Raw genomic sequence first — 72,089 nt, 5'->3', positions numbered from 1 at the left:
ATTTTGTAAGTAAATAGATTTGCTGTCATAATAAATCCTATCTTGTTTGACTTATTTTTGCTATTCCCTTGGATTTGTTTTCAAAACTTCAACAATTAGACCTAGCAGTTTCAAAAAATCCAAAGCCTTAAGCCTTTTCGTTGTTGAAGAAAGCAGAATCAGCATTTTGTCAAAATAAACATAAAAATAACACTCAAATTCTGAAATCTAAATGTTACTTCAAGGCAGAACTACTACTATCTCTGGTCAATACTTTGAACTATTTAAAAACAAAGATCATTTTTGTTTTACTCCTTGTTTTAAGCTACTTAAATATTCCCCCAATTGATTTTAGACATCACTCAAAGGTGTGCCTTGAACAAATTCTAGCATGCTATTTAAGTAGATAGGGTTCAACATTGTCAGCTGCTATACTTCATCTTCCTGTTTAATTGAAAACATTCTCCAGTTGGTTTCCAATGATGTAATGAACTTCATTTGTGGTCTTAATACAAATTTATTCCAAGAATGTCATTTCGATGAGTAAATCAGAGTAGTTCAATGGAGGAACCACAGATATAACCAAGAGATGCTTCATGTTTACCCTTCATGTTTGAAAATGTGGCATTCGGGATAAAGAAATTGTGGTTTATATACACAATGGAGTACTATGTGGCAATGAGAATGAAAGAAATATGGCCCTTTGTAGCAGTGTGGATGGAACTGGAGAGTATTATGCTAAGTGAAATAAACCATACAGAGAAAGACAGATACCATATGTTTTCACTCTTATGTGGATCCTGAGAAAATTAACAGAAACCCATGGGGGAGGGGGGGAAAAAAAGAGGTTAGAGTGGGAGAGAGCCAAAGCATAAGAGACTCTTAAAAACTGAGAACAAACTGAGGGTTGATGGGGGGTGGGAGGGAGGGGAGGGGAGGTGATGGGCATTGAAGAGGGCACCTTTTGGGATGAGCACTGGGTGTTGTATGGAAACCAATTTGACAATAAATTTCATATATTGAAAAAAAATGCAGCATTCAGGTAGAACACACCTGAAGCATAGTTTTAGGGGCTCCATACTGCTGCAAGAAGACCATTACCGTAAGAGAGACAACGTTGAGCTCAGCAATCCTACATCAAAAGGCTCTATCTTCGCTGACGCCTGCTTCTTTGAGAAGAGAATCCCAAACTATGTAAGAATCTGAGTGCTCGAAGCATTCAAAGGAAAAGCACATTCATAAAAACTATTATAAATTCTGTGATTTTTAAAGTTTATAGTTTCCTCAAAAATATACCTACAACTGCTATGTTTTTTTAAGCTGCTAAATTTTCAAGCTGTACAAGAACAAGTCCTTAAATGGGAGATTCCAGTCAAAGGACTTTCAGTCAGTAAAAACAATTTTAGACACTATAACTTTCTGCAATTGAATAATTCACACTTCAAATTCATATGATAGACTACTTTCTTCTTCAGTCACCGCCTAGAGCCACAATGTCATTATTACTGATGCCAATAACTAAACTAGGGTCTTTCCTCTCATCTCTCAGGCACCTGCTTGTCAATTACCCTACACTGGCAGCCTGCTGGCCAGCCAGCCCCTCCAGCATAGAGTTCTTAGTTCCAACATTTCAATTCATTACATTAGTCAGTTGCTATTTCCTCCACAACCCTTTCAAATCCCTTGTAACTTCACAGAACTTCCCAAAGTATAAGATGTTTAAAAGAATGGCAAGCTGAAGTCGAATTTCTAGTCCCTAGTGAACATTAATTGTCGAACATTCCATTTTTATATTGTCACTCCTTATCAGGACAATTGATTTCTATCTACGTGGATGCAGAACTAGAGTGGCAAGTCTGTGGAGAATGGGTTTACTACATAGCTGAGCAATGATGCTCAGACTACACTTCATTATCCCCAAGCATTTGTTACATAGGGAAGAAGAGTACATGAAGTTTACATGCGTAGATCTATAGCAAATGTAAAGCAGGGTTCACTGAAATTAATGTTGCTACACATTATAGTTAACTCACACTTTAAAATAAAAAGAAAAAAAGGGGGGGCGGGAGAAAAAATAAATAAAGAGGGAAATTAATGGTAAGGAAACAGGATATAGTTAAGTTAGCATTACATTATTCACTGTTTGCTTGGAAAATGCAATGAGAACACACACATACAAATCGGTATTTGTAGACCTGCCTTTGTAATTTAAAATGTTAATGAAATGTAAATTTTTTCAATACAAAATTCATGAATGTTCATCTCTGGGCCACATTGTGTCCAACCTTGTTGGAGTCCTTTTTTTAATTTTATTAGTACCAAAAGTCCCTCGTTGTCCATTTCTCTTCCATCTCACCACCATGGAAGAAAATACACCTGACAATCACAACCAGAATGGTGGCACTAACACATAAAATAATTTTAATTTAGAAAACAACACACCCCTTGCATTTTTTGTAACGAAATCAAGTTTTTGGGTTCCAAGCTATTCATCATGAAGAGAATGTGTTTAATTTGATGTGAAGTTGGCTACCCAGCAGTCTCGTCAGGCCGTAGAATGTTTAACTCGGGCCTGGGAGGCTGCCAGCCATTCTGAATGTTTTCACACGGATCAGCAATAAATAACTAAATGTCTAAGTCACAGCTCTCAGGTTGGGCAGGAGCTAGAGCTAAAATTTCCTCACTTTGGACCTAAGAAATTTTGAGAACTTTTTGCTCGAATAATTTGCTTTAGATGATACTCTTTCAGCGACAAAGAATCAATTTTGATAACGCTTTCTGGATTTCAAATGGTAACTTCTTGGATTTTTTTAAAAAAAATCACTAAGTTTGTAAAAAAGACTCTATTTATAGCATTTACTGCAAGACAGACCCCACATTTGTGAACTAGGGATTTTAGTCCTGGTACTATCACTAACCATCTAAGAGTGTAGACAAGTGACAACCTGCCTAGGTCATTATAAAGTTAGAATGGGAAGGGAAAATGTCTTACCATAATTGAGAACACTTTTCAAAATATACATGCTCTCCTTGCCTCTCCTCCCAATTCTAATGGGGGTTGGGTGGGGATATAGTCATGGGTAACGGAAAAACAAAAATACTCCCCAGTTGATTCTAATGCACACCCCCCATAGGACATCTTTGGGGTTTCTTCCAGATCCGATATTCTACATTAAAAAAAAAAAAAAAGTCTGTAAGCTATGGCTAAAAAGCAAGACCCACTCACTAATGACAAAACTGGAAAAGAAGGTAATTTATTTCGTACACATATCCTTTCGTCAGAGCTCTTTTTCCAGCCAAATTGTCGATGATTTTGACAGTATTTACACACACACCATGCATTTATAAATAATCCAACTCATCTTTGCCCTAAGTAGTATGCAGAAGAAATACTAGTCAGTCAAGGCAGAGTGGTTGGTTTTACACCTGTGTTCTTTTACAAAATTACCTTCCAGCAGGTAGTAGTAGCATGTTATAAACAGAAGACTGACTAACTATAAAGAGCTGGCTTATCAGAGTCCATCAATCTTATAATACTTCTGGTAAATTTTACCTATATTTGGAAAATAACTTCACAAGAGTTTTTGGTACATGCTTGATGCACAGAGTAAGACTATAATGATTATGTCTTATGTACATGAACAGAAGAGGTTTGCCTGCCTCTTCAGGTCAGGCTGTCCAAGTATGAGAATTCTAAAGTTTAAAATAATGTTGGAGCACCGGGATGGCTCAGTCGGTTGAGCGTCCGACTTTCGCTCAGGTCATGATCTCACGGTCTGTGAGTTTGAGCCCTGCGTCGGGCTCTGTGCTGACAGCTCAGAGCCTGGAGCCTGCTTCGGATTCTATGTCTCCCTCTCTCTCTGCCCCTCCCCTGCTTGCTCTCTCTCTCTCAGAAATAAACATTAAAAAAATAAAAAATAAAGTAACGTAAAAGTCATTTTCAGTGGAAAGAAAAAAGCTCTCAATATATAAAAATACTTGTGTTTCTCACTACTTTTCACCTATAATGAAGTCTTAGCCATTTTCCTCATTTTTACAAATTCTCAATTTTAGGATTCCAGCATTGAATGGTAGCATAGAAACCTTTGATAAATACAGTCAGAAACACAAGGCCGAAGATTTAAATTCATCCCCGTACTTTTCAACTTTAGTCTTTAAGCTATAGGTAAGCTTTAAAAAAAAAGCTTTATAAATATCACAGAGGGAAAAACATCCACAAATATGTATATACCAAGGTTTTTGATTGTAAGAAAAATTCTTACCGGATGTAGTCTGGAAATTGGGATTTTATCTATGACGCACAGGAGCCAACAAGCATCTTCTGGGGGAAACAACTAATGAAAAGGTACAATAAGTACAGGAATTAAGAATTTCCTTTTCAGATGTCTTTTTAATAAATTTCGTATTTCCCCCTGGTAGAAGAATGCCTTTGCAATTTATGCTTCTTGCCCAGATCATTCAATATTAAAGAACTACTAGTTTAGAGTTTTTACTGATGTAATTACTTGTTTTGACCAGGAACAGTCATTTCTCACCTCCAAATCACACAGGCTTGTCCTTTTAATACTTGAGATACTTCCCTTGTGATCAATTTTAAATTTGCGGAGACTCGTGTAGCAATTTTTCTTCCTAGTTTCTAGATTTCTGACATTTCTAATTGAAAATGTCTAAACTCTCTTCAAGTTATATCAGTGCAGTATTTGTGCTGAACACAAAAACAAAACAAAGCCACACGCATCAATGCCAGACTGTCTGAACGATGTCAACCACTAAAAGGGTGTGTAAGATGTGCCATAAAAGGAAGTCCTTAGCACCTTCAGGTACTGCAACCTAAGCAAGTCAGTCCACTGGCTCAAGACCGAATTGGATCCTCCTTCCACTCAGCTTTATAGTAAAGAGAGTCTTGGAAGTCTGGAACATGATACCAAGTAAGGAGCATATAACTAAAACCTTCAATTTCACAATCCAGTTAAGGTCTTTCTCACCTAGAGCCTTCCCAACAATTATGAATATGCTAATCCTCACAGCCAAAACTGGTTCATCCACAGGGCTTCCTTTAAAGGACAACTTCAGGTCATAAGGTGTAGGAAGTCTAGCCTCAGTCACGCACCAGGAAGGATTCGGAAAGAGTTGAACCATCTCTTTGCCACTTCAGAAAAGTTTCTCACTGTTTTAATGGCCCCATATGAGTCAGTGAGGTCATCTATGGTATGCAGCCTTGCGCTCCAAAAAGTGGGTGGTCTTTGCAGAGGGGAGGTGCTCACTCACTCTACCTCTGGCCAGAGCCAGTTCCTGCAGCTGGACCGAAGGCAGCCCACAGACTACACTCGGCACAGTTCTTCATTTCTCACTTGAGTGCCCTTCTTTAGTTCCCTTTCAACTGCCCACTTTATATCGGCTTCATTACACCACCGCTCCATTTGTGATGTAAATTGGGAAACTCGGGGAAGTTTTTCTTTTGGCCTTGTCTGCGGAAGAATACGGAGAGGTATTCAAAACGTATTAACACAAATCAATGGCACCAATAAAAGCAAAATCTCCTTAGCAACATAATCTTGATTGCAAAAGGAGAACTGAGAGCATTTAGCAGAACAGTGGCCCACATGGAATACGCATTTGTCTGGAAGAATCCAGCACAAAGCCTAAAAGAGAGATTTTGAAAAAATCCAAAATTAACTCACAGGGAACAGTTACTCTTTTTTTCAAAAGTACACAATTGGCTACATTAAATCTATCGTGTGCTTTTGGCTCAGCAACATTGTATCACACCGCTTTGCAAACTGAAATTACAACACCCTGCATGCTTCACATGAGTTACAGGGTGTTTTTTGTTTGTTTTGTTTTTTGAGGGTTTTTTTTTTTCTTCGTTGATTTCTTTAGTAAAGCAAACAAAAAAGTCTCAAGAAATATTCATCTCACACACAATGCAAAGAAAATTGAATGGCTACCTAACAATATCTAAGGCTGTAGGTACAAAAGGTTGAGCTATCTTTTTTAGGCTTTCTGTGCTGCCTTCTAGTAACTGCTGCAAGAGGTAATGGCATTTTTGCTTAGGCCTCCATTTGTGAAAAAGGAAACTGAATACACTTCTGAGAACTCTCATATTTTTCTCAACAGAATGAAAAAAAAATAAGCTAATGAAAGAGCAGGAATTCAGAAAATAAGGAATCAATTCTTTGAAAACTACAATATTGAGATGATTTGAGGAAACAATCCACAAACACAAAATTTCCCTCTTAGTTTTTAAATGTTTCAAATAGAATTGTCATTTTTATTTTAACGTCAGCAATCCAGGTGACGGACGGAAGCACCTTTCCTGCCTACTGTGACGAGATGCCTTAGTAAGCTGAGTTACAATTTATCTTCGAATGAAGTTTGTGTGCATGTGTGTGCTGGGTCATCAGGTACAATGAAACGTAAAAAATCTGTATGACAGTCATTTGAAACAATACAACAAACTTTAAACACTGCTAAATATGTATATTTACAGGAGTAGTGATTAGAATTATTTGTGTCCCCCTGAAAGCTTAAAAACCGAGGCTAAACCTAAATAAGATAACTGAGAATCCTATTTTAAAGCTGTATTGGCTTTTGAAATTTAGGAACACCTTAAATAAGATCTTTGGAGAAAAAAGATAATATATAAGTTGTATTTCTTCCTATTCTTTTTTCTAATTACATGCAAGTTATGAACACATAAATATAAAGGTTTGTTAGGCATGGTTCCTAAACTCATATACATAATGTCAATTATTTAATTTCCTGATATTCGTACAATCCATGTCTACAGAAGTATTTGTGTGTGTGTTCATTTACATGGTCAATTCAACAGACATCCTTAGTTTGGCCAATTTCTTTTAAAGTGATTTGATCTCTATGTACCAGGCTCTCTTTTTCAACTTCACCTAAATTGCCTTAAAATTTTATCTAATATAGTAGAGTCTGCAAAGACCAAATGCTGTAAATCAGCCCACATTTTAGTTTCAAGCATAGAAACATGCACTGAAGTCACTCATTAAAACCAACTCACTTAACAAAAACTCAACTAGCCAAAGCAAGCAAGTAAAGAAAAAGTAAAAAAAAGTCCCCTATTTCAAATTAGAAATCCATTTACTAGAAAAACCCTCTCAATTAAGACTTGATTTTATAAGACTAAACCTACTGCAACCAACACGTGACCAAAAAGCAAATCGCCTCACATATAACCCATCTACATATTTCTTCACAATTATGAAGGTCAACAAATTTTTATCTAACCCCCCAAAAATCTAATTTTAATAAAAACAGACGTTTGACAATGGTGTTAATTTCTCAATGAAAGAAAAATACAAATACCTTTAAAATTCAGCTGTATATTTTACCGGTTATTTTCATTTTTTACAATGTTACTAGACTTACCTGATTGTAACTAGAATTAACTGAAAACACAATACGGACCGTGATCTTGGGTCTGCATAATTGTTCACCCATCATGAGTTTCTGATTATTCTATGTGAAAACTATTCCATGCTCATTAAGGATATATATAGGAACAAATTCCTAAAATCCTTTATTTAGTATTTTTTAAAAAACTGTCACACTTCCATTATAAAAGATAAATAAAAGAATACTTTATTCAAGGTAGCCTCCCATTCTCTTCTCAAAGGACATGATAGCCAAGGAAAACTATCTAGAACAAATTTTAAAAAAAAATTCCATTGTAATACATAAAGAATGTATAAAAAGGAAGCAGTAAAGCTGTGTGCAATTCCCAGCCATTGCATAATTTTGCCCCTTGTAACCAAAGTGTAGGATAACAATGCAGTTACTTCTCTTGGCCAGTAGATTTCAGCATACTGCTTTCCAGTCATGTCTACCTTGCTTCCACTGCCAGCTTCATAACGCTTAACTCTTCTGCCAGGACAAGATGTCAGTCATTAGCTCCGACAAATGTAAAGAGAAATACGAACTTTCAAAGGGCTTTGATAACTTCAGTTAATACAAACTCCTGTTCATGAAGACCTCAGAGCAATGCAATGAGATTATTGCAATTAACCTAATTAAATAAGCTGCTACTAGAAGATAAAGAAGGAGGTGGTCTTTTTATTAGTGCCAAAGGTTTCTTGAGAGAACAGAATGCTCTTTCCTTCTAGAACATTTTAAATCTGTATAGTATTTGTGTCAAGAAAGAACTGGAACCAGCTATACTAAATTACAAACCGGCAGGCAAGATAATAGGAGGAAATCTGCAGTTTGAGAATGTATTATGGTCCAGAAGAGTAGCCAAAACACTGATCCATTACTTGTCTTCTCTTAAAGGCTGGTTGACTTTCTTTACAAATAAAATGTTGGCTTATCTGCCCAAATTAAGAATGCCTGGTATAGTTAGTTCACTGAAATATTTCTGACAAAGAGCTAGGAAAGCAATATACTATCTTTCATACAGAGAAAAAAGCACTCAACTCTCAAATTCCGAGCACCATGTTTTATGAAGTAGAGGAAAGGTCACTAAAGGGGGGGCATGGTTTTGCTCAAGTATCTGAGATGTACCTATTATCTTAAAGGGTCTTATTAGAAAGAAACCTTTCTCAAGTATTATATTTAATGTCTATGTGATTTTTAAACATGCAAATCATTACTATATATATAAGGAGTACTCACTCTAACTCTTTAATTTTAAATGCAAAATTGGACAGTAACTCAAATTTCTGCTGACTTTGTAACTCAATCAAAAAGCTACTCATTTGTTACTATTGAACATCTAGCTACTTACTTTTATATAGGATTTAGTAAATAAAAGCAAAATAAATGACTTAAAAATATGAGGTAGTCATAGTATCTTCCTTTTGTGGAAATGAAAATAAATGCAAAGAAGCCAAGTAATTTGATGATTTTGCAGAACATCAGAAATAAATTCAAAATCAGGATTAGCACTCTGAATTTCTGCTTTCAGTACTATTAAGGCTACAATCAGCCTCTGCTGTTTCAATTTACCATGGTGGGAGGAAGGGCAGTATTGCTCCCCGATTACAGAAACAAGTGCACAGAATTATGACTCACAATACAAACAATATTTAAGCTTCTCTTTTGTTACTACCAAAAAATCTCTGTAAAAGTACAGAACAAGATAATAAGCCTTAAAGACTAATCACCTTGAAATTTCAACTTAAATAAAAGGTATGTTCCTTAACATAACAAAGTTGGCTATTATATCTAAAAGTATATTTAAGCACAACTATTATGGGATGATTAACAGTCTGGTTTAGGACTGGCCTTAGGGCGCCTGGGTAGCTCAGTCGGCTAAGCATCCGACTTGGGCTCAGGTCATGATCTCATCATTTGTGAGTTCGAGCCCCGCATTGGGCTCTGTGCTAACAGCTCAGAGCCTGGAGCCTGTTTCGGATTCTAGATCTCCCTCTCTCTGCCCCTCCCCCACACCCACTCTGTCTCTCAAAAGTAAACATTAAAAATTATATATATATATATATATATATATATATATATATATATATATATATATATAAAAGGATTGGCCTTGAGTCTCTTCTTTCCAATACTCTATGAATAAATCAGCTTTCTTCAGAAATGGTGGTTTGAGAAGCCCCACTTGCAACCATCCTTGCAGAGTCTGGACTGATAGAGTCTGATGAAAAGGAAAATACCAATTGTACCACTGCAACAATGGGAAACTTAAGTCAGGAAATTTTTTAAATTCAAGTACCATCTTAGCAGAATTGAGAGAGTCAGCCATTAATCACTTAATGTGACTAGCTCAATTTAATTGGCCTTCTAAACACCTAGCCAAGAACGCAAAAGAATTACCATTTGTACGGGGGAAGGAAGACAGAGGCATGGTGAACTCTGTCCATGGCCATCTGGACATCAAGAGGGCAGCAAAAGGACCCACGGTACTTCAGTAGGATAGGACAGGAGAGAAGGAAACAGGGTCCAGGACTAGATGCTGGAATTCAGTCAAAGACAGTTTTTTAAACAGGTTGTACTTCTGATTTAGTACTACTGACCAACAGCCGAGCCAAAGCAAATATTTACAGTGAAAATCAGGCATGCAGCTCAAGGTTGTAACTGTAAAGCAGAATACCATAAAAGTGGAAACAGTCTATGTACATAATGTTATGTAAGACTACTGTAGTTTGAACACATGCAACTGTGAATCCAGCTGTACCTGTCACTATTAATATCATTCTTTTATAACCAAAGATGGATATGGAATGTTGTCAAAGTTTTACACAGTTTGCCTGTGTCTACTAGTATAAAGAAGCAATCAGAAGTCGTCTGCAAATAACATTGAGAACACAACCATGGAGAAATTTGTAGTTCTTCCCGCTCCAAAACTGTTCAATTATAAAAGTACTTTTTCTAGTAAGAAAAGGGAATCATTGCTTACTATTAAAGGTTTGAACACTTCTTGATTTTTGGCCAAAATTGTATGTTTGAATTTCAAATGAATGGAATCTAGTCATTGAAGAGTCTTAATAAAGCATCTGATGACCATTTGCTATAGGTAAGGTGACCCTCTTGTGAGCGGGGCCAGTATCTGCCTTAGAAGCTAACTGTGTCACTTGAGTTTTACTATAGTCATTAGGTTTTAGAGTATACGTTTTAACCCAGTTATATTATAGTCATGTATTAAAATATAATAAGCTTTGCAAAGTAAATGTTTCTACACAAGAATGATGGACTACCTGTAAAATGCCAATTATACATAAACAAGGATCACAGTTATTCACTTAGCCTATGTAAAATCTACACATTAGATTTTCTGCCAATAATACCTTTTCTTGGCCAACTTAAAAAGTACCTATAGTTTATGTCTCAGGAACTTTAAGTCAGAAAATAGGAACTGAAGAACAATTACCATTTTAAATATTTCCTTTGGGCTAATGTTCACACAACATATGCATCTCTGACATTACAACTTCTAGTAACATGGGCCCTTAGATTCATGAATCAAGAAAAGATAAGCCAGAGGGCTCCACGGGAGCTAAAAACGAAAAGCCGAACGGGGAAATGGAACTGCTCAGGGTATAACTGGCTAATGGTGATGCCACATATTAGTCATTCATCGTTCTTTTCTACACATACATTAAATGAGAGTGCATATTTCTAAGGAAACTTAAAGCAACTGACATACTTCTCAAAATCAGAAAAGCTTGAAAAAATCCTATTCCTAAATATTGTCAACTATGAATATTATCTTACTGTTAAAATATTCTTATGGGAATAATTTTAAAATTATAATTTCCAGAAGACTAATAACAGGAGAAAAAAATTATGTCTAAATAGGTATAGTTCTTCCTATAAAGCTGATCAATATGGTACTCTACAAATTTACAAAATTTTTGAGATGGAATACCTAAAATATGTAGATGTGTTGCAGTGTCTACGTATGTATTTTTCTGTTCTTTCTGAATCCTGAGGCAGAGTCAGCCTTCTCCACTTAATACTTTTCACACTGAAACCATACAGGAATACTAGTTTTTGAGTAGCATTCCCTTTTAGTTCCACTACTTTAATGTGGTAGGACATGCCCTGGACATAAAGTCAATAAATAAAGCGAGAAGTGTTTGAATCTTTGTACTCTGAACTCTTCGTAGGAAAAGTGTTTTGGGGGGCAATGGAAACAAATAATTCTCAGACAAAAAACAAAAACAACACCCTAGTTTTTAAGATAGTTCCTAATGTCCAATATAGGATATAGGATATAAGATTCTAGACTCCAACTATTCAAATTTATATACAATTACAGTACTTTGGAGAAGTACAGAGAAATACTTTTAAAAAATACAGGTATATAAATTAAAGAAACTGGTATTTAAAAGATTTAATACAAGGAGAAAAGATACTGTATAGTGGTACCAATTCTTAATACAAATTAGTAAGCATAGTTTATATAATTTCAAAAGTTATTCACATTATTGCTAGATACCACAGTTGAATGGAACAAGTTCTTGACACACATTAAAACTTGTATAATTTCAGGTTTATAAAAACAAAAATTTACACATAGGCCATTCAGAAATTTAGAAAGTTTTAAAATGCATGGAGATATGTACAACCAAAAGGGGGGGGGGATATGTATATTTGTATATATTTAGAAGAAATATGTTAATCTGATTCAAACTTACATGTCGCATTCTCAGTCAAAAAAGTATACATAACTGGACTGAAAGCAAACTAGTGAATAAAAACAGTACTAAATATGTCCTCCGTTTCTTAGCAATAGTAATCTGTTCTAAGTATCAATGGGGTATTTAAACACCAGCTTACTTTTAATTCTAGAACTTTTGCTTTCTTTCAAAAACTTTTCAGAAACATATATCCATTCTACAATTATGTTAGATTGGGAGAAGTATTTTCCTTAGAAATTTTAAAAGGAGTATTTCCATACTTTTCTATAGAAGATTTGACAAACAATAAAAAATAACGCAAGTAAGGCCATTATCATCATCTTGATCAAAAATATACACAGATTGTAATGCTACTATATTTTGTGATCCTGAGCTCTAGTAACCATTAGGTGCATGCATACCATTCATTATTTGTCTATTCTATTAAAAATAATTTAATACTGCCTTACTACCTCTGAAGACAGAAACACTTTCAAAATTTGTTGATAGGTCTTCATAACGTAACAGATATTTCTGCTGTAAACAGAGCATTAGGAATTGTATGGAAAAGGATATGTTAGATTCCAAAAAGCTATTAAAGAAAACTTACTATTTTAAAATAATAACTATTTTAAATTTTAAAAGGAAGAAAAATAATACAAAGAGTGTGCTTGGAATAGATAAGTAGAGGCTTACAAAAGTGTTCTTCTATATTATGGAATTAATAAATAGAGGACTGTGTGTGTACCTTGGTGATAAAATAAAAAAGGCTGGCCACTTTTTATGCTAAGTTCAAATGTATTTTTTCGATAATACAAAAAAGTAATCCTTGAAAATCAGAATACATAACAGAAAAGAGCACAATAACTTAAGTATTAAACATCTGTATGAAATAACTGTTGCAAAGTTTGACAAAAATGCACACTTAGAACATGCGGTTATTTAAAAAAACAAAAACAGAAAAAAAAAAAAAAAAACACCACACGATTCTGTAGAACCAATGTTATGTCACCACCAGGAGAGCACCAAGCAAGGCACCATTGGAAAGACAACATACTTGGAAAGTCTCTATAAATAAAGTGAATGCTAATCTGGTCGAAAAATCGGTGTCTTTGGTAAAAATTCTATGAGGATGACCTGTAGAGGGAGAGAAAAAAGTTTTAAAAAGATTTAAGTACATTTTTATCTTAAAAACTTTCAACTCTAGTCCGTCGCTCACCGCAATTTTGCTGCCTCTGAAGGAGAATGCGTGCATGCGTGACAAGAAAAGGGAGCCAGAGCTGGCAGTCATGGGATGAGAACTGGACTACATACCAAGTGTTTCATACTCTACCCATCTATTTAATCCCAACAACTTTTCTACGAGGCAAGTATTAGCATCCTCATTTTACAGATGAGGACAGCGATGATCCAAGAAGTATAACATCATGGACTGTGGAGTCAATACTTGAACAAAGGGCTATCTTAACTCCTAAGCCTTGCCCTTTCTACTGCACCATGTGGTTGCAGCCAACCCAATATTTATTTCTTCAGGCTTCCTCTTTTGTACCTAACCCAGTTCCATGGGTCTTTAGGTTCTAGATTTGCTCTCACTTTACTGTACCAGGATATGTGGATCTCTTGATAAAGGATCTCTTAATTTTTTAGAAGCCCTTTTCTTCCTAGGTTAGCAAAATTAAAGGTTAAATTTGTTCCAAAAGACCTTTTACTAGGAAAACCAATAAAAACAAGAACACAGTAACACAGAAAAACACAAGTTGACTACAGCTAATTTTTATTCCAATCTTGAGCTGCTTTAAATTACAATCAATTCTTTCCCTTGTTCCAACTCTGTATGAAATAGATGCTAAACAAAACATTACTTGAACAGCTTCCAAGTTTGGTCATCCCCTCATTTTTTCTTTCACAAACTTGTCCTGATGTAACCTCCAGGTTTGGACACTCTTGTACATTTAGCCAAATAGGCCAGAAACATTCATTTTCACTATTCACTTCTCTTGACTTTTGATCTGCCTCAATAAAGAAGGCTCTTCCACATACAGCTCAAAAATATTCCTCCGCTACTTTGGTTATCTCATACTAATAAGCCTTAGGTGCCACTCTCTGACCTGTTATTTGCTGACAAAATGTCCACTAGCTTCCTGTCTAGCTTTCTTATTTGAGCTAGATTCCCCTGTTTCTCAGTTTCCTCATATTAAATAAAGGGACTGGACTAGATGACAAAATTCTGTGCAGCTCTAACATCTGATGATTAAACTACCTGATTTGAGGTTTAACAACTTATGAGTCAACATTCAATAAATACTTCTATATTTCAAACATGTCCTCATCAAGCAGTTTTTATAATTTCAGGTCTTAGGTGTAGGCATTACATTACATACTACAACTACGTAATACAAAATAAAAGCTATCTTTGACTACATGTCAACTATTATTGGTTTTCAAAAAATATATCCTAGAAACTGTTTTCCTTCAGAGTCACACACAGAAACTGGCCACTTGTCTTATTTCTTCTATTGCATCTGGATAAAAGTTGGTATCAAGTTTATTTTTTTCCAGATTGTCCCCAATATTCAAAATATAACCGAGGAGAATTCTTTTCTTTTAACTAACAAATGAAATTTCTGTAAGTTAAAGAAAAGTTAAGGTCAAAGAGAAAGCTGTGGTAAAAAGGCCCAATTCATTAGAAAAACAAAGCACTCTCTTCTTATTAATTATTGTGCTATCTTAACTTTTTAAAATTATTTCTTAGGGAGTTTTTGAAATTATGTTATTCCACCATGCGACTATCACAAATGACACGTACTCTGAGAAAATTTAGAAAAAAATACATTTTGTAGCAATTTTTCTGTATTTTTCCTTTTTTAAAAACAAAATTTGTATTTTTAAGTAATCTCTATACCCAACATGGGGCCTGAGCCCACAACCCCGAGATCAAGAGTCCTATATGATCTACTGACTGAGCCAGCCAGGCATCCCTGTTTTTTTTTCCTTTTTACTACTCTTCTGGGTATCTTCTATGATGGTGTAAGAATAATATGGCTTTAGAGGAAAAGTGTTTATCTAAAAATTCGTAATAAATTAAACTATTTTACAAACAAAGCACATAGTTCAGAATGTTTTGGAAGGTTAGTAAATTATTTTTAGTTAATAAAATATGTCATAAAAATAAGCATGAATATAATGAGTACATTTTATGAATGGATGACTTTCTTATAGCTCTATCTGGAAATAACAGCATTGGGAATAACTTTTATGTTTTACTTTTGAAAGTCAATTTAGAAATTCACCACTATTTGGGTTTATAAATATAGCAAGTATTTTTTCACAAAAGCCTTTAAATCTACATATTCATCCCTCCTCACAAAATACATAAACTCTCTTACCGTCATGAGAGCATAAGACCAACATTTTCACAGGTCAATCTCAAAACGAGTTATTGGAATGTACTTTTTTTAATAAAAAAGTATCAAGTGACTTTCACATCATCATAAATTAACATGTCTGATATACTAAATAATGATAAAATCTACATTTTTGACTCACTGAAAAGACATTTTTAAGATGTCTTTTCTGTTCAAGGTTAGAAATGGGATTTGACTGTATGATAATGAAAGAAAGGGAAAACGCTACAGAGAAAAATGATTTTATGATAATTTGCAACTATTTAAGCACTGTTTTAATCAATCTCTTATCCATACACACACTCTCTCACACATGCACACACAAATCTATACTATCTATGATGGCTATACTGTTTCAAAGAATAGACAAAATTTGTCAGAAATGTGCCTGGTACTTCACAAAGACTAGGACTTTAATTTTCAACAGTTAACCCTTCACAAATCTTTTTCTTTCAATATAATAACCTTTCCATATTTAAAATAAAACACTCAAGCTCAAGGGAGAGTAAATAAAAATTCATGATTTTCTACAGTATTTTCAACTTTGTACAAGGAAAATCGCTCAAGTAAAATCAAGGAGTCAGTAAGTTAAATCCCATACTGAATAAATTTTCAAATTCATTGTATACATGCACCACTTAGATGTCTCTTAAAGAATACAGGATGAGCAACATCTCACCTCCTGCTTTCCCTCTAAGATAATTTTTACAAAACAATATTCTAATAACATTTTTAAAGATTCTTTAAAGGCCACTGAGGTATGGGCAGTTAAAATCTATAAAGGCTAAAGGTTTCTTAAGCTCCAACGGCTTGGTTGAAAGGTTTTCTTCCATACTTGGAAACTTGATTAGCATTATATAAAAAAGCCATATCTGACTTGCTGCGTAACCAAAGTTGTGGTTATTCTTTATACAGCATCTAAAATTTCACACTCCATCAACACATGTTCAGGCTATTTTATCTTGGCAATTAATTTATTATTTTTCAGAACACAGTGAAGCCTTGTTCTCAAGTCATTCATAACTTTATAAATCAGTCCTGCACATGAAACCACGCATCTGTGAACCGTAGAAAATCCTTGCACTCAGGAGATTAAGCTCCTGACACCTTTGCTGATTAATAATCATGGAAAGAATAAGATCAGAAGCAAAATAAATGATCATTTAATAGAGAAACTCACAAAACAGCCCTTTAACTTACATATTCCATCATGTTATTCGTTTCACATTTCCTTTTGCTCAGTCTCCAGTGCAAGCACAGCTAGACAAGTGGGAGAGTAAAAGAAGAAAAATGAGCTCTGTTTTATTGCAGCGCACAGACTAACCCATTTGTCCACCTTTCATATTTTTAGTTCAACAAAAGCATCTGTTTCCATACTGTGCAATTCAGACCCCAACAGTACGAAGCTGCTCCCTGCGGTACTCACCTTGTGGTATAACCTATTGTTTTCCCATTCTAATAACTTCTCAATCGATCTTCGTGTCTGGAAGACAAATGAGAAAAAAGTTTACTCTTGACTGGTTTTAGAAAAACTTTGTTTTGCAGCTGTTTTTTGTGTGAAAAGGAGAGAGGTAAGAAGACAGTGACTGAGTACATGGTAGTCTAGAACACTTTCAGCATTTTCGTACTGCATAGTGACCTGACCAGAAGTAGTACTCTATTTTAATAAAGATATGGCTTTATTCTCTAGCACTGTATCTTTTTTTAACCGTTTCAAAATTACTAGCTTCTGGTTTAAAACTGTCAACGTCTAAAAGGCTAATGTAATCTACTAAGTGATATACATTTCAATCCCCGTTTCTTTCAAAAATATTTTTGCGGTATTTAGTGATAAAAGTTCCTTCGTATCGATTTTAAAACAAGTTAGCTAGATATTAGTTAACAAAATACAAAAGACTTTAGGGTAAAATCAAAAAGAAAATAATTAAAAATTAATAAAAAAATCAATCAGCTATCAAAACAAACTTTTACATCACACTTAAAAATAATATCCAAAGTTAAAAGCTAGTTTATTAATTATTCCACAAAGACTTTCAAGCAGAGGCAAAACTGTACATAAACCAACAAAAGTGATTATTAAAATCAAAATTTTAAATCAATACTGCTAGTTGCTCAAGGAATCAACTGAAAAATTTATGTTTAAGTTCACTTGATTTTTGCAATATACACCATGCAGCATGAAACGTGTCTTGCCTGGACGTGTGAATAAAGGAGAGGATAATTCATGATGCCAGGTGTTAGGATGAGACTGACACAGCTGCAGGTGCAAAAGGGACGGTGCTGCCACCAGAAGCAACTGCAACTTGGTGCAGCTGCAGCTTCCTTGCAAGGGAAGGAAAAAAAGCATCCAGCGCTATTAATGTGCACAACTAAATGACTACTAAGAATCAAATATGAAAATCTGCATGTCAAGCAAGGATGAGCAAGGTGAAAAATTGTTAGGATCAAGCTGGTTTTCAATAGTTTGTCACAGAATAAATGGTTAATATTTAAAGTATATACAGTAACCTAAGTTACCACATTACCTTTTAGCATGTTGTACATACTAACGTTACACTACTCATATAGGTGCCAATTATAATTCATAGCTACCAATGAGTTACCCACTATTACTATTTTCTCCAAGCTTATGTCCTAAGAATCAGAAAATCACCTAACTCTGAGCAATAATACGCCAATGACTAATTTATTACATTACTTTTTTTTTTTAACAGTTGTGTGGGTTTTTTTTTTTTTTTTTTTTTTTGGCAAGAATTTTAAAGGAAAAAAAGTGCCCTTGTTAACAATGATCAGCAGACCTCACTTGTTTCTTTGTAAAGATAGCCTTTTAGAGGCAGCTCTCCTTTTAAATGAAAATAGGGCAGCAGTTATGGTCACACTTTTTGTTAATTTAGTTGCCAGTCAGCCCCAAATCAAAAGAAAATAAGGCTGCAGAGTGTAATTAACATTCAGTTCAGTCGTTTTGTCCCTTGTCTAGCCCCCAAGCTTTGTTAAAATTGCCATCTGAATGCTGAAGGCTGTAGGGAAATCGATTTGATTCTAATCGCACCATGAAAAGAACATGATCTAACTGCTTTCAGCCCTCCGTAAATCTGTACTAGGTCTTTAGCACAATGCAACTTCCAATTTAAAAAGCACTGAATGTCTCGTCAATGACTTTGTGAAGAAAAAAGAACAAGGAGCAGACATAAAAATTCCAATAGTTGTTTAAGCATTAAAGTTCATTTGCATCACAGCGAACCTGAAAAGGGCTGACCTCTCAAACCGCCTCTCAGGTCTATGAAGTTGTAGCCTTGACAAGCTCACATTGACAGAGCTCATTGACTCTGAAAGGCTACTCTATCAATGGTGAAAAATGGCAATAGGTTCTACTCTGAGCAGGCATCTGCCTGCCCACCCGCTGCTAAACCAATGGCAAAACCGATTCAAGACCTGAATCTACCTTGTAATCTTCCTTTCTAGGACTTTTTAATAATAGATTAAGATTACTATACAATTTGAGGTTTTACTTTTACTGATGTTTAAAACAGGGGGAGGAGAATGAAATAACTAGGGAGGAGAGAACAAGCTTTCCGAGTCCGTTGTTTTCTATCAATGTATAAAAAGTAAAAGCTTAACATTACATTCAGTAAATATTCATTGCGCAAAAAAAAGTGTAGATACCATCAACATGATTTCATCACAAATTTAAACCTATGCTATACTATAGCGAGAATGGATCTCATTAGGAATGGATCTCATGGTGTATATGATGCACACAAAATTAATTTAGAAACTTGAAAGCAGTTACTTTAAATAACTGACATCAACTAGCAGTTTTTGGATAAAACGTAAATTACAAAGTATGAGCCTGAAATTCCAAAATATTTATGTAGGAATTCTGAATTGACTCTTTGCCTCTAATTAGGAGTTTAATGATAGGGTTTGGTATAATAATTGTATCTTACGACATTTAAGAATTCTAAAGCAAACAAACCCTGGTATGCCGTATTCTGAATAAGCATCTAAATATAAAATATTTCTACGTACTTGACAATCTGGAGAAAAAACTGTGAATTAGCAACATCTAATCTTGCGATAAGACTTCTTTCCTGCTTGACAGGTGAAAAAAAGCACTTGCACGTGCAGCTTAATTAATCACTGCACTTGACATCTCAATGATTTACAGTGAGGAGCAGGTGAGAACATACAAAACCAGAAAGGAACCCTTGATCTAAGTGGAACATTTCTAGGACACTAAGGTGACAAGTATATAGATTCTTAGCAGTCATTTAAAAAAGGAGAAAGAAAGAAAGAAAGAAAGAAAGAAAGAAAGAAAGAAAGGAGGGAAGGAAGGAAGGAAGGAAGGAAAAAGGGAGCAAGAAACTGTGCCACAAATGATTTGTTAGTAACAACAAAAGCTCAAATTAAATGGAAAAATAAAGCTTTAACTACCAAGAATGTTTAATATTCTGTACTTATTTTAGCTAACAAAATCAAAATATATTTTCGAGATCAAATACAACATCAATTTAGCAAATATTGAAAAAATATACATCTCAGCATTTGTAAAAGCTACTTAAAAGTCTTTAAACAGGAAGAGAAAGCACCTCATAATTGCAGTCACCTAGAAATCAAAGTTAAGAGTTTATGTCCACAGTGTTGTTAGATAGCTATTTCTAAAGAAATACAAGATTTAACACTGCCAAACTCTATAATTACTACTAGACAAGCAAACCTAGCCATATAAAAATTTGTTCTTGATTTTTTAAAAGTTTGTATCAATCACCAAATTCAATAATTAAAGCAAACTAATGTGCATCGAAAAAAATTAGTATGTACAGGATCTGTCAACACAAAATACCAAAAAAAAAATCCTTTTTCAGTATTCTAGCCCACTGGATTTCTAAAAATAAGTCATCTTATTAAAAGAATTTGGTGCTTATGAAAAGCACCAGATTGATATTCATGGGAACCAAAAATCTTCTTCTATTTAACTGAAAAGAACAGGGGAGAGGGCAGTGCAGGCTTCAGTGCAAGCTTCCCTACAGTGGGCCTTAATCCTTTTCAGCGTTCACACCCTGGGGGTGAGAGGACAGGTTAGTGGTTCTTTACCAATGAATCCTCGGTCCGGCAGCATAAGATGATCAACAAAAATCTAATTTTATCATGGACTCTTAACGAAAAGGACCAAGACCACCAACTCACACCATGCAAGCAAAACAAGTTTTTAAGGGAATAATGGCATGCCACTAACCTGGTCTGTAAGGGGACAGCTCCAAGAACCTGGACTCCCACCTATCTTCCTTATCACAAAGCTCACTTTAACTCTTTTTTCACACATTTCTTCAACACCTTGCTAATTCTATTTCTGTCACAGGTGAACTAACTCTAATATAGTCATATGGCAATGTTAAAATAAAAAATAATAGAGATTCAAAAACACTGCAATTCTAAATAAACTTATTTAATAAACAGACTTTTAAGTAACAAGTAACAGAAGGATAGAAATTTTGGCTTCTATTTCTATTACCTTTGAGACCACTTTTTTGAGAATTGTGAAAATAAGTGAAAACGTGAAAACCTTAAGAGAAGTAAAATGGCCTGGACAATTCACAAAATGGCTAACTAAATAATGATTAATAAAAAAATTTACAATAGGTATGACATGTTCCTATCAATTTCCAAAGAGGCATCTAAATAAAGTAAGCTTACAATAAAATACCTATGAGGCACCTAGAAATAGTAAGTTAGCACAACTGAAAATTAGGGTTTCCTGAAAATTCAAATTTGACTCATTATGAAGCATTTTTGTCATTTTTTTCTAAATATCATTACTTCCTAAGGAATAAATTACTACTCCCTATAAGCAAATTATGTGCCAGTAGATCTAAATAAGTCATTTAGGGCAGCAAGAAATCCTTTAGAAAACCTTGAGCATATTACTCCTCTACTTTGCTACAAGTATTACTTAATAGCATACTCAATTACCAACGATTCATTGATCACAATCAATTGTTTAAAAAGTGGTTTTTCAAAAAGTGGTTTTCTAAAAGTTGCTAATACAATCAACGGAAATCTCATGAATTTTAAAGTACTTTAAAGCCAAAGAAAAAAATGCTAAATGTAGAAGCTGTAACAAAATTTCTCTGAAATTTTCCCAAAGAAATGGCATTCTTACCAGTCTTTAAAACATAAAGATGTTAAGATATGTTAATAAGATGTATAAATAAAATCTCACTAATAACTATTTATAAAAGTTCAGCTATTGAAACTTCAAATTTATTTGAATAAGATTAATTTATAACATCACAATATCAATTCTTATTTAAATTCAATTTCTTATTTAAAACAAGTTTTAATTTTAAACTCCTAAATTTATAATGCATTAAGCTTTAACTAGAACAATGCTTGAATATATGCAAAATCTTATTTTTTAAAGTATTTAAGTATTTTTCAAGAACTATGCTTTCCTTTAACATCTGTGCAAATTCAAATTGCTAAAATAAGTGACACAAAAATGTTTTTAGCTGTAATTCATTAGAAACCATATAAAATTTTAAATGAATTATTTGAACAAGAGAAAATTACATGATACACCTCTATTCGGAATTAATATGTCTTATATTGTACTGATGTGCAGAAAATTAAATGGCATATCTTACTGTGACACACGAAAAATCTGGATTCAGCAAAAAGACAAACTAGAACATGATCAAATTCCTCAGAAGGATGTTTAAACAAATTCCCTCCCTATACTTAAAGGCTCCTTTTGAAAATTTTATGTGGACATTAACTTTTTAATAATTTAAAAAATTTAAAAAATTTTTAAATGTTTATTTATTTTTCAGAAAGAGAGAGAGAGAGAGAGCGCGCGCATGGGTAGGGGAGGGGCAGAAAGAGAGAGGGAGACACAGAACCCAAAGCCAGCTCCAGGCTCTGAGCTGTCAGCACAGAGCCCAACGCTGGGCTCGAACTCATAAACCATGAGATCATGACCTGAGACGAAATTGAACACTTAGCTGACTGAGCCCCACCCAGGCTCCCCAGTAATGATCTTACTTTAAGTTTCTTTCAAACCTTTAAAATCCCCCTACTTCTAGGTATAAAATCAAATTATAATCAGTAATTTTTAAAAGCTTAATTTTGTATCCTTATCAGAGAATGGAAAAAAAAAAAAAAAAAAAGCATGAGATCTGGAGCAGTAAGGCTGGGATTCTAGCCGTGGCTTAGCCTTAAGACTAATCAAATAGATTACTTAACTTCTCCAAACAGATTACTCAGTTTTCTCATCATTAAAGTAGGAATAACATGAACATCTACTCATGAAATCTGGGGAAAATTACATGACACACTGCAAGTAAAATGATTAAGCCAATCCCAGGCACACAGTATGCACTCAATAACTATTAGATATTGTAATATTTACCACATAGGACTGGTATAAAAATTTTATATGGGTTTCAACAATGTATGTATATATCAAATCATCATGTTGTACACCTTAAATTTACACATGTCAATTGTATCTCAAAGCTGGATAAAAAAGACAATGTATGGAATAGATCTTACAAGTTAAATACTCTATCATACACACAAATACACACAAAAGAGGGAGGGAAGGAGGAAATTATCAGAGGTGATGGTCATGTTCATGGTATTATGGTGACAGTTTCACAGGTGTATACTTAGCCGCAATTCATCAAGGTGTATACATTAATATGTACAGCTTTTATGTACACCAATCATACTTTAGTAAAAAGGGAGACAGAAAATCCAAAAAGAATGCATATAAAATGCTTTGCTAATAGCAGGTGTATAAGACAGGTTTCCCCCACTATCCAAAAGAGTGTTCTTAACAAAAACTTGTCCATAAACCGAAACAGTATAAAGAAGCAATTACCATTAATTTATATGGAAATTTTTTTGAGATTTCTCAAACCCAAAAAATAACCTCTTAGGTTCTTCTGATACATCAGGAGACATCTTGCTAACAAATGTACAAAATAAAAGGAGATAAGGTACTGATGCTCACAGACACAGTTCAAAGCTATGGTGGCTGGATGCTGCGATGCTCACTGTAGTTCCCCGGGGAGGCAGCTTGGTGGGATCCTTCCTGCTGCCCCGGGTGCCCGCTGTCTCTATGACGGCTGGCTGCAAAACAAACGCTAAACACTATTTTCATTTTTTGTCTTTTTTCCTAAAAGCCAAAATCCTCTTCAGATTTCATTCAGTGAGTTACCAAAAACAGGTACGAATACAGAACTTTTGTAAAACTGAAGTATTCACAATGTGAACTTCCAAAAAGCAGGGGCTATCTATAATGATCTTTCTCTTCATTTGTTCCTTGGAGTCTATTATTCCATTACATATCACTGCAGAGTTTATATCTTATAGCAAAATATTTTCAGTTATGCAAATATCAGGAATTTAGCAATTTGGAGTGACTTACGTTATAAACCAAATGTTAATATGTTAAATTACATTAAAGAAGGTATAAAGGTCAGATAGCCAATATGAAAGGTTTTCTTAAATATAACATTAATACATTTCTACATTAATACATAATGTGAGTTATACCCAAATGTATAATTCAAGTTTGTTTCTCCTGGTTTAGAGGATAGAAATTTCTATAAATCGTATTTTGTAATACTAAGTGTATCACTGTACATTAAAAGAGCATTAAACCTTCCTTCGCGACAAAGATCAGATTCCTGAAAAACCTCTGTAAGAAGGGCATATAAAGTCAAGAAAAAAAAGACATTGAAGATAAAAAGCATTACTGACCACATGAAAGCCCTTATAAATATCCATTATACTTATAGAAACAAAGCAAACTGGATAGCATTCTAAAAAAGAAAAAAAGTTAGCATTGATTTTCTACATCTTCAATTAATAATAATGACTATTATAAGAATACATTTCTTTCATCATCCCTTGTTTATTAGAAACTTTTCAGGATTCCCCTTCACTAAAATTTCATTAAGATGTTTTTAAATTTGGGGGTGCCTGCCTGGCTCAGTTAGAAAAGCAGGTGACTCTTGACCCATCAGGGTCATAAGTGCAAGCCCTACTGAATGTAGAGATTACTAAAACATAAATAGATACACTTTTAAAAGAGAGAGAGAGAGACACTTTTAAGTCTGTTTTGCTTCGTTTCATTATCTGCAATACGGTAGAGGCATTTTTGTTTATCTAATTCTTCACCCAAATGTTCAATGCCATTCTCATTTTATGATTCAGTTACTGACTACAAATTCTCACCATCTAAACACAGAGTAACTTAGAGTTCTGAAAACTCTGGTAACTTTTAATACTATAGTATAACTGAGTAAGTATATTTCAAATTTCTCCCATATACAAATATTTGTAGCTTCCTAATTATGATTCCCCCAGGTTGACTTTCCTTTGAATTTCTTCAAGTCTTACAAGACTATATTCTCACTCAAAAACTCTACTCCTGGCCTCCCCCGTTTGGATTTTCAACTCCAACTACATCCCAAGGAAAGTAATTCATAATTATTAGTTAACTAAACTGGGGCTGAGAGAAAAAGATATCCAGAAGTAAATCTAAGCATACCACAATTTAAAGAGAAATTCAGTTAGACTGTATACAGGCCCTTTTCATCAGTTTCAAAACCTAAATAGCAATTACCTTTTAAAACAAACGAACAAACAAACAAACAAACAAACAAACAAACTTGAGGAACCTGGCTGGCTCAGTCCATGCGTGGAGCCTGTGACTCAGGGTTGTGAGTTCAAGCTCCTCGCTGGGTATAGAGATGACTTGCAAATAAAATCTTAAAAAACAAACAAACTCAGAGAAGCCAAAATTAAAAAAAAAAAAAACCTATATGAAAAATTTTACTGAAATGTTCATTCTTTACATTTGAAATTAAAATCAACATTGAAAACTTCTTTACTTAAAGCTCAGAAATACAAACATTTCTGTAGACTGACACAGATCAATTTTTAAAGGATTACAGATTTTCAGAGCTGGAAAGAACCTGAGAGGTCAGTTAGGCTTCCTTTTTTTTTTCAGATTAAAAGAAAAAGAGGAGTAGGGGATAGAAAAACTTCAAGCTCACAGAGGTGTTAAGTGATTCCTTCAAGGTCACCCAGTTTCAAACGGTGATTTACTATTACACTATTACACTGCAGGAAAAAATGCCTGTTACTTACTCTAAAAGACAAAATGCTTTTATTTACGTAGGAATCTTGTTTTGAATAGTAAGAACCGTATCTTCTGAAATCTTATGATCTTACTACTCAAGGATTTCAAAAGCCAAAGGGTACATTCATTCAACACATATTTATTGAACACAAGGTAGATGTGAGGCACTGTGAGAGGCACTGGGATATAGCAGTTAGCAGGACAAATACCAGGAAGAATAATAATAAAATGATAATAATAGCAACTGCCATTAACTAAGCACCTACTATAGGCAAAATACTATACTAAGTATTCTACATGCACTTGCTCTAAGTCTTAAAACACTGCAAGTAAGAGATTAACACCATTCTATTTAGGTAAAGACTGAAGTTTAGAGAGTGTAAACTGAAAAGTCACTCAGAGTAAGTGCCACTTTCCAAACCAGTTCTTTCTAGCACCAAACTACAGATCCCAGGTACCACATGGTGCAGCCTACTTCCCTATTCCTAAGCAAATGATTCCCTGATAGAGGACTAAGTAAAAATAAAATTAATAAATAAATAAAATAAGTAAATAAAAGAGTATAAAGGGAATGGAAATATACACTATTTACAACAAATCCATATAGCATTTTTAGAAACCACATAATTCTGGTCATATGTAAGAGAGATAAGGCATGAAAAAGAGGAGGTAAATTTAAACTAACAAGTATAAGAAGTTGGTGTATGAACAGTCAACAACTTAGGGTTTTCAGTCAAAAAGGATAATGGCTAAGAGCATATACAGAGTCTATAAAGTTATTAAAGTTGGAATAGGATATAAATATGCACAAAGTCTCAGAAGACTGAAACTAATAGTTACTCCAATATGAAACACAAATCAAAACAAAAATACTGTAACACAACACACAGTAAAGTTATGAAACCTGTTTCCTCAAAAAATCAGCCAAACCCAAATGAAAACACATACAAGTCAGAGTTCACTTACTTGGACACAAATTTTCTAAATTATAATACTACAATTAAGGCACAATCAGGGAGCAAAGTATAAACAAATGTGTAAGCAAAAATAAGCTTTTGCAAGGAAAATGCCATAAAATCTATTTAATGAAGCTAAAGCATTTTATTCAGTTGGAAGCTCCTCAGGTGCTTACCAGAGAACCTACTAAGAGGCTGAAGTTCCCTGTTTTATTGTCTTCCAAGTTCTTATCAACTATCTGTAATCACCTCATTGCTTTTTGTCTTTTAAGTTCACAAGAGGAAACGCATAACCTCTAAATAGTACCTAAACAGCATCTAAAACAGTACACCAAGCCCTAATGAGGTTTCAGAAATATTAGTTGAATAAGTACTTTCCAGAGAATGGCACACTAGCAGCATAAAGAAATGGCAGTTGAAACCAGCATTTTCGTAAGACAAATATGCTTTTTCCATACTATCAACTTAAGAAGTAATTTTAGGGGCGCCTGGGTGGCTCAGTCAGTTAAGCGCCTGACTTCAGCTCAGGTCGTGATCTCACGGTTCGTGGGTTCGAGCCCCGAGTCAGGCTCTGTGCTGACAGTTCGGAGCCTGGAGCCTCCTTTGGATTCTGTGTCTCCCTTTCTCTCTGCCCCTCCCCCATTCACACTCAGTATCTGTCTCTCAAAAATGAATAAACATTAAAAAAAATTTTTGAACAGAAGTAATTTTAAACATTTTCTATTAAAACAAATATATGTTATGCAATAGAATGAAAAATTCAAATGAGTATTTGAGATATAAGACAAGATTCAAATGCATTTTGTGACTGCAAGTGGCCACTTCATGTTCCTAGGCCCTAAGGACATATATTTATTGTCTTCTGTTATTAGAGCTACTTCATGAAAAACATTACAAGTAATTACAAACTTACACTATTTCTGCACTCACTCAGCCAACTGTCCAAAGAGACTACATACTCTCTAAGCATTAACATACATGTTTCTATCCCCAGCATCCAGCATAGTACTTATATGTCAAGATCGGTTCTATAAAAAGAGAACGGACTTCCATTTTCAGCCAAGATACTACAAGAGGCACCATACTTACACTCTGGCCTGACACAACAAAGAAAAGTGGGGGCAAAACATATGAAATTGTTTCGAAGACCATGGACAACAGACGATGAAAAATACTGATTCCTGAGAGACCAGGAAAAAATGACACAGGTCCCATGCTTTCCCAAGCTTATTGATATAAGGCAGCTTCTGGGTCACAGCACATGGAGAGAGCCCAGACAAAGCCTGGGGCCTCCCTAAGTTAAGGCGACAAAACTGAGGGTCTGGGGAGACCAGGGCAGCTAGAAGCCACAGAACAGAACACCAAAGAGAGTGCTACGCTGAACAAACCCCAAAGATATGCAGACAGTTCCTACTGAACTGCTAAGGTGAGTCCTGAGCAATGCTTGCAGGTAAAGAAATTACCAGAGGTGGAGCAAAGAGAACTACTAGAAAGAATTAGAGGTAACAATGTCCCGAATTCACAAAAATCTAGCAAACTGCCTCTTTCCATCAGCCATACTAGAAACGATAACAACTCACAGGCTGTTAAGAAAAGTATCCAGGATAGTCTTGCCTCACTGGTGGGAAATAACTAGCCCTAAACATAACACTGCTCTGGTTCCTCAAAAAATTAAACATAAAATTACCTTATGATCCCACACTCTTAAGTATACACCCAAAGAACTGAAAATAAGTATCACATCCATGTACACCCATGTTCATAGCAGCACTAGCATCTTTTGGGTAAAAATAGGCTAAATGTCCACCAACGGATGAATGGATACACAAAGTATGGTATATACACAAAATGAAATATTATTCAGCCATAAAAAAAGAATGAAGTATTGACACAGGCCATAACATAGATGAACCTCAAAAACATTATGCTAACTGAAAGAAGCCAGACACCAAAGGTCATACATTATACGATTCCATTTATATGAAACAGCCAGAATAGATAAGTCCATAGAGACAAAACCCAGAATGATGGTTAGCAGGGCTGGGGGAAGAAGGTAATGAAGAGAAATTGCTTATTGGGTTAGGGATTTGGAGTGATGGAAATGTTTTGGAACTAGAGAGAAGTGATAGTTGTACAACACTGTGAATGTACTAAACGCTACTGAATTGTTCACTTAAAATGGCTAATTTCTGGTATGTGAATTTCACCTCAATAAATTATATTAATTAGAGATTAATATATTATATGAATTCTCAATACATTAGAGAAATAAAAGGCCAGAAAATGAAAATGGAAACTAAACATTGATGTAGGAAAAAAGAAAACAAACAGTAAAATGAAATTTTAAATTTGGCCATGTCACTGGTCACAATAAGTGCAAATGGTCCAAAATCCCTAAAAGGCAGATTGCCAGACTGAATAAAAAAAAGCAAGACACAACACCGCCTGGAAGAAATGAACTTTATATAAAGGTACAAATAAGTTAAAAGCAAAAAAATGAAAGATCTGGATATTAATCCAAAGAAAGTAGAAATGACCAATTAGAGAAAGTAGTGTTCAAAAAAAAAATATCAGAGATAAAGATCAATTTCATAATGATAAAGAGGTCAATATACAACAAAAATACAAAACCTGTAAGTTTATGCACCCAATTATAAAGTGTCACAATATAAAACAAAAACTAGAAGAATAGAAAAACCCACGGTTACATAATTATATCAGAGATTTTAATACTAGTCTCTTGATAATTGATAGAACTAATAATCAGTGAGAATACAGAAGATCTGAACACTACCAACCAACTTGACTTAATTGACATTTATAAAACACTCTACCCAATAACAGATGAATGCACATTCTTTTGAAGTGCACAAAAGTTAATTCATTTACCAAGACAGCTCATAGCTGAAATAAAACAATTCTTAATAAATATAAAAGGACTCAAAACAAAGTGTTATCTAACCACACTCTTAATTTTTAATTTACAAATTAAATTAAAAATCAGTAACAGAAAGATCTCTATGAAATCCCCCAAATATCTGAAAGCTAAGTAAAATACTAAATAATGCACTAGTCATAGAAGAAATCAAAAGAGAAATACATGCAAAAAAATGAAACTGAACCACTTCCTTTCACCATACATAAAAATAAACTCATACTAAGGGGCACCTGGGTAGCTCAGTTGGTTAAGCATCCAACTTCAGCTCAGGTCTGATCTCACAGTCCATGAGTTCAAGTCCTGCATTGGGCTTTGTGCTGACAGCTCAGAGCCTGGAGCCCACTTTAGATTCTGTGTCTCCCTCTCTCTCTGACCATCCCCCACTCACACTCTGTCTCTCTCTCTGTCTCTCTTGAAAATAAATAAACATTAAAAAAAATTTTTTAAAAACCTCATAATGAATGAAACACCTAAATGTGAAACCTGAAGCCATAAAAATTCTAAAAGAGAGAACAGGCAGTAATTTTTCTGACATTGGCTGTAACATTTTTCTACATCGGTCTTCTATGGCAAGGGAAATAAAAGCAAAAATAAATTATTGACACTACATCAACATTGAAAGCTTCTGCACAGTGAAGGAAACAATCAACAAAACTAATAGGCAACACACTGAAAGGGAGAAGATATTTGCAAAAGACATATCCAATAAAGGGTTAGTAACCAAAATATATACAAAATGTACACAACCCAATACCCTGTAAACAAATAATCCAATTTAAAAATGGGCTTCAAGAAAAAGACTTGAACGGACATTTCTCCAAAGAAGACATCCAGATGGTCAACAGAACATGAAAAGATGCTCAAAACCACTCATCATCAGGGAAATGCAAATCAGAACTGCAGTATCACCTCACACCTGTCAGAATGGCTAAGATAAACAACTCAAGAAACAACAAGTGTTAGCAAGGATGTGGAGAAAAAGGAACCTTTGCACACTGTTGGTAGGAATGCAAACCTGTGCAGCCATGGTGGAAAAGAGCATGGGGATTCCTCAAAAAGTTAAAAACAGAACTACTCTATGATCCAGTAATCACACTACAGAGTATTTACCCACAAAAAATCCCAAAACACTAATTTGAAGGGATACACACACCCCTATGTTTATTGCAACATTATTTACAATAGCCAAATTATGGAAGCAGCCCAAACGTCATCGATAGATAAATAGATAAAGATGTGGTATAGGGACACCTGGATGGCTCAGTCAGTTGACTGTCCAACTTCGGCTCAGTTCATGATCTCATGGCTCGTGGGTTGGAGTCCTGCATCGGGCTCTGTGCTGACAGCTCAGAGCCTGGAGCCTACTTTCGATTCTGTCTCCCTCTCTCTCTGCCCCTACCCTGCTCACATTCTGTCTCTCTCCCTCTCTCTCTCTCTCTCAAAAATAAATAAACATTAAAAAAAAATAATAAAAAAAGATGTGGTATATACATACAATGGAATATTACTCAGCCATAAAAAAGAATGAAACCTTGCCATTGGCAACAACATGGATGGAGTTTGAGAATATAATGCTGAGAGAAATAAGTCAGGTAAAGACAAATATATAATTTCATTCATACGTGGAATTTATGAAACAAAACAAAGGAGTAAAGGGGAAAAAAAGAGAAAGACAAACCAAGAAACACTCTTAACTATAAAAAAACAAACTGATGGGATGGGGCACCTGGGTGGCTCAGTCAGTCAAGTGTCCAACTTTGGCTCAGATCATGATCTCACAGTTCATGAGTTCAAACCCCGAGTTGGGCTCTGTGCTGACAGCTCAGAGCCTGGAGCCTGCTTCCGATTCTGTGTCTCCCTCTCTCTCTCTCTGCCCCTATCCTGCTCTCTCTCTCTCTCAAAAATAAATAAACATTAAAAAAAACAAAAAACAAAAAAAAAAAAACCCTGATGGTTACCAGAGGGGAGGGGGGTGTGTGTGTGTGAAATAGGTGATGAGGATTAAAGAGTACGCTTAACAACATGAGTACTGAGTATGTACAGAATTGCTGAATCACTATATTGTATACCTGAAACTAACATAACACTGTATGTTACACTATACACCATAGTAATGTACAGTAGTATACTATATACACTATAAAAAATCTTAAAAATAAATAAAAATATATATTATTCAAAATAGCATAAAAATAATATATACTTGAGAATAAATCTAAGGAAAGATATACAAGACATGTCCACTCAAAACTTAAAACATTGATCAGAAAAAATGTTAAAAGTAAATGGAGTGATATATTATTGTTCCATGGGTCAGAAGATTAAATATTTTTAAGACACCAATTTCTCCAAATTGATGCATAGACACAACGCAATCCAAACTAAAATCCCAAAAGAATCTCCTTGGTAGAAACTGACAAGCTGATTCTAAAATCCATATGGAATACAAACAACGTAAAAAGCAAAACAACTTTGAAAAAGAAAAACAACTTGACAAAGTTGGAAAACACTACCCAATTATACGACAAAATTATAAAGCTACAATACTCAGGACAATGTGGTATTGGCATCAAAATAAACAAACAGATCAAGAGAACAGAACAGAGCTAAGAAACAGATGCACATATATACTGACAACTAGTTTCCAACAAATGAATAAAAGCAATTCAGTGAAGAAAGAATAGCCTTTATAGCAAATATTACTGAAACATCTGGATACCTATATGCAAAGAAAAAATATTTTAACTTCAATCCATACACTGCACCATATAAAAATTTTAACTCTAAATCAATCATAGACCTAAAAGTAAAACTTGAACCTATAAAAATTCTAGAACAGGAAAAAAATCTTTGCACCCAGGCTTAGGAAGAGTTATAAGATATAACACTAACAGCACAATCCATAAAAGAACAAACGAATCAGTGAGATTTTATTAAAATTAGAAATTTCCACTTTTGAAAAGACTGATAGGAGATGAAAAGTCAAACCACTAATTGGAAGAAATCTTTTTAAAGCATATACTTGTACCCATAATACATAAAGAATTCTCAAAACTCAACAGTAAGAAAACTCAATTTAAAAAAAAAAAAACAGGCAAAAAGTTGGAATACTTCACCAAAGATACACAAATGTTAAATAAACATGAAAAGATGCTCAACATCATTTATTATTAAGGAAATGCAAATTAAAACTATAATGATGACATTACATACCTATTAGCATGACTAAAATTAAAAAGACTAACCATATTAAATGTGGACAAGAATAGAGCAGAAAAGACTCTATTGCACACTGCTGGTGAAAATGTGAAAAAAACAGCACCACTTGGGCACACAGTTTCTCCATTCCTTAAAAAGTTAAACACACATATACTATACGACCACACTACTCTGTTCTTAGAAATTTTTACTCAAGAGAAAAGAAAGCATATGTTTATAAAAAGACTTGAACAAAAATAGTAATAGCAGATTTATATAGACGAAAACTGGAAACACAAATGGCAATCAAATAAACAAATGTGATAGATCCACACAATAAAACATTACTCAGCATTAAAGGGAATGAACTACCTACCATCGACCCAACAACATGGATGAATCTCAAAATAATCATGAGTAAAAGAAACAAAAATGAGGGGCGCCAGGGTGGCCCAGGTGGTTAAGCATTCAGCTCTGGATTTCGGCCCACGTCATGATCTCACAGTTTGTGAGATCGAGGCCCATGTCAGGCTCCTGTTGCTGACAGTGTGGAGCCTGCTTAGGATTCTCTGTCTTCCTCTCTCTCTCTCTGCCCCTCCCCTGCTCGCATGCTATGCATGTGCATGCTCTTAAAATAAATAAATAAACTTAAAAAAAAAAAAGAATACATACTGTATGGCTCCATTTATATAATACTCTAGAAAACGCAAACTAATATATACTACCAAAAAGCAGATTAGCAGCTGCCTGGAAGGGGTGGAGGAGGGGATTACAAACAGACACAAGAAAACTTTTGGGGGTGATGAATATGTTCACTATTTTAATGTATACCTGTATAAAGGTGTTAATTTTATGACAAAATTCATCAAGTGACACACTGAAAATATATGCAGTTTATTGTATGTGAATTACATCTCAATAAGGCTGCTAAAATAAAAACAATTTTAAAGACATCATTAACAAAGCACACAATACTTGAGGCCCTAAAATAAAACTTAACACATTAAGAAAATGAAATTACACAAAGTATATTCCCTGACAACAGAATTAAACTAGAAATCAGTATCAGAAAGGTGTCTGGAAAATTCCTACATATTTGTAAGTTAAATAACACATTTCTTAATAATACATAAATCAAAGAGGAAGTTTCAGGGAAAATCATAACATATTTTGAACTGAATGAAAGTAAAATATGGAATGCAAGCAAAGCAGTGCTTTAGAGAAAAATTTCAGCTTTATATGCTTATATCAGAAAAAAGGAAGTTCTCACATCAATGTCTTCTGCATCAATCTTAAGAAACTAAAAAAATAATAAATGAAATCCAAAGCAAGGAGACAAAATAACAAAAATAAGAGCAAAGATCAATGAAATCGAAAACAGAAAAACAATAGAGAAAACCAAGACTGAAGCTAAGAGTCCACTCTCATCACTCCTATTCAACATTTTACTGGAAGTCTTGCCCAGTGGGAAAAAAAGAGAGAAAAATAAATAAGAAGTATGCAGATTAGAAGCCAAGAAATAAAACTGTCACTATCCTCAGACAACATGTTTGGTTATTTTCTACATAGAAAATCCCCTGGAATCTAGAAAAACATTCCTGGAATTTAATAAGTGAGTTTGGCAAGGTCACAGAACACAGTGTTAATATACAAAAATCAATTGTAGTTGTTACGTACTAGCAATGAACAACTAGAAATCAAAATTTAAAAAATGATACCATTGGGGTGGCTGGATGGCTCAGTCAGCCTGGATTTCAGCTCAGGTCATGATTTCACAAGTCATGAGTTCAAGCCCTGCAACAGGCTCCATGCTGACAGTGCAGAGCCTGCCTGGGATTATCTCTCTCTCTTTCTCCCTCCCTCTCTCTCTCTCTCTCTCTGCCTCCTCCCCCATGCAAGCTCTCACTCTCTCAAAAATAAACTTAAAAAACTACCATTAACAATAACACTATGCACAAAGAAATACATATAAAGCTAACAAAATGTGTGTATGATCTATATGCAATGCAAAAAACTACAAAACACTAATGAAAAAAACCAAAGAAGATCCAAATAATTGAAGAGTTATGCCATGTTCACGCTGTGGAAGACTTGTTCAAGGCTTCCCAAAAACTGATCTACAGATTTAATCCCAATCAAAAAAAATTTCAGACACAGTACTGGCAAGCTGAGTTTAAAATTTACATAGAAAGTAAAAACATCAGAATAGCCAAAATAATCCTGAAAAATAAGAACAAGTTTGGAAGCCACCCTATCTAATTTCAAGACTTACTAGAAAGCTATAGTAAAGATCATGTGGTATTAAAATTAAGACAGACACACGAAGATCTAAAGAACAGAGTCTAAAAATAGATCCATGTAAATAGGGTCGACTGACTTTTGTCAATGTGTAATGGCAATTTAATGAGGAAAACACAGTCATTTCAAAAAATGGTACTGGAAAACCTGTAGTTATATACAAAAAAAAAATGAACTCAGACCTGTACCTCACACTTACACAAACATTGACTCAAAATGGGTCATAGATCTAAAAGTAAAATACAGAAGAGATCTATAGGAGAAAAAGTTTGTGACCTTGATTTAGGCAAGGAATTCTTAGATAGAACACCAAACACACAACCCATTTTTTAAATATTGATAAATTAGACTTCATCAAACTCAAAAACTTTTGCTCTGCCAAAGGCATTAACAGAATGAAAAGACAAGCCACAGACTGGAAAAATATATTTGGGGGCACCTGGGTAGCTCAGTCGATTGAGCCTCCAACTTTGGCTCCGGTCATGATCTCACAATTTGTGAGTTTGAGCCCCACATCAGGCCCGCTGCTGTGAGCCTGTCAGTGCAGAGCCTGCTTCGGATCCTCTGTCCCCCGTTCTCTCCTCCTCCCCCATTTGTGCTCTCCCAAAAATAAAAGAAAAGAAAAAAAGAAAAACCATTTAAAAGAATTTTCTCAATGTTTATTTTTTGAGAGAAAGACAGTGTGTGTGGGCGAGGGAGGGGCAGAGAGAGGGAGACATAGAATCCGAAGCAGGCTCCAGGCTGAGCTGTCATCATAAAGCCCCACAAGGGGCTCAACTCATGACCTGAGCCATGAGTTGGGACACTTAACAGACTGAGCCACAGAGACACTCCTCTTTTAACTTTTTTTTAATATTTAGAAAAAGCATTTAAAAATATATATGGCTACATACCTAACAAGGGACTTATACTCCAAACATATAAAAAATTCTCAAAACTCAACAATAAAAAATATTTTTGAGAGAGAGAGAAAAAGAATCCCATGAAAAGCATCAAGAGAGAGAAGTGGGGCTCACCCTAAGTAGGGCTCGTGCTCACCAGAAGCAGGGCACGAGGTCACCTAATGAGGGACTCGAACTAATAAGCTCACGAACTGTGATCATGACCTGAGCTGAAGTCAGATGCTTAACTGACTGAGCCACCCAGGAATCCTAAAAAATAACGATTTAAAAACGGGCAAAATATTTGGGGGTGCCTGGGTGGCTGATTCAGTTAAGCATCCAACTCTCGATTTTGGCTCAGGGCATGATCTCACAGTCATGAGATCGAGCCCTGCGTTGGGCTCCACGCCACGCAGTGCAGCCTGCTTAAGATTCTCTCTCTCTAACCTTCTGCCCCTCTCCCCCACTCTTGCTCACTCACTCTCTTTCAAACACAAAAACAACAAAATGGGAAAATATTGGAATAAACACTTTAACAAAGAGGTACAAATGGCAAATAAGCACATTAAAAGGTGTTTAATACCATTAGTCACAAGGGTAATAGGAAGTAAAACCAGAATGAGATGCACTACATCTATGAGAACGACTAAAATTTCTAAAACTAACAATACTAAGTCCTGGTAAAGATGCCGAGCAACCGGAACTCTCATATATCGTTGGCTGGTATGTAAGACGGTACAGCCACTTTGGAAAACAATTTGGAAGTTTCCTATACAATCAAGCATGCACTTACTGTAGGATCCAGCCACCCAACTCCTAAAAATAAAAACTACGTTCACAGAAAAATATGCATGTGAACATTTACAGTAAGTTTATTCAAAATCACCAAAAACTGGATTGTGGAAACCAATTACACAATCCACACTGGATTGTGTAAACCACACAATGTCCCTTCAGCTGGTGAGTGGATAAACAAATTGTGACACATCCATACAATGGAATGCTACTCAGCAAAAATAAATAAGTAAATAAACTACTGATACATGCAACAAAATAGATGAATCTCAAATGCACTAGCTAAAGGAAACAGCCACACTCAAAAGGCTACATATACTGCATAATTCCATTTATATAACATGCCTGAAAAGGCAAAACTGTAGGGATAGCACACAGATCAGTGGCTGTCAGGGTTGAAGAGCTGAAAAGGGTATGACTACAAAGGAACAGCACAAGGAAGTTTTCTGGAGAACCGTAATGTATCTTGGTTGTGGTGGTAGTATACTACTCTATGCATTTGTCAAAAATCATTGATCTACATCAAAAAGAGTAAATTCTGCTGTATATTAAATAATTTTCAAAGATAGGTTATGGAGGTTTGTTTTTAAAACGAAAGGTAATTTGAAAGGAATAATAATAATAATGCAGATTGAAAACAAGGTCTCCAGAGGAAGGTCAACTGATACAAAGGGGTACTTAGTTGGAGATGGATTTAAAAGCAATGCAGAAATCTTAAGGAATCTACTCCTGAAATCATTGTTGCACTATATGCTAACTAAATTGGATGTAAATTAAAAAAATAATAATAGAAAAAGAAAAAAATAAAATAAAAAAATACAAAGCAATGCAGAAATCTAATAATCCAAATTATTGAATAATGTCATGAAGGTGGAAACACTGAGCTGCACAGAAAGTATGCCTTTGGTCCTGATTCGACTTAAGAGTCGGAGACAATTCTAATTTTTGTTTTTAATGTTTATTTATTTTTTGACAGACAGAGACACAGAGCGTGTGCAGGGCAGGGGCAGAGAGAGAGAGGGAGACACAGAATCTGAAGCAGGCTCCGGGCTCTGAGCTGTCAGCACAGAGCCCGACGCAGGGCTCGAACTCACAAACTGTGACATCAAGACCTGAGCCGAAGTTGGACGTTTAACCGACTGAGCCACCCAGGCGCCCCAAGACAATTCTAACCAATACCACCTCACAAATGAAGACAGAGGAAAGGTTCAGTGGCTAACAATCAGGCAGGGTTTTAGCCTTTATTTATACTAGTATCTCAATCAAGGGTTCTTAACATGAAATACCTAGATAGAATTCTAGGACTCCATGAAAAGTAGATGAAACAAAGATTCGTCTTCATTTTCACTAACCTCTAACTGAAATGTGGTATAGTTTCCTTAGGTCATGAATGTATGCAACTATCTGTGGTAGACTAAACAGGACCTGTACTTCCATCACTCACAGATATCATAGGTTTTTCCTATCACATCGTATTACCATAGATCCTCTGCTATCTTATTTTGTATGCATTAATAAATATTTATAAGTAATATATTTGAGGGATTTTAGCCCTTCGATAATGAAAGTTATAAGGAAACTTTATAACTTGTGTATTTCATTTCCTACATTTAAAATACATTAAATAGGGGCGCCTGGGTGGCGCAGTTGGTTAAGCGTCCAACTTCAGCCAGGTCATGATCTCACGGTCCATGAGTTCGAGCCCCGCGTCAGGCTCTGGGCTGATGGCTCGGAGCCTGGAGCCTGTTTCCGATTCTGTGTCTCCCTCTCTCTCTGCCCCTCCCCCGTTCATGCTATGTCTCTCTCTGTCCCAAAAATAAATAAAAAACGTTGAAAAAAAATTAAAAAAAAAAATAAAAAATAAAAAAAATAAAATAAAATAAAATACATTAAATATTTCATTTCATACATTTAAATACATTAAATCTTTTAAAATACAAATAAAACATTCTAAGAGAGGGTTCATAGGCTTCCCCGGAACACAAAAAGAGTCCACGACAAATAAAAGTCAAAAATCCCTGCTCTAAATTATCCTGCTCCCATTGTACAAAGCACCTTCATACATGCATGAAGTGTCACTCTCTCCCTGGGTATGTAATACTTTACATCAGAGACAAGGAAATGCACGGCTTTTTTAAAAGCGGTAATCGTATTTGTTTGCACTCACTAGATAGTAAAGTCCATATAAAATTAAGACCTTGGACTGAATACTACATTGTTGAACAAAATGTACTTTCTGAAACTACAGATGAGAATAACCTAAAAAAAGCAATCTACCTTATGTCTCAAATAAGAATTTAATGAAAGCATCTAAGAAATGACTTATGTTGGGGCGCCTGGGTGGCTCAGTTGTTGAGTGTCTGACTTCAGCTCAGGTTGTGGTCTCTCAGTTTGAGAGTTCAAGCCCCGTGTCAGGCTCTGTGCTAACAAACAGATCAGAGCCTGGAGGCTGCTTCGGATTCTGTATCTCCCTCCCTCTCTCCCCCTCCCCTGCTCATGCTCTGCCTCTCTCTGTCTGTCAAAAATAAATAAATGTTTTTAACAAAATGATTTATGTTGCTAAAAACACATGGAAAAGAGTAGGAAGTTTAGTTTTGTTTTCTAAACCCTACACTATACACACATTGCAATGTCTTGTTTTCTCGTTTAAAAGGTAAAAAACAAAGGATCTCAAAACCTCAAAAACAAAAAAAAACTAGATTTTAAATACGTAGATTTCTAAAATAAGAAAATTCTTATGATTCCCTGAGTTAAACAGCAGTAAATTGTCAACCAAAATGAGATACAGCAGTCATTTAAATAATGAAAACATCCCAAACAGGAGGCGGAAGTAAGAGGATCTAACCTCCAAGGGCTGCAAATTTGATCATGGATCAAGGGACAACCAAAGATTAAAAACAAACAAAACGAAACCAAAAAAACCACAAACAAACAAACAAACAAAAACACCATTCTGTGGTCTGAAGATGATCTGGTCAGAAATACAAGAAGGAAAAGAAGAAATATTCTTGGAGAAAAAATGAGTATTACAGATATTACAGTAAATATTACAAAATTAATTCTATCACAAAGGCATTATCTCCTTCCTATCAATAAAATGTACTAGCTAAAATTCTTTCTCATTAGGAATATACTGCTTATTTTTATAACAGAAATCAAGGGACAAACTGAATTTGCTTTTCCATATTCCCTATCATTATTTGACGACAAAATGAAATGCAGCCACATAAAACCACTCATTCAATTTCAACTTAACAGGATTTCATTTTTATACATATAGTTACCATACTTTTTAAAAACCTTAACAAAAATGTAATGCATTCCATCCTTAACAATTTGCCATATCTCTATCCATATCTTAGTCAAAATTATGACTCTTTAGATCATTTTTTCCTGATTACAGAATCACTATGTACTCATCTCAGGAAACTTGTAAAATACAAAAGAAAAAAAAAGCCACCAAATTTCTTCAAAAGAAAACAGAATTCCCCATAATCTGACCAACGAGAAACAAACATTGTAACCATGTTATTTCATCTGTTGGTACTATCTTACATTTTAGTAATCACGCCATTAGTCAATGTTTATTAGACGCTTTGAGCTACTTAGTTAATAGCTTTCCATATACTATTTCACTTTATACTTGCCACAATCCTATTCAAGTAGTTGGGTGAATACTGTCATTTTGTACATAAGATAGTTAGATTTTAAAAAGGTTAGGAAATGTGCCTAGGGCCACAGAGATTAGTGGTAGAGCTGCACCCGGCATTCTCAATCACTATGCTATACCACCACTAATGTATACGTAGAGGGAGAATGCCGTACTCTACTCTACTCTTAGGTACTTTCCTAGATCATAAAAATTACAGATATAACATATAATTAAATTTAATATGACATTATGGACATACCATAATGTACTTAATCATTCTACTGGATCAGATTATTTTTGTTGTCGTATTCAACGGTGGGATTCGTTCAATACAAAAATAAAAAGTAGGTAAATGAAAGATTTGCTTATCTACTTCTAAATTTAAATTAAAATATATTAATTCAACTTACTCTTTTACTGAGGCAAATAACTGGCCACATACTGCAACCTAATGTGCAGCAGCAACAAAGGCAGCCACAAAGTAGCCAACGTACATTAACAGGAAGGTTCTTCTTAAGACAACTGTTAACTCTGTTGATGCTGGCTTTAAATTCTTCGGGAGCTACCTAAAGAAAAATTTTAAGAAATAACAACACTGCAATATTAATGTCAAGAAACATGTCTCATTGGCATAATTATTTTTTCTAATTTGTTACGAAAAGACTCTACTTTTGAGGTATATAAATAGTACCTAAGTAAACGATAGACACTCACTTTTCCAGTTAACGAAGAAGGGAATTCTGATTCAAATTTGTTGCTCAGTCCAAATCTAGTTTTTAAAAAAAGAAGAGAAATATGTTATTACATGTCATTGTTGAAAAAAAAAACAGACCATTTAACTTAATCAAAGGTCAAGTAAATAGATGCAACTTGATATACAGAGTAACAGTGGAAGTTTGAGACACAAAAACATTGTAATCAGCAAAAACTTATGAAATGCAACAAGCAATTTTAGCAGCTGAATCAAAACTTTTGTATAAGAGGCTAAAAATACAGAAAGAAATGACTTCTTTGGGGCTCTCTTTGTAAGTCAAATATTAATGTAATGAGAAACAACACAACTGTCCAATGTTGCCAAAATTACTGAGATTCTTCCAACTAAGTAATAGAAAGCCACAACCTCTGCTATTAGTTATTTTTTAGGTCAAGAGCACTTGTCAGCACTCAATAAAGCAGAAACATGTCTAAGAATGCAAGTTGATCAGTTAGCATTTTCTGAGATCACATCGCCACTGCCATTACAACCAGAGAATGTTAAAAACACCTGGACGATGTGACAGCTGCCCTGGCTAATTAAACTTTCAAGTACGAGGACACCTGCTATATGCATATACCCCCAAAGAAATAGAACTGAGGTAGTACATTTCAATATGTTTAAGCTTTTAAATGTCTGCAAAAATCATGAGATTGGACTGGGCACTTGACCATTTCTTTGTATGAGTCATTAGGAAAGAATAAAATACTCATGGACACATTGGTAATAGCAGATTGCACCTGGAAATAAAAAGTGAGATACTTAAAAATGATAACTTGGATCCTGAAGCCAAAATGTTTTCCACTTTTGTTGATATAATTGACATATTAACACTGCGTTAGTTTAAGGTGTACAACATGACTTGATACATGTATATATTGTGAAATGATTACCACAGTAAGTTTGGTTAACATCTATCACCTTACATAGTTACAATTATTTTCTTCCTGTGATGAGAACCTTTAAGATTCGCTGTCTTAACGACCCTTATAAATACACAATACTGCACTTCAGGTAGCTGGCACTAGTAAGAAGGATCCCCTAGGATAGTCTGTGTGAAACAGCTGGCCAGATGAGACTTCTAACTTAACCATCAGTAGAGCCAAACAGGAAAATCAAATAAGGTGAGCCATGCGAAAGCAGTAAGGAGTGGTGGAGACTGGCCAAGAGGAGGGTATACAGAACGTGTGTGTGTATGGTGTCATGGGACAGATCCAGCTGATTATGGTCCTACTAGAATGCAGGCCCACGTCTGAAAAATTGTATGATTTGTCTTTAAGAAGAGTTGGAAAACTAGATTTCTATGTAAAATTTCCCATCTTTAAAGTACCGTGCAAGGCAAACAAAACACTTCTGTGGGTCAGGTTGTGTGGTCTGCATCATCATCTAGATTTCCCTACGTGCGAATGGTGGCCTCGGAGACCATTTTATCGTTATCGTAAGTAATTCATACATTATTTTATAGAAGCATTGAAATGATATCAATCTGTCTTTATAAATAATGGATACTGTTTACAAAATAGATTACAACCCAACTACCTAAGTCCAAGCCAAAGTTCTTTTCGTACTAAACATAAACTGGCAATTATTGGTATTGCACATAATCCTGGCATTAATGCCATTCTAAGACTGAAAGACTCTGAGTTAAATCTATTTTCTGTCTATGCAGGGCCCTCAGAGCAATGTGGTTTTACTTGAAAAAGCCCCAACAGATAACTCACTTCCAACCTCAAAAGTCCTGGCATGAGGAAGAAGTCACTGTGAAGTGTTCAATGATAGCTCTCAGTGAGGCATCTACATAATGTACTTCCTTTTCATCTATTTCCCTTAGGGAAGAGGACATTCAACAAATGTTCAGTGAGTATAAATTATAAATTTCCATCTCTTGAAGTATTATCTCCCTTGGTCTGATGGTTCTTGCTTTCAATCAGTAGTTCCCATTTCAACCACGTTTATTATTGCAATTAACCATCTCCTTCCAATTGGTCTTTGAAAATTTTTTAGAGAAGCAACCACCAGATTACTCCAAGTCCCCTAAATAGAAAAGCCTCCCCCTTTCATCCCAATCATTAAACATTTAACCCAGATTCAATTATTTTAGTGAATATCTACACTTTACTGCCAGGTAATATGCTAAATTGAAGGGAACAGTCCAGCGTGAGTTTAAACCCCAATTTCCTTTCTTTCTAGAGGCTAAGTATTTCCTTATTGGCTAAGTGGCTGAGTATTGATGCTTTGCCCAGGGAGCACAACCAGTAATAAATTGTCCTGTTGTTCCTGCAGGTCAGGGCTCCTTTTAAGTCAGGCTTGTTATTCTTCCAGTAAGAACTGGTAGCTCCAAGGATATTCACTCAGTTCCTCTTTAGTCATACCTTCTGTTAGGTTTTATCTTAGGAACAGATAGTAAACCTGCCTCTTCCTTCATCTCACCCCCCAAAGAATGTCCCAAGAAAAGATTACCCAGTGACATGATTAACACTATATGGGAGTGCTTAGTTTTTCTACCAGCCATTAACTTGGGGCTGATGATTTTTCCATTCCTCTTGGCTCGTGTTTCCCATCCACAGAACAACAATACCTGGAAGGAGGGTAAAGAAAATCCTGTGCTTGAAGCCCTTGAAGTCTCCCCAGCCCAACAGGAATGAACCCCAACTGTGCTTTCTCTTTTAAAGTCTCTAAACAAGTCATTTAATATTCAAATCCAGTACTCATGATTACCAGGAGAATGAGCCATGATAATCAAGCGCCCCTTCTTCATCTCCATTTGGAAATTAGTTCTCTGCTACAGGGGAATTCAAAGGTTTGGTCAGGACCTCTTTGCTCTCTTAAATCCTTGAGGACCTCAAAAAGCTTAAGTTTATGTGGTTTATATTTACCAGTATTTTGGATTAGGCATTAGAACTGAGGCATCAAAACATTTTTAAAACTTATTCATAAAAGAACCTAGTATATGCTAACAAATATAACATTTTAATGAGACACAACTTTTTCAAAAAAAATTTTAGAGAGAAAAGTATTGTTTTACATTTTTACATCTCCTTAATATCTGACAATGGAAGACAGGTGGATTCTCACATTTCTTTGTGCATTCAAACTGTTGTGATATGCTCTTTTGGTTGATATTTAAAAGGAAACTTAGGCTTCACCAGATAGGCATTTGGAAATCTGTACATATCATTCTTTGATTGTATACAAAAAACTCAACACGTGGTAGTTTCTTAACTGTTTTTTTGCAAGAAGGAAATTGAAACCATATCGATAAACTTTTAATACTTTGTTACATAAAATTCCGCTGATATATTTTGCCTTTTGAAGGTTTTACTTACACCTGATTTTGTAACTTCATGCATTTGTCCCTTGGAAATGGAAATATTACTAAGTTGAGTTATGCAGATACTCCAAATGTTGACACACTTCATTGTATGATGTTAGAATCATCACACTCATTAATAGAACCACTGATCTCATCAGAAAGGTCTTTTAAGTATTGGGAAGCTGTCAAGTTCACAGTGACAGATACAAGTTTTCCAAAGTTCTAATTTTCATACTGAAAGCTAGAATTTTATTACTGACAACAAATGCTATCAGTTGTTTTGAAGTGACAGTCTTGCTTTATTTAAAAAAATTTTTTTTTTTAATGTTTATTTATTCTTGAGAGAGAGAGACTGAGCATGAGTGGGGGAGGGGCAGAGAGAGAGGGAGGGAGACACAGAATCTGAAGCAGGCTCCCGGCTCTCAACTGTCAGCACAGAACCCAACATGGGGCCTGAACTCGCGAACCTCAAGATCATGACCTGAGCCGCAGTCGGACACTTAACCAACTGAGCCACCTAGGCACCCCCGGTCCTGCTTTATTTAAAAAAAAAATATTAACAAGAGGGGCACTTGTGTGGCTAATTCAGCTGAGCATCCGACTCTTGATTTTGGCTCAGGTCATGATCTCACAGTTTTGTGACTCTGAGCCCCACGTTGGGCTCTGTGCTGACAGTGCAGAGCCTGCTTGGGATTCTGTCTCTGTCTCTGTCTCTGTCTCTGTCTCTGTCTCTCTCTCTCTCTCTCAGCCCCATTCCCCTGCTCACTTTCTCTCAAAATAAACAAAAAAATTATAAGAGGCTGAAAGTTAACTAACCAGCATTATGTAAACAAAGAAAAAAATGATTCATTTAAAAATATTTGCACTACCATTTATACCTTAAAAACTAAAAGCATATTATTTTAATAGTTGTTTTTCTAGCTTTGAATGTTACTGGTAGAGATACACAATGGTTGTTAATTTTAACAGGTCTCCTGGCAATAAAAGCAGGAGAGAGGAAAATGTAAGGAAAAGTGGGGAGGGGAAAGTAGAAGGAAAGAGGGAGAGATGACATAAAAAAGAAAGTAAGCATTAACAAAGCGCTACCAACAACTGTCTCATTTACCCCTCAATACTTATTGTCAGTCCACCAGATGGAATTAAAGAAAATGCAGACGTGCTATATCGACATCTATCCCTATTACCTAAAAGAACTTTTCCTCAATTACGGTTAAAATACTCACGGCTTCAGAACTGATAAAATATTTAAAATTTTTTCAAAGAATGGCAAATATAACAAGATAAAATATATTAAACTTAGCCTATTTTACAAGTTTACGGGTCTCCAAGTCTCCAAGTGCAGTTGGAGAAAAGACAATTCACTCAAATCACAACCACCGACAACCTTCTATGTAATACTTCAAGAAAACAAGGTCCTACAACAGAAGACATACAGTTTTTTTGTTTTTTTTTTTTTTAAAGTTTATTTATTTTTGAGACAGAGAGAGACAGAGCATGAACGGGGGAGGGTCAGAGAGAGTGAGACACAGAATCCGAAACAGGCTCCAGGCTCCGAGCTGTCGGCACAGAGCCCGACGCGGGGCTCGAACTCACGGAATGCGAGATCATGACCCGAGCTGAAGTCGGCCGCCTAACCGACTGAGCCACCCAGGCGCCCCCAGTTTTTTTTTTTTTAATTTTAAAAAGCAAGCATGTACAAGGTTGATTTTTACTCTTATGTAATTTGAGGTAATTTTGAAAGTTCGTGTAATATACTTAGTAAAGCTTTGGAGAGACAGCAACTTTACACCTAAATCTATTTAGTTCGTTTGTTTGTTTATTTAAGCAATCTCTGCACCTCATGACCTCGACATCAAGGGTTGCACGCTCTTCCAACTAAGCCAGCCAGGTGAGCCCAACACTTAAATCTAAATGAAATCTTCAAATAGGTTTGTTTTGCTCCTATCCCTTCTTCAATTTCACTGTCCCCTCATTCTTACAATTCTTTTTTTGTTTGTTTGTTTCGTTTTTCATTCTTACAATTCTATAGCCATAAGTCAGAGTGTGAGCCATTCTAATCTGTTACCCTGCACTGTCATGTTTATCCAATTCAGAATCTCCCTTTCCTGATAGACCACTCCTCTTCCAAACTCCTTTTAATATTTAACTCTGGTATCCCTAACCTGGATATCTTCTTCTATCTTCTCTTTAAAAATTTTTTTTTCTTCTTGAGTATAACCAAAAATCCTGTTGGAATGACACTCTTTCCTAGAAATTCTCAATGATAGCTTATTTCCTCAAAGTCCACCTTTCAGACTCCCCATCTTCCAGGTTCCAGTAATACTTGACTACATTCTCTCCCGTACAGTCCTTACCGTACCTTATTATAATTATGTTTACAGGCCTAACTCCCTACTCTGATAAATAATGAGTTGTTTATAGGTAAGTATGGTTTCTTAATTATACCCCAATGCCTGATAGTCAATAAATACTTGCTGAATAAATTAATTAATTTCCAAAACAAGAGCTGAATCTACATTCTACTAACTCTTTGTTGCAAATTTCCATACCATTTTTCTCTCTTCCTCTGATGCCATGACTTCTGTTTCTGCCACACTGTTCTAAGTCTCAACCATCATTTTCAGCCTTCCAGGTCACCCCCTTTGTTGGAGGTCCACAAAACTACCCTCAGGTTTGATGATTTACTAGGATGACTCACATGACTCAGTACATAGTTGTACTCAAAGCAAAGGATAAAAAGCAAAATCAGCACAGGGAAAAGGCACATAGGGGAAAGGCACATAGGGCAAAGTCCAGAGGAAACCAGTAACAAGCTTGCAAGAGTCTCTTCTCAGTGAAGACACAAGGATGCGTTTAATTCCTCCAGCAACTAGTTTTGACAACATGTGTACAATACTGTCTACCAGGAAAGTGCACTACAGATTCACTGCCCAAGGCTTTTATCGGGAACTGATAGAATGTACCCTCTGCTTAGCATATACCAGAATTCCAGATTCCCAGAAGGAAAGCAGGTGTTCAGCATAAACCACACTGTTTGTTCAAATAGTTTAGGCTCAGTAAACCATTCTCAAATAGTTTGGGAACACTGGGAACTTTCCAAAAGTTCAAGTTCCCAGACACCAGCCAAGAGCCGACAGTATAGGCAAGTATTTCTAAGGACAGCGATCTCAAGCCTACTATGTTAAATCTTTTCTGTACACCTTCCTACTCTCTAAGGACACACATCCTAACTCTCTACGGATGAAGACTGTTGTCTTTATCCCAGTCACATTTACCTATGTCTTCAGTATCTACCATCTGTCTCAACGCAGGCAAGCTTCCCAAAAGCTAAACCATCTGCTCCTGGTTGCATCTCCCCCAGTCTCCTCTGTAATCCGCTCTATTGTTCCCTCTCGTTTGGCTCCTGACACATATCCTACAAACCTGCCTATGTCTACCCAGCCTGAGAATCTGAATCCCTATGTTCTTCTCCCTCAGTGAATGACGGCATCCACCTCTTTTCTTTCCTCATCCAATGTCTTGAAAGAGTCCTTATATTCACTACCTTTATCTCACCTTCCATCCAATATTCAAACTACTACGATCCAGGCTTTACATTTCTTTACTGATGAGACCACTCAACAGACTAGTTGAAAACAAGTCTTTTCAGCAAGTCCTCCTCCACAGAGCATGCTTTCTCCCAGCAAAAAGCTTCAGTATTACGTTGGCAAATGTCTTTTTTTCTTTATTTATTTTGAGAGAGCGCGAATGGGGGAGGGGCAGGGGGGTGAGAGAGAATCACAAGCAGGCTCCTCAAAGTCAGCACGGAGCCCAGGGCGGGGCCTAAACTCACAAACTGTGAGATTATGACCGGAGCCAAAATCAAGAGCCAATGCTTAACCAACCGAGCCACCCAGGCATCCCTAGAGTGGGCAATGTCCTATTTGGCACAGGCTACAGCAAATAACTCCTTAGCAATGTCTTTGAGTTCTGCTTTGATTTTTGTTTGTTTGTTTAATTCTAGGCCAACCAAAGCAATACCGTCAGATAAAGTTTTAAGAAAATCATCTTATTTTATTAAGTAAGAAAAGTCGCACTTCATGTTTGTTAATATAACTGCAAAGTATCTTAAATGGTTTTGATGTGACCTAGATCACTTAATTTTGATGTTACCTTACTTCCAGTTTCAGGGGGTTTTAAGTTTGCCAGGAAGTGGGGTCTGTTAGCAATGAAAATGAGTTATATGTTTCAGCTTAACTTGACCACATTATAAATTACTGCTTTTGTTATAAATTACTTACTTTTATCCATTATGCTCCTCCAAGTTTAAAGTCTTTAAATATGGCAAAATATAATTTCCTTTATTCTAAATCAAAGGACAATTGGCTCTGGACAGTACTGAAAAGGCCAAATTTCGTCTTCTACAATGCCAATTTGATATGCTTGAAAGAAGAGCAATGGGTAGGAAGCTGAACTGCCTTCAAGCCTAATAACCTAACACTGTATTGATCCAAAAAAGCTGCAAGTAACAGAAACCCATGGGGGAGGGGAAGGAAAAAAAAAAAAAAGAGGTTAGAGAGGGAGAGAGCCAAAGCATAAGAGACTGTTAAAAACTGAGAACAAACTGAGGGTTGATGGGGGGTGGGAGGGAGGGCAGGGTGGGTGATGGGTATTGAGGAGGGCACCTTTTGGGATGAGCACTGGCTGTTGTATGGAAACCAATTTGACAGTAAATTTCATATATTAAAAAATAAAAAATAAAAAATAAATAAATAAATAAATAAAATTAATTCTGTGATTAAAGACAAAAAAAAAAGCTGCAAGTAACAATAATTTCAAAAGATATGATTCAGGGTGGGTGGCATCTTAATTCAGTTATCTACAAAGACTAATATATGAATACAACAAAAAACTATTTGTCAAGAGGTCTTAAGATAGAAAATACCATGCACTGCTAATGAAACTTTAAGTCATTACAACCAGGGGCACCTGCCTGGCTCCTGTAGAGCATGCAACTCCTGATCTTGGGGTTGTGAGTTTGAGCCCAACACTGGGTATAGAGATTACTTACAAATAAACTCTTTAAAAAAGTAAATAGGGGTGCCTGGGTGGCTGAGTCGGTTAAGCATCCAACTTTGGCTCAGGTTATGATCTCATGGTTCATGGGTTCAAGCCCCATGTCAGGCTCTGTGCGGACAGATCAGAGCCTGGAGCTTGCTTCGGATTCTGAGTGTGTGGGTCTCTCTCTCTCTCTCTCTCTGCCCCTCCCCCCCACACACACTCTTTCTCAAAAATAAAGTAAATAAATAAATAAATAAAATTAATTAATTAATTATAACCATTCTAGAAATCAATTTGGCATTACAAACATTTAAACCTTTGTCCCAGTAATTTCTTTTTCAGTACTCTAACCTAAAATATAATCTGAGGGGTGACTGGGTGGCTCAGTCGGTTGAGCATCTGACTCTTAATTTCGGTTCAGGTCATGATTCCAGGGTAGCGGGATCAAGCTAAGCTAAGCGTGGAGCCTGCTTGGGATTCTCTCTCTCCCCCTCCACTTCTCTCCAGCTCACATGCTTGCTTGCTCTCTCTATAAAATAAAAAAATAAATAATTTAAAAAGAAAGAAAAATAATCTAATGTAGATAAAATAACAGGCATAAACAAGTTCCCTGAAACTTTATTCACAATAGAGAAAAATAAACATAATAACATTATGGGAATGTTAAGTAACTTTTAGTATCTCAATATAACAGAATATTAGACAACTATTAAAAATGAAGTTTGCAAACAACTAACATAGGAGATACATATACAATACTATTAAGTAAAAAAATACAAAGCTGCACATACACTATGACTTTAATTGTAAAGAAAAAAAACTTACAAAATAACAGAAACCTTCAGAGTACAATTTGTAAGAGTCAAAAACATACACATACCTTTTGACCCAGTAATTCTCCCTCTAGAAATGTATCAGAAGAAAATAATTACAGTTGGCACAAATATGTTAACAAATAATCAAGTTTTCTAGAGCGTTATTTTGGTATGAGAGTTAAACGTTTTATTTGTTGTTTCTTAAAATAAGATCTAATTTTCAGATGTACTATAGTTGCTAAATAAATACTTTAAAAGCGTTTCATAATATACAATACCATTATAATTTTTTTCTATATGAATCTATTTGGTATTAACTAGGTAACTTATCATAAGTAAACATAAAAAAAAAACATAAAAAAAGTTTGGGTTCACTAATCAACAGTTTTTCTGAATGCATTTCAACCTTTTCTATAGTTCAAGCCTATATAATATCCAGTCTTGCGGCACCTGGCTGGCTCAGAGAATGCAACCCTTGATCTTAGGGTTGTTAGTTAGAGCCCCATACTGGGTGTAAACATTACTTAAAAATAAAATCTTAAAAAATATATATCCGTGGCACCTGGATGGTTCAGTCAGTTAAGCATCTGACTCTTGATCTCAGCTGAGGTCTTGATCTCAGGGTCTTGAGTTCAAGCCCCATGATGGGCTCTGCGCTGGGCATGGAACCCACTTCAAAAAAAAAAAAAAAAAAAAAAAAAATCCAGTCCTTTTTGCCTCCATTTTTAATTCTTCCATGTTCCTTATATCTTCTCACATTAATGTCTCTTATAATTCACTAATGCACTGTTATTTTGAGTTGAATCATGTTTTGATCTCATGACGAATTTTGTCTTTGAAATACAGAACTGCAAGAATCTGACTGCTTCATCTTGTTTTGTATTTATTTTCCTTGCTTCTCAGTCGCAGTGCTATTTTTGACAGTGAAAGTTCTCAAATACTAGAAATGTCCTACAATTACATTAACGATAATATATCCATCTGAAAAGACACTGTGTAGCTCAAAACCACGTATACTAAAGAGAAGTCTGTTACTCTGAGTGCCTGACCAGGAGTTCCCTATGCTCTGGTGAATTAGACCACAAATGGGCATCTGATTTTAGAACCACTAATCCCTGGGCTAGCTAGCAGCATGTGGGATGGAGGCCCAACAAACCCGCCCAACTTAGACAACATTCACTAATTCAGTCTGATCCTCTTTCTCGAGGTGTCTATCTACACAGGAGACAATAGTTGGTAACATGAAGCTTCAACTGAAGCCAAGATACAGTAAAGCCATGAATAAGTAGAAGTAAGGAATAAGCTGAGGCCAACAGTAAGCAGATACAACAAGAGAGGGAAAAGCTCTCTGCCAGTTCACACTGCAACAGCACAAGCTCCAACTGAAAGTAAGTCATTGTGATAGACCATTAGACCAGGGAGCACAGGACACATGCTATTGAGAAAAATAACAGAATAACCTCATAGCCAGATTGCACTATATCCAAAAATATTAATATTCCAGTCTCCTTGAAGCCTGGCTGTACAGTGACAAATGCCTCCTGTCTTCCTTAGTGTCCATGCATTCTTACAATAAGTTTCCACTGCCTACGGTCCTCTGAGTGATTCTGTTCTCTGAAATCTAATAGAGTCTCATATTTCATACTTTAAGAACCCATAGTGACACTGGCATATTTTCCTAGTGTCAAATGAAAAATGTAGAATACAAAAGACTTTTAAGTATGGTCTCAATTTTTTTCATAAAAATATTTACATATACAGAGAAAATTTTTAAAAGATAAGCCATAAAAATATTAATAGCGGTTAACCATAGGCAATTACCTTATAGGTGATATTTCACTTCTAATATTTTCAAGTTTTCTAAAATTTCTATAATAACATATATTGCTATTTTAAACTAAAAAAGAGATTCCTAGAAAGAAAAATTTAATAAGGACTAGAAACAAATACACCAAAATATTAAATGACCTTGGTCTCTTGCTGATTATAGACAGTTTATTTTCTGCTTCACTGAGAAGTATTACTTTCCAATTTTTAAGTAATCTTTGTTTTTCACTATAATTAGAAAAGAGTAAAAAAAAAACAAAAAACAGAAGGGACGCCTGGATGGCTCAGTCAGTTAAGCGTCCAGCTTCAGCTCGGGACATGATCTCACGGTTCATGAGTTCCAGCCCCACATCGGGCTCTCTGCTGTTAGCACAGAACCCATTTTGGATCCTCTGTCCACCCACCCACCCCTGCTTCTCTCCTGCTCACACTGTCTCTTTCTCAAAAATAATAAAGTAAACATAAAAAAAAAATCTGTAGCATAATGCTCCATTTAAAATCAATCAATCAATCAATCAAAGGATCACTATGTCAGATGTACTAAGAAGACTGTATAGGTTGAGAGGCAAAGGAAGGAGGGAGGGGGAAAAAATTAAGTGTATAGCAGAAGAGAGACGATGACAACTCACACCAGTAGTGGAGATGATAAAAAATGGTCGAATTTTGAATATGTTTTGAAGACAGAGCCAATGAATGATTTCTTGACAGCCTGGATGCAAGGAAAGAGAAAGAGGGACTTTAAGGATGTATCAAAGATGTTTTTAATCTAAACAAATAGGATGCCAGATCTGCCATCAACTGAGAATAAAAAGACTGCAGTTGAAATTAATTTGGGAAAAAGATTATGAAATCAGTTTTGGCTATTCTGGATCTTGAGACACTCAACCTGTACAAACCTAGACTCACAGGATTTTATTTTCCTATTGATATGACAAGATCTATGAACATATGAACTAGAACTTTCAAACTGAACACATGGGGAGTTATGAGGATGGCAAGTGAAGACAACATTTATTTCCTAATGTTGAACTCTGAGTTCAACGGAATCAGTTTTTTAGCTATTTTGGAAGATGAAGTCGTAACTATAGAGAAAATTAACAGTTTAATGCATAAAAGCCACACTTTAAATTCATCTGGCTGTCTCGATAGACATCAGAATATCAATGTGGCTCAAGGAGGAAGGGACAGAACTGAAAAGTGCAGTGTTTATTTACCCAGAAGATATAGAACCCCTGGTGTTGGGAGACATATACACATGCATCTCAGAACACATCTAAAAATTTTAACTGTGTGACCAAATTCTGAATATCTGCGGTTCATCCAACTCTGTAAAAGTACAATCTTTTTTTTTAAATGTTTATTTATTTTGAGAGAGAGAGAGAGAGTGTGCATGCTGGGGAGGGGAAGAAAGAGGGAGAGAGAATCCCAAGCAGGCTCTATGCTGCCAGTGCAGAGCCCAATGTGGGGCTTGAACTCATGAAGTGTGAGATCATGACCTGAGCTGAAATCAAAAGTCAGATGCTTAACCAACTGAGTCACCCAGGCGCCCCCGTGAAAGTACAATTTTACTAATAAACTTGTGAAATCAAAGACTTATTTAAATCATTTATTAATTCACTCATCACTATATAGTTCCATAATATTCTAGCATTAGAATTTTACTAATTTTCAATTATTAAGATTATATTTTCAAGTATTTATAGATGTTTACATATGTTGTTAAACAATGGCAGTTATGTAATATATATTGATTAAACTTAATGGTATTGACTTCTGATGATAAAGGAATTCAATTAATCTAACTCAACTATCTAATTTATACATATGTTAGAATATTCTTCACGCTTACGTAAATTGTATGAGCAACACAATAATGATAAATTATGGGGGCGCCTGGGTGGCTCAGTGTGTTAAGCATCTGGCTCTTGATTCCAGCTCAGGTCATGATCTCATGGTTAGTGAGACTGAGCCCCCTGTAGGGCTCTGCACCGACAGCACAGAGCCTGCTTAGGATTCTCTCTCTCCATCTCTCTCTGCCCTCCCCCACTCTTGCACAAGCATGCTCGCTCTCTCTCTCTCTCAAAATAAACATTTCAAAAATAATGATAAATTATGTTCATTTAAGAATATGTGGTTGAACTGGATTATAGTATAAACTACCAAAAGTATCAATTTCAAGTGACATTTACAATTGAATAGTTTAGAAAGAGCAGAAAAAGAAGGTTAGTATACAGGAATTCCTTTACTAGACTTAACCAAGGACTCCACTGTAACTACAACACAAATTCAAAGAGAAAAAAAAAAGGAGCTCTTGCAGGAAGCATACACACACACACACACACACACACACACACACACACACACTAAAAAACAACAACAGGGGTAGCTTACCCCAAAGTCCAACCAACTCTAACCTAAATAAGTTTAGGTTTACTTAGATGGTAGGACCCTACGTAAATGAGAGGCTGGAGAAGAGCTTAAGGAGAAATCAAATCATCAGCCCAGGCCTTTGTGAGAAAATTTCATCCACTGTGTACTCAATTTCACTTTAAGTGTCAAGACTTTAAAAGCACAGTCTTTTCTTCCAGTCTAATAGATCATTGTCAAACACCACACGTCTTGTCGTCGAAGGGTAAGACCTGACAAAGTTCCTCGCTTCCAAATCTATGATCTTGTGGGAAAGCCCCTCTCCACTTCCGACACAGGCTGTCCTCTTGGCACGTGAGCTGCCCTGTGGCAGCAGAACAGGAAATGCAGGTATGTCATCAAGACAGTCGCGTCTACAGTCAGGGAAGCCACAGTTCTCCGACCTCACTCTTTACAAAGCAAAACAAAAAACACAAAGCAAAATAGAAAATGAGATGGGAACGAGACAGCCAAAGCAGTTACTGCTATTTTTTCCGGCTCTCAAAGGAAAGTTGCGAAATTTGATGACCTCTAGACAAAACCGTAACACCTCCTTTATCAAAAGACTATCACCACCATCGTATCTCATCTACACCATTCAAAAGCCTTCTGAATTCGGTTTCAGTCTAATCCCTCTACCATCCTTTCCTGCCCCTACGGACCTCACCGACCTCATTTCAAGGCACCGTCCCCTTAAACTCCCTACACTCACCGCAGTTCACAAGTAGCTTTTCAGCATCTCAGGCCAGCCAGACTTATTTTACTGTTCTCTACACCCGGGATGCTCTTCACAGAACTCTTTCGCCCTTCCTAAATGTTACTCCTCAGGGAGCTTCTCCCTAACCACGTTATTTTCAGTCACAGCACTCTACCGGGCTCCTTCACAGCAATGTGCTCCGACATAATTTGTCTCTTAACTGTAAGCTCCAGGAGGACAGAGGAACTATGTGTTTTATTCATAACTATGTACCTAGAGTCTCGCATAGCACCTTAACACAAAATCTGATAAATGTTTGTTAAACTACTTATCAGGAAACTTTAGTAAGACAGCTGAGAATGGGGGCGCCTGGGTGGCTCAGTTGGTTGAGCGTCTGACTTTGGCTCAAGTGACGATCTCACTTTCCATGGGTTCGAGCCCTGTGTTGGGCTCTGTGCTGACACTCAGAGCCTGGAACCCGTGTCAGATTCCGTGTCTCCCTCTCTCTCTGCCCCTCCCTAGCTCACGCTCTGTCTCTCTCTCTCTCACACACTCTCTCAATAATAAACATTTAAAAAAAAAAAAAAAAGACAGCTGAAAATGAAGGATTAAGCAAAAAATTCTCTGATTAAACAAATATCTTAAAACTCAAGGATCTAAATCCAGCACCCAGAACCAACTACTCTTACTTTATTCATAGTTCTAATAATGTTGGTTGTCTCATTCTCAACCTACAGTTCATCCATTAGATAAAGAAGGTATATAGAAAAGAAAAGCCCACACATGTGAAATTTAAAATAAAGTGCCACTTAGAGAAGATCCTCAGGATGCCTCAATGGCTCAGTCGGTTAAGCATCCGACTTCGGCTCAGGTCAGATCTTGTGGCTCCTGAGTTCGAGCCCAGCCTTGGGCTCTGTGCTGACAGCTCAGAGCCTGGAGCCCCCTTCAGATTCTACCTCTCCCTCTCTCTCTGCCCCTCCCCCACTCACACTCTGTTTCTCTCTCTCTCTCAAAAACAAATAAACATTTAAAAACATTTTTAAAAAAGAGAAGATTCTCAAACTCCAAAATAACTCAAGAACCCCTAAGACTATGACTGTGTACCACTAAGACTATGACTGTGTACCAACCTGATAATATCTGCTTTTGATTAAATGTTTCCTCAACACAATGAGATAATTCTGATTTATGGTCAGGATCTTGTTTTATTTTTTTAATTTCTTTCATTTTTTTTTTTTTTTTTTTTTTTTTTTTGAGAGAGAGACAGAGTGCGAGCAGGGGAGGGGCAGAGAGAGAGGGAGACACAGAATCCAAAGCAGGCTCCAGGCTGAACTGTCAGCACAGAGCCCGATGCAGGGCTCAAACTCATGAGCCTTCGAACCATGAGATCATGACCTGAGCCGAAGTCGGCCACTTAACCGACTGAGCCACCAGGATCTTGTTTTAAAGTAGGAAAGCATATGTTACCTTTTATATGGATTTCCAGGAAAACGGTAAATATTAGCCAAAAATGTGCACAAAAGTATAAATATCAAAATATGTAATAAGTAATAATTTGCTGTATTTCTACTGTGGGCACATGACATTAGATAAATTATTTCTGACTCTCACACCTAATCTCTGAGGCAGACCTTACTTATCCCTTTTGCAGATGAGGAAACTAAAGTTCAAAAATGTTAACGGTTACAGTTAGGTTACAGTTAGGAAGTATCTGAGAATTAAAACTAATCTGCTTAACATCAAAGACCATACTCTTTCCACATATCAATTGCTTCTAAATGTGTCTGATATGAGAATTACCTAAGCTCTTATTAAAAATAAAAATTCCCAGGGACACCTGGGTGACTCAGTTGGTTAAGTGCCCAACTCTTGATTTCGGCTCAGGTTGTGATCTCACAGTTTGTAGGGTTGAGCCCCGAATCAGGCTCCACGCTGACAGCACAGAGCCTACTTAGAATGGATTCTCTCCCGTCTCTCTGCCCCTCCCCAGCTTGTGCGCAATCTCTCTCTCAAAATAAATAAATAAACGTTAAAAAGAAAATAAAAATTCCTAGACTCTTCTCCTTAAAGATTCCGACTGGTGGAGAACCTAAAATGTGTATTTTTCAAAATGCTCTTCGGTGCCTGGGTGGCTCAGTCAGTTTAGCGTCCGACTCTTGGTTTCGGCTCAGGTCATGATCTCACGGTCTGTGAATTCAAATCCTCCATCAGGCTCTGTGCTGGCAGCCTACATGGAGCCCGCTTGGGATTCTCTCTCTCTCTCCCTCTCTCTACCCCTCCCCCCACCCCCAAATGAATTAATAAACCTTAAAATAAAAAATAAAATAAAATACTCTCAGTGATTCTGATAATCAGGCAAGTTGAAGAAATCCTGCATTGGGCAGGGGCACCTGGGTGGCTCAGTCAGTTAGGTGTTAGACTTTAGCTCAAGTCATGATCTCCCAGTCTGTGAGTTCGAGCCCCGTGTCAGGCTCTGTGCTGACAGCTCTGAGCCTGGAGCCTGCTTTGGATTTTGTGTCTCCCTCTCTCTCTGCCGATCCCCCACTTGAACTGTCTATGTTTCTCTCTCTCTCTCAAATAAAAAAAAAACAAGAAGGAAATCTGCATTGGGACTAAGCTAGACTACATGAATGGTGAAAGTCTGGCTTAAGATTTGATTTTATAAATGGATTCTGAAACAAATTATGAAAAGTCACAAAAAAAATGTTAAACAGAAGATACTAAAGGATACTTAAAAGCATCTGTTGCTAAATGTTATATTTAAAGCCTAATTTTATTGAGAATAAAATCTTAAGTAGCTTTATAGTTTAGAAAGCTAAACCAGGCACAGATACTACAGGGAGTAAAAGATCCTGGGCCTTTAACCTATTCCTAATAAGGACTATAAACTCAGGGCGCCTGGATGGCTCATTCGGTTGAGCACCCAACTCTTGATTTCATCTCAGGTCACGATCCTAGGGTTGTGGGATCGAGCTTCGTATTAGGTTCCATGCTGAGCATGAAGCCTGCTTAACATTTTCTCTCCCTCTGCCTCTCTCCCCCACTCCCACACTCTCACGATGGCACTCTCTAAAATAAATAAATAAATAAATAAATGAAGGAATATAAACTCAATCTGGAGTTTAGGAGTAGCTCTCAAAGTAAAAATATTACTCTTTAGAGAAATATTATTAGTCAAGGTAATGTTATCTAGAATAGTATTTAAGTAATTATAATTTCATAGAACTAATTTTCACCATTTAGTCCCTGTATTGCACTTAGCTAGTCACATAAAATTTTAAGCACTAGTCAATTTCACATCTGTTAATAGGCAGAAATCCAACACTAAACTGTTTACACTGAAACACCATGTAAATTTCAAATTCGAATACAGTAAAATTTTGAAACTTCAGCTTACGGCCATAATCCTCATTTCTTCAAGAAAGTTTACCCACTGAGAAGTTTTGGTAGCTGATCCAATTAAAGTGTTTAGCATTCTTTTTCTTTGTGTTAGTTACCAAAGATATGTTCAACTCTATATTCTAAATCAAACTAATTTCCTTTGAAATAATGAGTAAGAAAAATCTCTGAGGAAAAAATATCTTACCTTAATTTTACAATTTCCTTATAATTATCAATTAAAAAAAAAAAGAAAGCCAGTTATCATTTGAATATGATTTTATAAGAGTTCTATTGTAAAACACTGTTTGCCTTCATCAGGAGGTTCAGGAAAGAAAACAGTTACTCCTTTGGCAATTCTGACAAGATCCAAAGATGTATGCAATTATCTCATTTATTTAGCAAACATTTTAGGACCCATAAAATTCCAGACACTAGATTAAATAGTGGAGAAATACAAACTAATAACCACAATTCCTGACTTCAAACAACTTCACAGCCTTATGGAGAAAGATCAATAATGTCTTAAAAAAAAAATCTCAGAACAAAAGTTTAATCTTTAAAAATGGAATACACCTGGGGCACCTGAGTGGCTCAGTCGGTTAAGCATCCAACTTTGGCTCAGGTCATATCTCGCGGTTTGTGGGTTAGAGCCCCATGTCAGGCTCTGTGCTAACAGCTCAGAGCCTGGAGCGTTTCGCATTCTGTGTCTCCTCTTCTCTATGCCCCTCCCCTGCTCATGCTCTATCTCTCTCTGTCTCTCAATATTAAATAAACATTAAAAAATACTTTTAATAAATAAAATAAAATAAAAATGGAATACACCTTACATATCATGCTGGGTGGGGGAGAGAAGGTGAAAGCTATGAAGTTAAAAAACTTGTTTAACTGAAGTGATTCTATTATTTGGGAAAATCACGTTCAGATCTCCTGTTGCTAACTACAGCATCTGGTATCAGTCTTGGAATACTGATACATTTCAAGATAGACCATTTTTTATTAACTACCATTTGAAAGGTCAACGTGTTCTTGTGATGTCTCCTATGCAAAGATTTTATTGCACCCCAAAGTAGTTTCCAAGTTTTTTCATTTCAAGCCCCATTCTAAATCTTTCAATTTTCCACAGCATACCTGACATGAAGACAAGCAAAGAGAGTGAGTTCCACAGCCATTGGTAAAAACTGGTACTGAAGAATGAGGAATTATTTGTGGAGATGGTAGGAAGATTATACCTCAGAAGAGAGTACATGAAGATACAATAATTTAGTGAAATTAAAAGAGAATAACATTATTAGAAACAAACCTTAGCAAAATAACTTGCCTCTTTGACAGGACTTAAGTTAGAAGTCAAAGATTATATATGCCCTAGGAAAGCCCCAAGTGTGGATTCTGATATGGGAGAGCATTAAATGAGACAGAAGCAAATAATGTCGGTTATAATGATAGATCAGCTAGAAAATACTGGTCTAAAAACTATTTTTAAATTCTAAGTTTTAGATTAAATCCTTTAACACTGTCATCATTGTGAAAAATCAAAGTCTTCAACAATGATCACTATATTTTGACAAATCTACTTAAGAGTAAAAAACTTTATAATTTAAGAATATTAACCAATCTCGCCTATACCCCCTAATGAGATAATCACTTTCCCCTCATTTTCATTACATAATAAAATGAGAAAACTCTCTCTCTCTCTCTCTCTCTCACACACACACACACACACACAGGAAATCTACTTTTAATTGAAGTGTGAACTCAAGTCTTAAATTCCATGCACATAAATGTTATGCAATAATAGGAACTTATTTCCCTCTTCCTTCAAATACCACCTTTCCTCAAAATATGCTTCTGTATAACATTTCTCCCTGTTGGAGCTGCCACTCTGTTCCATATTGTTACATGCAAATCTAGCAATGAAGAAAATTATTAAACTTATCCAGAAGAATGTCAAAAAAGAATACTGATCATGATGGAAGTACAAAGTATAAGTCTGAGTTGCAATCGATATAAAAATATTTGTGTTAAAAAACACATTAAAACAGACTTTGTTTAGACAAATTGTTTTACATCCTTATACCCCAAAAATCTGATTATACAATTATACCCCCAAAATAACCACGACCTGCCTGTGTAGGGGAAAATGGAAGGTATCTTACTTTTTCACATCACTATAATGACATGCCAGATCATGTCACATGAGAATACAGTAATTTCTAAAATAAAGTAAGAGTAATACTGTAAAATGATTATTATGGTAGGGAGGAAAAAAGAGTGGAAATATTCAGATAGAAAGGTCTACTCAAAAGTGAAATCTATGAAAAACAAATATGGATGAATCGATATGTTTTGAGATTGATCAGGATTACAGACGATTCAGGTGGCACTATCATTTACTTCCAAACCTGTAAGAGAAGACTGCTCTGAAGAGCTCCTTAGTTTAAAAAAAACAGGTAGGGTGGGAGCAGCAGCAGCTTTACTACAACTGTTTTAACAACTCTTATTTATATTTAAAGGTAAGAAAAACTGAACATGCTCAACAGTTATAGTAACCCATAAGAACCAATTTCAGGGGTGCCTGGGTAGCTCAGTCGGGTAAGCGTCCAACTTTGGTCAGGTCACGATCTCACAGCTTGTGGGTTCAAGCCCTGCATGGAGCTCTGTGCTGACAGCTCAGAGCCTGGAGCCTGCTTTGGATTCTCTTTCTCCATCTTTCTCTGCCCCTTCCCAGCTCGTGCTCGCTCTCTCTCTCTCTCAAAAATAAATAAACTTTAAAAAAATTTTTTTAAAAAAAGAGCCAATTTCAAAAACCTTATAGGCACTAAGTGGGCTACCCACGGGCATAGTATGCCAGTGAATTATATATGACAGAGTCATGTAAAAAGTTTTGTATTACTATTACTATACTTATCTATGTTGTTACAAAACGGGTTTAGGTTTTCAATGAAGATTCTCACTAATTTTCATGCAAATACTTCACATAGTAATTTAACCTCATATACATTGTTTAGAAATGGAAAAATAGGACTAAAGTCGATCACTGTTAGGTTTGAAAATGGCAGTTCGGATTTCTTAGTACTGTGCTTTACACTTATGTTTCTCAAAGTGGAACACTTTTAAATATAGAGGGTAACTAATGAAGGTTAATATTTATTGGGCACAGTATCACACAATGTGATGACTTCTTGGCGTATACTGTCTCATTTAATCCTTAATAACCTTAAAAATTAAGGACTATAACGATCCCCATCGTAACTGAAGAGGCATAAATAATTTACCCAAGTGGCAGAGAGTAGATTTGAACCCAGAGCCTAGAACCAAGGTAATGGGGAAAAGAGGGAAAGTGACTGAGAGAGATCACAGAAACATGAACTCCAGTGCAGAAAGGCATACTGCTTACTGGGGGCATGGAGTCCCTCCTCATACTCTGGATGAGAGGTTTTCAACTCTGCCTGTACATTAGAATCACCTGTAGGACTTTCTAAACCAACATCCAGGCCTGGGACCTCACTCAGATACTAGGCCTTCAACTGGCCTGGCCCTGGGGAAACGCAGCTTTTCTTGTTGTTGTTCTTTTGTTTGTTTAATTTCCGCAGGTAATTTTAATGGGCAGTGAGATTGAAAACCACTAATAATCATTTCCCACCCCATTAACCTCTCTGAGTAGCCAACTACAATCAAATTTACTAATCACCTATTTAGTTCTGAGCACTTTATTATATTTTCTATTTACCCAACAAAGTGCTTAGTTTTTCTTTTCCTTAAACAGAGGAAACATTATAACTCAAGCAGCGCCTTTTTAAATAGCAAAAAATTGCCTGCTTTTCTTTAACAAGAGGAATTTAGGGGGGGAAAGGCAGGGAGATAGCATCAAAGAGTTTGAAAAAAAAAATCCCTTCTTTATGCACACATACACTCATTAGGTTTAAAACAATGTAAAAAGAAAATAAATAAATAAATAAATAAATAAATAAATAAATAAATGTATGTAAAAAGGTCCTGAGTGTCAAACTAAAAAATTAAATGGCAGGCTATGAGACTAAAAAAGTTCTGTAATACATGTTAAAGAAAGATTTAGTATCCATGAAACTTCTTAATTCTGCTGGAGATGACAGTGAAAATACTAAGTAACTGTTATTGTGGTGATAAATCCCACTGTCTTCCCATGGCACTGTGACAATGATTATGCAGTGTTTTTACCCTATTAAGTCACCTGAATATAGACTAACAGGTGCTAAAGAAATCAAAGCATTACATAAGCATACCCAAACAACAATATGGCTGGTCATATCACGTAGTGAGAAATACAAGGATTTTGCTGAAAATCTTCTATAAGGAGTCTTACCTTTTCACTAAAAGTTATTCACTGCACATCCCACTCACCCCACACCAAAAACCCAACGAAAACTGTTCCAGACAGTCTCGGATCTGCTGGCCCTTTTATTTTACTAGAAGGGTGTAGTGTGGAGATTTCTGACAAGCATACAAGTTTGATCTAGGATTTGAACAAGAGATCTAAAATGAAGAATATAAATACTTCAAGTTGTACACAACTCTGGACTTCTCAGACAAACATTACAAAACTTCCTGCTTCCGGACAGCTCATTATTTGGTTCAAGTCTTCACATTCCTTTGATTAGTCATGACCTTTTTACAAAGCTCTCATTCCTTATTGTTTGAATAACATCGGACTTTTAAATGTTGCAAATCAGACTTACAGGAAGGAACCCTTATCAAATGAAGAAGCCATCCCAGAGTTCATGCCCAAAGGAGGCTCTGATTACAGAGAGAACTCAGTAACCCCAGCAGAGTGTGTCCAGCACGTAGATTTCTTTTTCAAAACTGGTAGTAAACATATATCGTTCTGCAGATCTTAAATATAGGTTCATCCACACATTTTTATCATATACAATTACAGGAACCTGCATTTCCGCTGAAATTGACTCTGCAAGAAACTGGGAAGACCTGTGAGTATGTGTGAAAGGCACAGACACCACGGTGAACCACTCATTACCAATTGTCACTGGGGTCTCACATGGCCCAGATCTGGCCTCTGAGCCATATGTCACTAGGCTCAAAGGCACAGATGAGAGGAGAGAACCACAGGGTAACTGGAAGAGAAAACAAGGGGGAGGAACCTCATAAATACGTGTACTTCCACCCCGAAGCTGAAGAGGTGGCCCAAAGGGCAGACTCAAGAAAAACCTTCGCTCCTGGGATCCGTCACATCGCCCAGGCCTGTAGGGCCTGCTAAAGGGGGCGTGTGGGGGAGGAAGGGCAGTGTCTGTCCCCACTCCGGAGATCGAAACAAACGAAATTAAAGCAAGTTCTCACTTCCTGGTCTCCTACTCTTCCCGAAGGCCCCGACACAAGACGGACACCGGGGAAAGAGGGCTCCCGAGGAGTAAAGGGGGGGCGCCCACCCCAGCCCTGCACCTTCCCGTCCTCGCCCTCCCCTCCTCCGGGCCTTACACGGTGACGTGACCGGAGCCGCGGACCACCACTGGGTCCGGCGAGTATTTGAGCAGCTGCTCCTCCAGGGCCCGCTCCTCGTCCTCCTCCTCCTCATAGATCTCGTCAAAATCCGCCATCCTGAGCCTCCGAGGCCCCCCTGCCCAAAGGGGCCTGACTCCAGGGGCCGGGGCCGCGGCCGGGAAACGGGCAGGCGAGGCGGCGGAGGCTGAGGGGAGTCGCTGCCTCGGGCTCAGAGGCCGCGGAGTTAGCTCTTCGCTGCCTCGGCTCCGGCTACAGAGGAGATGGGGTCCCGGCCGTCGCCGCCGCCGCCGCCGCCATTACCATCAGCAATAACAACAACACAATGTCAACATCCGCCCAAGGGCCGACACCTCCACCAGTACCGCCGCTGCCGCCGCCGCCGCAGCAGCAGCAACTCGGGCAACCACAGCAACAGCCAGAGCCACCCGCAGCGGGAGCAGCCGGCTACGGCATCGCGAGACTTCCCGGGAGTGCGGTCGGGCGCGTGGGCGCGCGGGCGCGCGCGAACGTGTGGCCTCGCGCGCTCCCAGGGCGCCTTCCTTCCTTCCTCCGCTCCCACCCGCCGACGACGCTTCGGCAGCGCGCCCCCGCCGGCGCGGTCCCGCCCTCCAGCAAGTGAGTCCTGCAAAGGGCGGCTCCGAGGGCCCGGGGCGTTGATCCCGCCTGGAGGAATGGAGCCAGGGGTGTCTGTCCAGTGGAGCACTTAATCACCCAAAGTAACCTCTACCCAAAACTACTAAAAACAAAAACCCTGGTTGGAATACAAAATTTATAGTGCGTGTTTGCCAGTTTATCTAATAGATGAATCTCGCTTTTTGTCAGTGTTTTTAGTCTTGATGGAAGCCAGAGTCTGTACTTTCCCAATTTGAGGAGCCCAACAGAAACATTGCAAATGTTTTTGTCCACTTTGATAAAAGAATTTTCAAAACATGTCCAAACTGAAACATCATGTCCCATCATCCCCTTAAATACAGGCCAATGATGCTATTTTTTTCTTACAAGAGAACTCACTGTAGTCATGACATGAAGCAAAAAAATTGCCACATTCTCTGGATTCCAGTTTGAAAGATGCAGTTTTCCTGCCCCAACTCCCTCATCAACCATAACCTGTTTTCTTCCCTTAAGACCTTACGGAATCCCTTTCCCTTCCTTACAGCCCCTTCTAGAATGGAAAGGGTAGAGGAGGGAGAAGAGGGGAGGGGAGGAAGAGTTTAATGGATTCTGCTTACCTGCCTAGACCACTAATGAAGGCCTAAGGGTCACTCTGGGTGCTTAATTTCATAGTCAAGAACCTGTCCGGCCGTACAAAAAGTTAAGGGGCAGCAGTGGACTCCTGAGGGAGTCCTAGATAATGAGTATATACCACAAAGACAGGAGAGAACAGTCATACTGGATCCAGGGCTGGTGTCAGACTATTCTGCAAGTACAGTGTTCACATTCTGACATTTCCCTTTAGATGGGTCATTGTTGAACTTGAGAAAAATGCAAAGGAGGGCAATAAGGACGGCAAGAAATACCAAACATTTTCTTACTGGAAATGGTTGAAGGAAATGAGCATAGGTAGCCAAGAAAAGATAAAGGAAAACCGCAGTAGTTGTATCAGACTTGCTGTATATCTCCCCAGAGGACATTTATTCATTTACTAATTCAACAAATATATACTGAGCTCTATGTGTCAGGCACTGTGTGCGTGTGTGTGTGTGTGTGAATGAAATACAGTCCCTGCCTTCTAGTAGTTTATTTATCACTAACGTAAGCAATTATAATTGTGTCAAGTGCTCCCAGAGGAGTATACAGAGGGTACTAATGAAGCACACAGAAGGCAGCTTAGTTTGGTGGTTAGCAGTGGGCTGTGAAGCGTGACTGCCTGCCTTTGAATCTCAGCTCTGTCACTTACTATGTGACCCTGAACAGGTCACTTAACCTCTCTGTTCCTCATGTGTCAAATAAGAATAATAGTACCCACCCCCCACCCCCACACTGGCCTCCTCCACAGATGCATGAAATGCCTAGAAGAAGGTCTGGCACACAGCAAATAAGGGCTGTCTAAGGCCCCATCCCACTAATCAGCTCTATGAGGATCAGCACAATTGCTCGCATTATGTAATGCTTTACTGTTTATAAAGCACATACATATCATTTAATATTCCCCCAAGACTCCTATGAGGTAACCAAGGAGGATGTAATTTAGTCCTTCATCTCGGAGACGCTATGTGACTTTCTCATCGCCAAATGGCTATTTAATAGTCAAACCCACGGCTTCAACCTCAGTGCACTGGGTAGGCCAAGCTCCTGAGTCTCCTTCTTAGCAGGAACCAAGAGGCCAGTGGCTGCCCTCCGTTGAAGGAGCCGCCGCAAATGGGAGGGTGAAAAAAGGGAACAAGAGGAAGGAAGGTCAGCATGTTCTAAGCGTGGCCCACACCCAGCGTGCCGTGACTGAGAATTCACCTTTCTGTGGAAACAGTGGCCGAGATAAGGGGCTGGGGCCCCAAAGTATCTAAACCATCACATAGCTGGAAACTTCCCAAGGGCAGAGGAAGTCACCCACAGCAACTCACAGCTCAGCCACAGCTCCTGCTTCAGAAAAGGAGCTGGATAAATGTTCTCTGAATGGACACATATTGCTACTAGTGCTAGTTCCAGAACAGCACGAGTTAACTAGGCTTCTGAGGACTGTGTGAATGTCACCCTTTATCTTAACACTGGTTCTGTGTGGGAGAAATGTTCTTAGTCTAAGATCTATTCAAAAGAGAGATCTTTGTATCTCCTGCTGCCTCTGTGTAAGGTGGGGGGCTGTTTTATTTTTGTTCTTCCTATTTTGCTCTTCTTTTTCCTGCTCTGAAAAAAACCTGTCAGAGCTAGCAAAGGGGTGTGGGACCTGGGAACGAGGCGGAGAGGATGAGAGAAGATGAGTCCAAAGTTTCCCTAATGATCGATGACATCACAATCCCAAACTCCACCCCCAACCTTCCAGGGCCCAGTTTCCTGTCAAACTTCTTCCCCAGTTTCTCCCCGGGAACAAACTCCCCTTCTCAATATCTTTTCCCTCAGTGTTCAGTGTTCTCCAGCTCTCTACTGTACAGGCTCCTCTCCATTTGGCTCCCCTTTACATTCCTACTTCACACGCTGTCACGTTTACCTTCAGACTAAATGACTCAAAACCAAACGAGATAATGCCTCAGAGGCCTCATGAGGCAACAGACGGACATTCAGTTGCTTTTAAGGCAGATATTCCTAGATTTGAAAACATACCAGTTCTATCACTACCTAGCCAGTGGCTTTGGGCAGATTCAACTTCCTAAGCCTCCTTTTCTTCATTCTGAAATGGAACTCATGCCATTGAGGTTGTCAAAGATCAAATGAGGTAATGCTGTGGACTGAATTGTATCCCCCCACCTAAAATTTATATGTAGGAATCCTAACCCTCCAATGTGATGGTATTGGGGAAGTCAGGCCTCTGGAGGTAATTAGGTTTAGGTGAGGTCCCGAGAGTAGGTCCTTAGGATTTAGTGCCTTTGTTAAGAAGAGACCAAAGAGCTTGCTCTCCCCACCAATCTCCCCTTGGTGTGAGGACACAGAAAAAAAGATTGCCGCTGGCATCACAGGAAGCTATCTCTCACCAGGAGCCAAATAAGCCAGCCCTTTGATCTTGGACTTCCAGTCTCCAGAACTGTGAGAAATAATCTTTGGTTGTTGAAGCCACCCAGTCTGTGGTATTTTGTCATGACAGCCCGAACTATGACAGCATGTCAACCCTCCCTTTTTCACTCATTTATTCATTAAATAAATATGCATTGACTTATTCCCATGTGCCGTATTCTGTGCCAGGAACGAGGGCTTAGCAATAATATATTAAAACACAATCCGTGCCTCCATGTAGCATAAAGTACATTGGGGCACGAGGGAGGGCTGACGGGTAATTTCAAAAATGATTAACTATTAGAATTGTAGTCTGTCCTGTGGAGAAGTTCAGGGACCATGAGAATAGTTAATGGTTGTAACTCAACTCTGAGAAATCAGCAAAAGTATAAGGATGGGAAACAGAACAGAAGAGAAAGTTCCAGGTAGTGGGACAAGCATGTTTGTAGCAACAGAGGCTGCTATAATGGAGTACCATAGACATATAAAAAACAGAAATTTATTTCTCCACCCTCATGACCTACTCTTCTACAAAAGACCCCACCTCCCAACACCATCACAGTGGGGGTTAAGACTTCAACCTATGAATTGTGGGGAAACACAAACATTCAGTCTATAGCAATGGTTAAAGACCCTGAAGCAGAAAAGAGCATGGCCTAAATCAGGTACAAACCAAAGCCACTGTGGTTGGACCATAATAAGGAAGGCAGAGCCAAACTGAGATGGGTTCAAAGAGGTTGATAGACACTTGAAGGCCTTGCTAAGGAGTCTGAACTTCATCCTGAAAGTAAAGGTGATACACTGAGGACGTGAAGCCAGGCAATGGGTCCAAGAAAGCCAGTGCATTTTAAAATTTTCAAGTGGGAGGGGCACCTGGATGGCTCAGTTGGTTAAGCATCCAACTTCGGCTCAGGTCATGATCTTGCAGTTCGTGGGTTCGAGTCCCACGTCTGGCTCTGTGCTGACAGCTCAGAGCCTGGAGCCTGCTTCAGATTCTGTGTCTCCCTCTCTCTCTCTCTCTCTCTCTCTCTCTGCCTGTTCCCTGCTCACGCTCTGTCTCTCTCTCTCAAAAATGAATAAACTTAAAAAATATTTTTTTTAATTTTCAAGTGGGAGACCAGTAGTCCAACCTACCCAGAATACATCTCCCACTTCTTCTGAAACCAGCATATCCCCAGATGATTTGTGGTAAATCATACCTCCCCCACTCTAAGTACTTGTGATTGGGTTAAGCTGACCATATCATCAATTCCAAGAGTGGGCTCATGGCCTAAAGCTGGCAAATCAGAGGCCACAGGATACCTTGGGGCACAGTGATTGCTTTGAATGGACACATGATTCAGACAACACCAATGAGATTCAATACCAGGACTTTTAATAGAACTATGGGGAAGCAGGGAAAACTCCTTTTGCATGAAACAGGAGCTATGTCGCTCTTGCCATGGTGGAAAATGCTTAGAAATGATGCCAACCCTGAGGAAAATAGGGTCAAGGGATGAAGCAAACATGACTTTGTCTTCATGATCATGTTTGAGTCTCCTGCGTTCAGCCCAGGTTTATAGGAGAGGATAGTGGATTCAGTTTGTGGAATGGGAGACACCAAATGGAGATGCCCAGTAGAACATAGATAAAGACATTAGAAAGATAGATGGATAGATGTGTGCATGGGCGAATGGATAGACAGACAATGCAGGGCAAAGGGAAGAAAGGGAAGGAGGAGATGCAAAACAGAATTCTTGGCAGGGAATGCAGTCTCTCCTATGCTGTCCTGTCCTCCACTCCCTTGTGGTGTATTCAATAAACTCCTGTCGCCTTAAAAAACTATTCTTGACAGGAAACACATTGGGATCCATCAGATCCCACAGATGGTAAAAGCAGCCATAGAAATGACCGAGATGGGGGTGCCTGGGTGGCTCAGTTCGTTAAGTGCCAACTTCGGCTCAGGTCATGATCTCAAGGCTCCGTGAGTTCAAGCCCCGCGTCAGGCTCAGTGCTGACAGCTCAGAGCCTGAAGTCTGCTTCGGACCTGAAGTCTGCTTCGGATTCTGTGTCTCTGTCTCACTGCCCCTCCCACACTTGTGTGTGTGTGTGTGTGTGTGTGTGTGTGTGTGTGTGTGTGCGCGCGCGCGCATGAACATTTAAAAAATTAAAAAAAAAAAAAAAAGAAAGAAAGAAATGACTGAGATGGCTCAAGAGTCAAGAGGTGAGATGGCCTAGGGAGAGTGTAAGAAGATAAGAGGATCTAAGATAAAGGAATTTCAGTGATTAGCGATAGGGAGAGGAAGAGGGACCGATGAAGGAAATTGAGAGGAAAAAGCCAAACTGGTGAAAGGCAAACTGAGACAGTGTGGTGTTACGAATGGAAAAGGAAAGGAAGGGAAGGGAAGGGAAGGGAAGGGAAGGGAAGGGAAGGGAAGGGAAGGGAAGGGAAGGGAAGGGAAGGGAAGGGAAAGGAAAGAATAAGGAGATAGTAATTGTCCACATGAGATGCTGCAGAGATGATGTAAGACAGGAATCAAAGAATATCCGCTGTATTTAGGAGAAGAGCAAATCCTAGGGAAGGACTTAATTCTGTAGCCAGCAATTGACAGAGCCAACCAGAACCCCTTGACTCTGCAAACACATAGGAATCCTAAATCAATATAATTAAAAAACAGTAACAAAAAGGGAGCAAAACTCCCCACTCCTTAAGTGGAGACTATGCAGAGACTTTACTCCAAAGAGTGCAGCGTGGGGGCGCCTGGGTGGCTCAGTCGGTTAAGCGGCCAACTTTGGCTCAGGTCATGATCTCACGGTCCGTGAGTTCGAGCCCCGCGTCAGGCTCTGTACTGACAGCTCAGAGCCCGGAGCCTGTTTCAGATTCTGTGTCTCCCTCTCTCTGACCCTCCCCCGTTCATGCTCTGTCTCTCTCTGTCTCAAAAATAAATAAACATTAAAAAAAAAAAAAATTCAAAGAGTGCAGCGTGGAAAGTAGAGATGACTAACTACAATGGCAACACCTCACAAATGCTACTGCAGCCTGGAAATCAAGGTCAATATCAACAGCTGTAAATCATGTTGATAATAGGTACCTTTGTTACGATATGGTGAAAATGGCACCTAACCTTTCTGATCTTCCTCCTAAATACCCACAGCACCACCCTAACCATGAGAAAAACATTACACAAATTCCAATAGTGAGGCATCCTGCAAAATACCTGGTAGGTACTCCTCACGGCTGTCAAGGTCATCAAAAACAAGAAAAGTCTAAGAAACTGTAACAGCCAAGAGAAGCCTAAGGAGACATGATGACTAAATACAATGTGATATCCTGAATGGGATTCTGGAATAGATAAAGGAAATTAGGTAAAAACTAAGGAAATCTGAATAAACTGTGGACTGTAGTTGATAATAATGTATCACCCACAACTATATGGTCAACTCATCTTTGACAAAGCAGGATTGAATATCCAATTAAAAAAAGAGTCTTTCCAACAAATGGTGTTGGGAAATGGACAGCAACATGCAGAAGAATGAAACGGGACCACTTTCTTACACCATACACAACAATAAGTTTAAAATAGATGAAAGACCTAAATGTGAGATAGGAAACCATCAAAAATTCTAGAGGAGAACACAGACAGCAACCTCTTTAACCTTGGCTGGGGCCATTTCTTACTAGACACATCTCTAGAGGTAAGGGAAACAAAAGCAAACATGAACTATTGGGACCTCATCAAAATAAGAAGCTTCTGCACAGTGAGGGAAATAATCAACAAAACCAAAACGCTATCCATGGAATGGGAGAAGATATTTGTGGAATGCTGGGGTGGCTTAGTCAGTTAAGCGACCAACTCTTGATTTTGGCTTAGGTTATGACCTCACAGTCATGGGCATGGAGCCTGCTTGGGATTCTCTCTCTCTCTCTCTCTCTCTCTCTCTCTCTCTCTCTCGGCAGCCCCCTCAAAATAAATAAATACACTTAAATTTTTAAAAATATAAAAAAGAAGATATTTGCAAATGACATATATGATAAAGAGTTAGTATCCCAAATCTATAAAGAACTTATCAAACCCAACACCCAAAAAACAAATCATCTAGCCAAGAAATGGGCAGAAGGTATGAACAGACATTTTCCCAAAGACATCCAGATGGCTAACAGAAACATGAAAAGATGCTCAATATCATTCATCATCAGGGAAATACTTATCAAAACTATGATGAGATATGACCTCATGCCTGTAAGAATGGCTAAAATTAACAACACAAAAAGACCACAGGTGTTGGTGAGAAGGCAGAGAAAGGGGAACACTTTCACTCTGTTGGTGGGAATGCAAACAGGTGCAGCCACTCTGGAGAACAGTATAGAGGTTCCTCAAAAAGTTAA

At 37.1% G+C, this 72,089-nt stretch overlaps 1 protein-coding gene across 2 annotated transcripts; it reads right to left on the bottom strand.

Annotated features, from left to right (window-relative positions):
• Positions 1–12,864: 12,864 nt before the first annotated feature.
• CHIC2 (cysteine rich hydrophobic domain 2) lies at positions 12,865–64,590 on the bottom strand. 2 transcript variants are annotated; one of them, XM_042936393.1, is made up of 6 exons: positions 64,061–64,590; positions 41,076–41,130; positions 40,772–40,927; positions 16,917–16,973; positions 16,691–16,750; positions 12,865–13,223 (listed from the first exon to the last, which is right to left on the bottom strand). In XM_042936393.1, exons 1-6 carry the CDS (start codon positions 64,177–64,179, stop codon positions 13,173–13,175), a joined length of 498 nt encoding a protein of 165 aa, XP_042792327.1. In that variant the 5' UTR covers positions 64,180–64,590; the 3' UTR covers positions 12,865–13,172. The 2 variants fall into 2 exon arrangements, with proteins under 2 accessions (XP_042792327.1, XP_042792328.1); XM_042936394.1 differs by lacking the exon at positions 64,061–64,590 and adding an exon at positions 59,723–61,224.
• Between the last annotated feature and the right edge of the window lie 7,499 nt (positions 64,591–72,089).

Source organism: Panthera leo, chromosome B1 (genome assembly GCF_018350215.1).
Source record: "Panthera leo isolate Ple1 chromosome B1, P.leo_Ple1_pat1.1, whole genome shotgun sequence".
Classification (NCBI taxonomy): domain Eukaryota; kingdom Metazoa; phylum Chordata; class Mammalia; order Carnivora; family Felidae; genus Panthera; species Panthera leo.
The sequence above is the reverse complement of the archived record's forward strand: the minus strand, read 5'-3'. Positions and strand labels throughout refer to the sequence as shown.

Coding starts and splice junctions, on each gene's coding strand:
- CHIC2 (XM_042936393.1), bottom strand. CDS start 64,179: ATGGCGGATTTTGACGAGATCTATGAGGAGGAGGAGGACGAGGAGCGG. Junction 41,131..64,060: donor GGCTCCGGTCACGTCACCGT/GTAAGGCCCGGA, acceptor TTTAAAAACTAG/ATTTGGACTGAGCAACAAAT. Junction 16,974..40,771: donor TTATTTGCCTCAGTAAAAGA/GTAAGTTGAATT, acceptor TTTGTCTTCCAG/ACACGAAGATCGATTGAGAA.